General features: G+C 37.0%; 1 protein-coding gene across 1 annotated transcript; it reads left to right on the top strand.

Annotated features, from left to right (window-relative positions):
* The first annotated feature begins 30,524 nt into the window (after nt 1-30,524).
* On the top strand, nt 30,525-67,038 carry APOB (apolipoprotein B). The gene is given in 30 exon segments (XM_085056966.1): nt 30,525-30,671; nt 32,340-32,378; nt 34,992-35,107; nt 35,957-36,102; nt 37,131-37,284; nt 37,470-37,625; nt 38,607-38,731; nt 38,923-39,008; nt 39,751-39,970; nt 40,750-40,977; nt 41,158-41,275; nt 41,424-41,570; nt 42,995-43,206; nt 43,545-43,782; nt 44,327-44,503; nt 44,798-44,989; nt 45,683-45,850; nt 47,071-47,282; nt 47,817-47,999; nt 48,218-48,339; nt 48,936-49,146; nt 50,387-50,562; nt 50,687-50,874; nt 51,156-51,301; nt 53,208-53,584; nt 54,441-62,021; nt 62,873-62,987; nt 63,818-64,001; nt 65,034-66,643; nt 66,645-67,038. Coding segments are annotated over 30 exon segments (13,896 nt in total). The 5' UTR covers nt 30,525-30,613; the 3' UTR covers nt 66,856-67,038.
* Nucleotides 67,039-72,089: the final 5,051 nt, after the last annotated feature.

Here is a 72,089-nt window from a genome sequence, read left to right as displayed (position 1 = left end):
ACTCTTCCTGGTCAGGTGCCTGTAGCAGAGCCACTATAATGTCACCTGTCCCATCTTCCCCCTAATCCTGACCCCTGAGTTCTTGGATGGCTCCTCATCCTCAGCTCATGGCTGAGCTCCATGCACTCCAGCTGGTCATTGGCATAGAGGGTGACAGTCCCTTCTCATGTCCCCTGCCTGCCCTTCCTAAAGAGCCTGTATCCTTCCATTCCAACACGCCAGTCCCAGGAGCTATCCCACCATGTCTCCATGATGCCAGTGAGATCAGAGGCCTGCAGCTGTGTGTACATCTGTTAACTCCTGTCAATTCCCAGTACTTTGTGCATTTTATCAGAGGCCTTTAAATTGAGCCCCTGGTGAAGCAGATTTACTGGCTGGAGAGGCAAGAATTCCTTTGTGCTGCTCTTCAGGTGCTCCTCTGCTGACTTGTGATCCCTCTCCAGGCTCCTGGCATCTCTTGTTGGCACTGGCATGGACTGATAGGAATGAAATGGATTGAGGTTCCCCTTTCCCAGCAAATCTCAGCAATGTTCATGACAAGATTCACTTGTTTTTCATACTTCCAGCACGACCTGCTCTTTCTTATGAGCACTTGAGATGTTCATATGTGTGTTTTTGGGCTTTAGCACTAGTTCTCTTTTTCATGAATGATCAAACCCTACTTCAGATAGACAGTAGAATTGTACTGTGTACTGAGATATCTGCATACATATTTTCACCTACTTAGAGATTAGTTTAGAAGTAGATTTTAAGTTAAAATATCTTCGAACTGTTCATTTTGTTTGTTTGTTTTCTGGTAATTTTTAGCTATTTAAACAGCATAAAGCAAAAAAATGTTACTCCACTATGGTCTTTCAGACAATATAGTGGATAAGTATGATTTACTACAGCAATTTTAATTACTGTAGGGTGCTGATCCATCCTTGGAATTGAAGTACAGGATTTTGTCATCACATGTATTAAAGGGAAGAGGACAGGCTGAAAATCACACCAGCCCTGAGAGAAAATTTTGTCTTTATTGAAGTCCATGGCAAAACTCCCACTGAATTCACTGAGGCAAGGATTTCACTCCATATATTTAAACAAGAAGTATTACATGTGTTACTAATACTGGAGGAATAGTAAAAAGCAGACAGATTTTCAGTGTCTATCTGGCTGTCATTGTTTGTGCTGCAGATTGGTTTTGATTCTCAAGTCCCCAGAGCATAAAAGTTTTTGCTTTGAGAATCTGCTTGCACTGTCAGATTTACACAAGGGCATCTGTGTCCCTGTCAGCCTTTAATTGAAATTTTCAGATGTGAATTTGTTTGTAGGATCAACACTTCAAAGATGATGGTGCCACAGCTGAAAGATAGAATGTACTCAGTAGCATAATTTTTCTCTGGAAACTCACTCCCTCTTCACCCAGGGCTTGGCCACATCCAGAAGATTATGTAAGTTCCACCTCCTGGCCCAGGCTTTGTGCTAAGCTTTTTTCCCAACATTCAGTCTGCTCTTAAGTTTTCCCTTCTCTGTCATGTAAAGTGGTATTTCTGGGCAGGTGGAGACTTCTGCTTCAAACACTTAACTTTTCCTTGCAGTCTAAGCCATGCAAAACACATTCAGACCTTGTACACAGTAAGTTTCTGGTACCAGCTCAACTGCCTTAGTGGAAAACCAAGTGGCATTTAGCTCTACATAAACATGCTGTGTGGATTACCTAAACAGGCTGAGCAAATGTGGCTCCAAATATTACCCCATGGATTTATATATAAATTCTTATAACAATACTTTTTTTTTAATATAGATTTCTATATATCATAACAGGGAAGGCTCTAAACTAAGTCATAGAGAATTACTGGGTGTTGTTAAGAGAGTGTTTCACTTGTAGGTTAAGAATAGATTCCAAGTACTGAGGCAGCCACTCATCTTCAAAGTGAGTGCAATTCCAAGGTGCAGTTATGCACATCCCCTGTGGGCACAAAATGAAATGAACTCTCCAATTCCCACGTGCTGCTGAACATATATATCACCTTGAAATACTTGCTCTGAGACCAGCATTTGAGATAACCAGTGAGGTCTTGAGTAGTAGATAATGATGATCTGCTAAGATTGCTGCTGCTGTATCCATGGCATATGGAGGTAAATATGAGCTCAATCAAAGAAATCTCATCTACATACTGCATTTATACTCTACAGAGCTTTTTTCAGTCTTCTTCTATGAAGAAAACACAGTACTGATAATAAATGCTGCTGAAAATAAGGGCCTGGCATGGAAATGAACTTCCTGATCTCTCAAATCTAGTCTGTTGCTTTCATCAGCTGTCTTACACAACTCAGTTCTTGCTTGACATGTTTCATATGAAATTTGTTTGATTTGAAGACTTTTTTTCCTTCTGCTGTTTTTCTTGAAATGTTCAGACACAAATGGTTTTTTGGTGGGAAATAGAATATCTTTACCCTACTTGATATTTGTGTGAGTGGAACAATGTAATTTTATTTTGTTTAAAATACAGCAAATAAAGTCAAATTAAATATATCATTTCAATTACTTATCAGTTAAAGGAAATTCACACTTTTATAGCACTATTACAAAACCGACCATCAGAGAGAAAATATGATAGTATTTATAATTTTAGTATAACTTTTCTGTCTGGATTTTAAGTGAGGTTTGTGATAAGGAAGTTGTCCTCTCCTATGTTTGACTGCAACTATTATCAGCTTAACTAAGAGCTTCCAGTTAATGGAAGCTACATTGTATTGTTCTCTTGGTCAATGCATTAGTAAATTAGCACACAAACTAATGGTACTTAATCTGTGTAGGAAAAACAGGTCAGTGTTTATTACAAGTGGAGATTTTCAGGTCTAACTTCTTCAAATTACTGTTGATGCTGCTGTGTCACTTTCTATTTTTGAGAGAAAGTGGAATACTACAATGCTCTTACAGATATTTTAACACCCCAGATTACAAATTACAAATATTTTATATTTAATGGGAATCTTATTCATATGTATATCTTACTCAGTACAGTAATCCTGAATATCTTATTTCCCAAATAATGCAACTGTGAAACTCTAAGAACCTGCCTTCATTTCCACTGGAAATTTTACATAGTGACTTTTCTAGATATTTCATTGGAGAAACTGCATTTTCACTTCCCTAATGTAAAAGGAGGGTTATTGAAACTAGAAATTTCTCATTCTCCTTGCAATTTTCTTTGTTCCATGGGATAATCCAGGGGACTGGAAAAGGTAGGAGGAGCTTGAGGGCCACATTCATTCAAATGGTCATAGCAGTTCATGGAAGTGAATTATTTTCTTTCATGTGCTCTGTGTCAGGGTGATCTTTCAGTTGAACAGGTCAGTGTGGTCTGAAATTAAGCATTATCTGTTGATCTGAGCCCTGAAGTGTTTGCTTTGCCTAATTCTTATCATTCTCCATGTCTGTCCATCTCTGCCCTCCCCCACTTCAAGAGTTGCACAACGTGCAATACCTCCAAAAGGTCTTATCAGAAATCTTTGGTAGCAAGCACAGTCAAGTCCTAAAAGGCAGAAAAATAGGCAATTGACAAAATATAGTAGTATTGAATAACTATATGCCTCTGGGAGAACATATTCAGCAAAACAAAAACCAGAATATAAATATATATTGAATATAACCAAGTTTATAAGCACAGTAGCTTTGAACTGGCTACCATGGGTAAACAGGAAAGAGGTGATTGCACAGCCTTCACCATGAATTGTGCAATTGGATGGGGAATCTTAGGCACATGCTTTAATTCCTCTCCTGCTCTGACATCATCTTCAAATAATGTATTTCGTGCTTCCTTAGACCATTCTCCCCTGCAACATCTTCAGTTGCACTGTCAACAGACACAGAGAAAAGCTGCTGTGAATTCTCAAAAAACACCTAGACTGAAAGTCAAGCTATGTACCAGGTTCTTTCAGTATTCAAAAAATGTGTAAAAAAAAAACAAACCAAAAAAAACCCCAAACAAACAAAAAAGTTGGAACCACATTGTTTCAGTGAGAAATATTCTTTTGAACAATTATGTTTTTCTTAACAGTATTGGCATTTTGGGGAGGTAAATGCCACCCCCACAAAAAAAACACAACAAAACAAAATAAAACATAAATTGGAGCCATTTGGGCACAATTAATTTGTTCAATAATTAATTTATTAAAGCTGAAAATCAAACACAAGTATAAAAATAATTTTTCTTTAAAATCTAGAAAGTTTCCAGGAACTTCAACAGACTGGGGATATTTTTTGCTAAATAAAATAAAAATATCCATAGTGGATTTTTGTTCCAGTTTTAAATTTTCAATGAATAGTAATTAATAGCCCTGAACTTCTGAGACACTGTCCTTATCTACCTTTGTCCTTGGCTTTAATGCTTAGAGTGAGACACAGAAATTTTTGCAGCAAAATGACCATATTGTATGTAATACACTGATACAGGTTGTGAAGTGGCATAAAACTTCACAACTTAATGGGTTTTGAGGTTGCATAGCCTTCCCAGATTTCTCCCTTAGGCAAATAAATCCTGCCTATTTTGCATTTTAAATGCCAAAATGTCTTTCTGGTACCTTTTTTTAGTTCTTATTAAGGAGAATAATGTTTGGTGTCTTTACCAGTGCCACATAAAACTTAACATATATTTATCACATTATTTGCCTTAAAATAAGAACATTCACATAGATGCCATGAAAATCATAGAGCTGGAGACAGCCTAGTTCTATTACATTTTTTTTCATTTATGGTTTTAATTTGTAGCAGAAAACTCTAATTACACTTGGAGTTGAATTGGACATCTGTCTTAATTGCTAAATGAGGAGTAGGGCAACACTGTGATACCAATGGGTTTTTTTCAGATATGTTAATCTCACAAGGCTTCCACCTTCATGAACTGAGTTGAAATTGTATCTCAAAATCAAAACCTAAATAGCCAAAAATCCTACAGAACTAAAATGAAGTGATATTTAGCACCATTAAGGCAGTGCCTGTCATTTTCTATCAAACTAAAACAATTTTGGGATGGGCAGATCCAATTTCTGTGTTTTGTTTCCAGCTACTTCAGAACTGAGGAAGACTTGATAATGGTCGTCTCTTAAGTGTGCCTGCTCTAGGAAAGTCTTACTGTATAGGAAATTCGTGGCTGCTTGTGAAGTATGTATTTCTTTGGTTGTTTTATTCTTCCCTCATAGGAGATGGTGCTGATCAATGCTGCTTAAGTCTGTTTGCCCAGATGGACTGAGGTCACATTTCAAGAGTATTCTAAAACCTAATAAAACAATGGCTTGAGAAAAGGGTCCTTGCAAACAAATAAATGGTAAAGATGTATTGGTAATTCTCAAGGGAAAAAAACCACAAACTTTTGCAGACAAGCTTCGTAACAGGATGACAGAAAATAGGCGACAGAGTAATGATGCTAATCCATGTGACTTCTCACATCAGCCTTTGCTTGGAATCAATAAAATAAGTCACATTCATGGTAATTTCAGGAAGTAAATCACTGAATATAAACAGCATACCTGATCCAATGGTAAAGCAGAACAAATGAAGATAGCTCAATCTGCAAAACAGCACCTTAAAACCTGGGGACTGTCCCTCGAATGTGGTAAACACACTGTAACTATTTGCTAACTCACACTAGAAATTGTGCATATCTAGAAATTTAAAATCCTGAATTTATCTTGAAGATTTCTATGTTGCTAATGATTGTACATTATTACCAAGCAATGCTGTTGATTGCACTCATTGCCTTCCTGGGCCTTTTTAATCACTAACTGATAGTTTTCTTTTTTTTCTGGGTCAGACATATGGATACTTTTGTCATTGCTTTAATTTGATTTTTTTAAATTTACTTACCCAGAGCACTGCTCCATGTCTGCCAAAGAATTTCTGTTAATTGCAATACAATATTTCTGTTTTGTCACAGTTGGGTATTATGAAGCTAAAAACATATATGTTACCCTAAAATATTTACACATTGGTGTCACGACCCTGACCTTATATCTGTGGGCATTCTGTGATCATGCAATTTATTCTACAAATACCAGAATTCTTGGCCTATATTAATTCCAGGAGTCAGACTAATGAAAAGAACTGAATTTAATCACAACATGAGGCCTAGGGAAGTTGTTATTCCTTTTTATGGAGCATTCTCAAAACAGCATCTGAGGTACAATGTCCAGTCCTGAGGCTCTGAAGTAGAAGAGAGGAACTAATGAACTGAAAAGAGTCTGGAGTCAAGCTGACAGCAGGGTTGGGACTCTGCAGCATGTGATATGTGATGTGGGACAGCTGGGCTTGTCCAGCCTTAGGAAAAGAGAACTGCAGAGTGGTCTTCTTGCTGCCTCCAACTACCTTATAGACACATCTTTGAGAAAGTGGAGCTGCACACTTCCAAGTGATGAGCAGTAGAGGACTGAGGGAGATGAAGTGCAACAAGGGAAATTAGAGTTACATGCAGAAAAGAAAGTTCATCAGGAGTATGATCAAATGGTAGCCCAGGTTTCCCAGAGAGGTTGTGAAATCTCCATCCTTAGACATTATTCGAAAGTTGTCTGGATGTGGCCCTAAGGATTATGAATTCAGCTCTGTTAATGAAGCATTTGGACCACATGGCATTTTGACTTCCATGCCAGCCTAACTTCCTGTACAATTCAATGATCAAACCAGTAAAGGGATGCTTTCAGTGCTTACTGACCCATAATTTATAAATTTCCCTGTAAAAAGTTTGGATTATAGGATTATATACCTATAATATACCTATATATACCACCACAAATCAAGAAAAAAGATACATAATGTATCCATAATTGTTAAACTAATTTACTTGATGTGTAAGAAAATAGGAAAACTAAAAATTAAACTACATAAATAGCATAGAATCCCTAAAAAATATAAAGGAAATGTGAAATTTATGTCACATATTTACATAATATTTCATCTAAGTTGATATCAAACATAAGAAAGAAATGTATTTTGGGTGGTCCAGATTCAAAAGATGCAGCTTTTGAAACATTCTTCAGCTGTCTCAATCAGATGCTTTTAAGTCCCTGTAATGTCACAGAAATATCTCTGTATTCTGAAACCACTTTTAAAATATTTAATTTCAGAACACAGGAATATAGTTCAGACATTAAAATACCTTCTAACCTTAAACAGCAGTAACTCCAACATTGCTAACAGCATTATCATTCATGTTGGTGTTTTTTAACCAAAATACCCAGTGTTGGGTATCTATAGTGTATCTACTAAAACCCTAAATCCTTCAGGCATTAAATATTCTTAACTGCCAGTTCTGTGTAGTCATGATCAATAGCTGCCTGCCATAGAAATACATTTTGGAAGAGGAGATAAATTGCTTTTGGCCCCTTTCTGATTGCATGCTCCTTTGATAGGGTGGAGCCAAGGTGTTACTCTCTTTCTTCTGTTTATTTCCTTCCTGGGATGAAGGGAATGAACACTCACTGAACCTACCTGTCTGTAAGGTTAGAAAACTGGTACTGGGGAAGAAGCAAAACTGAAATCCAGTTAGGCCTGCCATGGTCTTTTACATCAGCACATATCTGAGCCATGAAACAGCACTGGGCAGAGCCACCACTGTGTCACCAGCTGTCACAAGAAGTGAAAGGGAACCTATTCTTTGGAAGTAGAAAGACTTCAGTACAACTTATGTATAGAGTATGGTGGTCTTGCAAGTAATTAGCAACCATCACAGTGGTCTGGCATTTTGGCAGAGTGGTTTCAGCTCTGACAGTTGAAAAATGGGTATGATAATAATGAGATTTTAATAGATTTGTACTTGTTTCCTGGTGACGTTATCTGGGACTAGAACATAAGTCAGTACTTTTCTGTACTTAGTCAGGAGTGCATTTAAACACCTGTTGATGAGTGTATACTTGCTCACTTGTTTATCTCTCTTTTCAGCTAGAGTTTACAATTCCTACTGTGACTTCTTCTTTTTTTTTGCCTCTTCTTAGTTTTCTCATCCAGTGGAGAATGAGGTGAGATGAGTACTTGTGATGTCTAGCTCATGGTAGACAATGGAACTGTCCTAGATAAAATGGTTCAGGTCCAGTTTAATTGAAAACACTCCCAGCACTATCTCCTGGTGCTTCCTCTCTGTTCTGTGGATGTGGAGGTGCTCAGGCAGGGTAGACTCTGTAGATGCAAGTGCAGTGTAGTAGGCTTTTAGCTGGAAATAACTGACAAATAAGCTTGTGGGGTTTTTTCAGCTGCAAGGCCCATGATGTATTTGTGCAGGGAGCAGGAGCCTTATCAGCAGTGCTGACTCCACTGCCATTTATCAGTGTTGCGCATGTAGGTTAAAACTGGTGTCAGTGAGTGAACGAACTCGAGCCTGAAACCAGCGACTCCTGCACCTCCTGTTTACCCCAGTGCTTATCACAGAAGTTATAAAGAAGCTATTCCACCTGAACTCGTTCGGATTATAAAGAAGCAGCAAGAAATACCACTTAGCTTTAATTGCTAAGATACCAGATACCTGGACTTTGCACATAGCAAATCTCTGTTGGCTGCAACCTTTGCACAGCACAGTGAATATGTCTGCTGCGTGGCACTGAGCTCATGGAGTTAGTAACAGAAAAACAAAGAAATTACTTGGAGTCAGTCGTGTAAAATTATTCTTAAATACAGAAGGAAACACTGCTCTACAGCAAATGTATGCTCTAATTTGTTGAATAAAGAAATTACTTCAATAGAGGAAAAAAGCCTTTATCTTTCAGTACTGCTAATTAATAGCAGCTGTATCGCAGTGTTTGAATGTTACTTAGACATGAAAGTCAGATGTAAATAAACAAAAAAAAGTGCCTTTTGTCTAGAAAAAACATTTAATATGTGCCAACTGTAATGCCAGGTGCACACTGATGCAGTATTTGGAAAACTAAAGCCAGATAAGTAATTCAAATTATATTGCATTTGTTTTCACCTGATTTTTTTTTTTTTCCTGGGAGGAGCAAAGAAAATTCATGTGATATTTCAATAAATGTCACCTTTGCATTTTTCAGTCAAGTAAACAGATCTATTGATACAGTGTTGAGAGCTGACATTTTAAAGAGGGCTGCTCCTGGAAGAGAATTCTTTGAGGCAGTGTAGTACAAGTGACATAAGTGGGATAGCTTGAAGTAGTGGCATAAATGGAAAACATAAACTGGTCTTTCCATTAGGTGCCTTTATATATCATGAGATTCTTAAATGCTTTTGTAGACTGGCTGTAACCATTATTCTCTTTTCTTTGGATTGAATTGTTTTAGATTAGAAAAATGATGAAGCTATTAGCAAATCAGTATTCTTAAAAAAAAAAATCTGGTCTAAATTTCAGAAATATTCACATTGTTAATTCCCATTGTTCAAACATATCTGGTTAGTTTTAACATTCATATTTTATAGGGAGATTGTGTAGAATACTGTTCATAGAAGTACACTGGATTAGCCCAAAGCTTGAATTTCATCCATTTGCTTTCAAAGGGCAAGGTGAAAAAAAGCGCCTTTGGGTCCATGGTATTGAATGCAGTTAGGATTTTAAGCAACTGAGCTCATTAGAGTTGTTTATATAAATCTTATCTGAGCACCTACAGTTTTGTGAGCGGTTGTTATTTTAGTGAAAACTTAATTTGCTGCCAAAATGTTTTATGTTCCCTGAAGCATCACTGTCTTGGCTTCTCGGTGCTGCTCTCTCCCTTCAGGCTGTTTATGATTTACAAACAAGGCATTTCAACCTCAGCTCCTCTGGGAGGTCAGTTCAACCAGTGGTCTCCCGGCACCTCTAACACACATGGACAGCATTTATTTCAACACAAAGTACAGCAGTCACAGGCAGTTTCATCCAAGAGTACAGCTGGAGGAAGCATCAGACTTGTGTATAACAGTCTAGAGAGTTAAGCCAACTGTCCGGGAAATGGAAGTTAGGATTTCCAGACTCTCCTCAGTCTATACATGTTCTATCTGGCTTTGCTCAGCTTCCAGGTGACTGCTCAGCCCCTTAGCTGATAGGCAAAAATGTAATGCAAACCAGTCACCACTCCTCTTACTAATAATTTAGAAAATGAATTTTTAGAACATTTTATTTTTAGTTTTATTCAGATACTCGGTCTGTGTAACATAGCCCAGAATTACATGCTGTGTCAAAATTCCTACCTAGATAAGGAGTCCTGGGCAAGCAAAGGATACAAGCCTAAGCTTTGTTTCTTGCAAAAGTAGCACTGACAAGGTTAACACCATCTTTTCAATTTCTAGGGGGATGGTAATAATAGTGGCAGCATACTGATTCCTTGAATTAACCATAGCTTAAATTACCACTTTCTGAGAAGTGATGCCTGATCTTAATTGTTCTTGAGTAGAAGAGCCACAGACTGTAGCCCTTTTACTTTCCTAAGTACACAAAATAAAAGCAAAGAAATGAAAAAGAAGTAACCAAAAGAAAGAGGGGAAAAAAAAAAGAGAAAAAAATTAAATTAAAAGAAGAAGAAAGAAAATCGCCAAACCATGAATTGCTAGACTTCCCCAGTGACAGCTGGCAGTGTTTCAGGGGTGAAAGGGGAGACAAGACACTCCTTTTGGCTATTATTCTGCCTGTCTCTATTATGAGGAAGAGATGGGGGAATGAGAAGTGGGTTGGGATGCAGGTGGGTACTCTAAAAAGAAGTAAATCACGTCAGATGGTCTAAAGATGCAGCTCTATTCACTACACTAGTCTGGAGCAGCACATGCTCCTAAAGAAAACCTGCCTCTTACTCTGCTTTGATTCACATCACAGAGGTGTCTTGGAGTGCACAAACTGGATTCCTTTGCAATGACATTAAAGCAGGAGTGCACCCTAAGATCTCCAGTCCTTGCATTGTCTGTGGGACCAGATCAAAGCTAGTCTGAAGTCTGCAAAATGTGCCTGCTCTGGCTACTGGGTCCTCAGCATGGACAGTTCTGCTCCATGTGTTCACTTCTTTGGCTATGTAGCACTTGCAGGTGAAGGAGTGGAATGATAAATGCCCAGGAAAAAAGGGAATCTTTCTAATGTCTAGAGGTGGATCTCAAAAGATTTGCCAGATCAGTGCCCAAGAACAGGAGGCAGAATAAGATCAGTGTATATCACAGGGTTTTTCCTATTTTTGTATTTGCACATAAGCCTTATTGTCAATGTGTGGCAAAGCCAAGGCTCAGTTCCAAAAGAGTACCATTTTGTAACATTAATATGAAGTTCTTTCTTTCCTCAGAATTCATTGTGCTCTCATAATTTTTTTTCCTGGTAGGAGTATGTTGACAATTTTTTATTGCTTATGCAGCTAATAGGAGTAGTAGATGTAAAGTGCAGATAGATGATAAGGATTGTAATCGAATTGTGGTTCACTTAAGAAATCCATGACCAAAATACCATATTTATTAAAATATAAAAAAATTTAAGTATTAGTGTTCAGCTTTTAACTCAGATACAGGCTCAATATATTCTGGCTTCAGAAGTTATTTCATGTCAGCTTAGCTGATCTAGCTGTTGACATACATAAGCTTAACCCTATGGAGATGTGAACTTAACCTGACACTGAGTTGCATTTGCTGCAAGCTGGGAGTGAGCACATGGAGAATTACTCTGGTAACTTGGCTTTTCAGCTAAACCTTCATTCTATTCCTAGTGGATAAACATTCAGTCATATGAAAAAACCCTACAGCCATGTACCTTGCATATTATTTCTCTTTTTTTGAGGTAACAGGGATTTATATGCTTTATGATTCACTATAGAGCAGTGGGAATGGTTCATGACCTAAGCTATATTAAGCTGCAAACCCCAAGATTTTGAGCAATGAAAACAAGTTCTGCAATGTATGTTAGACAATACTTCCTTACACCTCTTTGTAGACAGAATAGTGTGGCACACACTGTCACTCAGAGAAACAAATGGTTAATGGTGAGGATAGCAAAATAAGCTTTGTAGAAACAGTGGTCATCAAATAAATGTTTAACTAAAATAAATTTGCCCTAGATTTCTTTGGCAAAATAACCAGGACACTGAAAAACACACAGAAGTTTTCCCAGCACTTTTCATTCCCTTTTCATGGAAAACAATAGCTTAAAATTCAAGAAAAAGACCACCAGTCACAAAACACTTTGCTTTCTATTAGAATTTGTTCATGAAAAATTCTCCATAAATCTGTAGAGTGTTTTCTAGGAAATGTTTTCTGTCTTTAGAAGGTATTCAAAAACTCATAAAATACATGGTGAATCTCAGTTTGAAAGATTTGAGTTCAGTGTTTTGCTTTGGGTTTTTGGATGGGGTTTTTTGTTTTGGTTGGGTTTTGTGGTTTTGCTTTTTTTTATGATACATCTTTAACAATAAATATTTATACCTTCTGCATAGTGTTGTAAGGGAGCAGAAATGCAAACCCACCACTGGTTTGACAGGGTCCATGACAACATGGCACATAACTACTTATAGCCAGAGGATTCTAAGAGAGCTGTAACCCCAATAGACCCTGACTGTAACTTTGGGCCAAAAACTTTATATTTCAGTAGCCTTTACCTGCTGTCACCTATTTGGTTTGAGAGTCTCAATCTGAGCATGTTCTCTGCCAACCCTGTCCAAGCCAGAGATCTATGAGTGTGCTAATAATACAAAGACAGAGCAACTGGGATTTTTTGGCTTAATCTCTTCCCTTAGCAGATTTTTTTTATGGATAAGTAATGAAATCTTAGAGGCCTGAAAGATTCTTGAAGGCCCTTCCTAAGGCGAGCTCTATTCCTCTCTGTGAACAAAAACTCAAAGGATGAAATCCTGGCTCTCTTGTAGTTGATGGCAAAACTCCCATTGACTTCAATGGGGATAGGATTTCTTCCAAAGTGCACAGAGTATTCCCAAGTCAAAATGTAAGCACACCGGCTTATTAATAAATGCACAAGAACACAGCAAGCCAAAGGCAGTATAAATACTTACACGGAGTGTGATTCAGTTTAAATGCCAATAACAGACTTACTTTTGGAATCTGTGAAGGATCCAGATACCACAGCTAAGATCTCTCACGTTCAAACATCTGGATTCGTTGATTGCTATTCAAAAGGAAATAATTAATAAAGAAAAAGTGGCAGAGTGGTGCTATATATCTAATGGCACAAGACTTTATAGTGATTATGAGCTGTTTTCTAATGTTTAAGTAAGTGAGAGCTGGATTCTTTTTCTATGGTCCTTATTCTACCTTTTTCCAAGAGAATGTGAAAAATAACAACTGGAGTTAACAGAGTGCATATGAAAATGTCAGGAAGTTTTAAAATGCAGTTTAAAAATATGAGAGAATATGAGGATTCTAAAATGTATTGTTTTCCATTGTGTAGTTATTTCTACAAATTAGTTGGTATTTATGCCTGTGTTTGAGTTAGAGGTGAATATCCCACTATTGACTTCTTTTTACAAAAAAAATCCAAATCATGCATATTCTAGGGACATTTCCTGTATGGAGTACAACTGAGGCTGAGGACAGTGGTCTATTTATTTTCTCTGCTTCAAAGGAGTACATCTGCTAATTAACTTGGTGCAAATGAGAAAATTTTCTTATACAAGAGTTGAATTTGCATTTTTATTTTCAATATCTCTTATCAAAAAGGAGTCTTGAAATCATTCTTCCTGCCTTAGAGAGAGGGAGAAATCATGCTTCATGCCTTAGAGAGAGGGAGAAAGAAAAGTTTTTTTCCATCAGCTGTTTTTTTCTGGGTTTTTTAATCCTATCTTTGGAGGACTGGTGACCCTTACCAGGGGCTGCAGCAACAACAATTAACAGTGGTCTGATAAGCCTGTGAAGTAATCACCTTTTGTCTAATCATTTCCACCACCATCCTATACTGAAAGCACTTGCAAATCAGGAAGCTACTCAGTAAAAAAATTTTCTTTGTACTCATTACTACATTATCTTTAGTTTAGGAAAGCTATTTTTAGCAGCTTGTACAATCATATGAAGGTGTATCATACCAAGACTGCACACGAAATTCCCACGTGTTCTTGTGACACAGAGCTTCAAGCAGTGCTCATTTTCATTCTGCAGGTATCAAACATGAGCAAATGCTGACTTCCTCTCAGTTGTAATTTATGTTGAGTGGGGAGCATCACGCATGAACTCTATAGTTGTTTACAACTGAAATGAATTTTATGTTTACTTTTTTTTTTTAATGCCTTCATTATCTGTTAGGTTAAAAAGTTTATGCTGCTTTACTTTGATCTTTCTTCATTTTATCCCATGCACTTTGCTCCTTGACCTGTTCCTCAGACTGAGCTCAGCTTGGCATATATCTGTGTAGCAAGGGCTGCAGAGCATGGAGGTGATCTTGAACTCAGTCATAGTGCTTCTGTTCTCGAGCAAAGCCAGTGCAGGGCAGAGCTCAGAGCACCTTTGCTGCCAGTCACTCACCCAACTTCTCAGGTGGGCTTTGCTGCCTTGTTGTCATAACTGATAAAATCTAAAATTGCCCCTCCCTCCATTTTGCTGTTAAAAGCCAGAATTGATACTTGGATCATAGAAAGGCACTAAGAAGTTAATATCTCGGCAGATTTACTGAAGCAGAAATAATTGATGCTGTGTGTTTCTTTAATGTCTGTAATTGCAGGAATACATTGAGCTAAAATGAATGCAAATTCAAAGACAAAGCATTTTTGATGAGACTGCTTGCTTTCTCAGAGATATTTATCCCATGGAAGCAGCTGCTGCTCTGGACAAAAAGCAGTTGTTCTAAGCCTGTGCCTCTCTCCAGGGTTTCACATGAATTCCCAGTCAACACACGACACACATTTCACATGGAATGAAATAGTATGTCAGGAGTTATTACCTTTAAGCAATTTCAGAGACTTGAGCAAACTCACTGTTGTGGCTAAGAACTCTGAAAACTAATTTATTCCTCAATTTTCCAAATACGCTAGTGAACAAAAAGCATCTCACTAGTGCCTTTCAAAATGCATCCCAAAACAAAAAAAAAAACCAAAATGCAAGGTACCACTGAACATTAGTAAGTCATTAAACTTCTGGCCTAAGAATGTCAAAAGTTTCTTTGGTTTTTTTATTTTTAAAAATGTTTTTAAAAAGTTAGGCTCCCAAGTCTGTATTAAGTATTGGAAACTGATTTTCATTCCGTCAACTTTTTAGTCAACTTTTTAAAATTTAGTGGAGGCTACTTCATTCTGAAAAAAAATCTCTATGGTGCTTATTTTAATTGGTTAAATATGTACTCATATTTAGCACAGTTAGCAGCCTCATTTTGATTATTGTCATTTTTCAAAATCCTTTCTATCATTAACTTTTATGACTTTATCTATATCTCTATCAAATATGTAACTTAAGAATGTCTGTCTTTTAACTCTGTTCATGACATAATGGGTTTTTCACAGTTGAATTTCTGCCTGTGCTAGTGAAGCACAATGTCCAAAAAATGAAGTTCCCCCCCATCACATGAATATCATTCCTTGGTTGATATAAGTAGCCAGCCATGCCAATGGAAAATAAATCTTTAAAATATCACAAATTATCATGAATAATGACAGCATAATAGAGTAATAAACACACACACAACCCTGCAAATGTGAGAATAGTCTCTACTTTCTACCAGTAAAGTATCGACATTCATTTACAACGTTTAGTGCTTTATTAAGCTCTTTGCATGGCCATCACATTCCAAAATTATACCAGAAAGGTATATGAAAGTTCACAGAGAGTTTTGTGAATTCTGCTCTCATTGAACAGGTCATTGAAATGCCTTCTATTCCTTGTAATTCTTTTCTTGCCATAAAATGGTATAAACTGTCAAATATATTCTAATAAGCAGTGATCTTGAAAGTTGTTCTTAATAAAATTTCTTAATAAAAATTGCCATTGAAGGGGGAAAAAAATTACGAGCATTTTGGGAAAAAGACAGCAAATGGCAAAATGGGACCTGGCGAGGTGTGACTGTCAGTAGAGGTGGCTAAACCCTCCTGCTGAAGGGAGCTGGGATAATCTGGGGGAATGAATCTCCTTAAAGCTTGTCCACTGGTGCTCCAGGCCTTATTAAATACTTCAGAGGAAATTATTTTAAACATCATTCCTCTATATTAATTAATAATTTGAAATGTTTCATAAACACAGTGTCTTATTTAGGCAGAGTTCTTGGCAGCAGGCTGACTGACTTGGGTTTATCAGATGGTTTCGAAGAATAACATTGTCATATAATAACCCTTAGGCACCTGATTTCCACTGATAAACAGCTCTTGGTGCCTTTGAAAATCTTTCTTTTTGTCTTCCTCTACGGTTGTGCATTGCCTGATATAATTATGAATCTAATAATGAGACGTAAAAAGTGCAATACTGGACCTGAGTATTTCAATGTCATAAGACCTTAATAATGTGTGTTTTTCTGCACAGTTGTCAGCCATCGAAATACACAGTTTTTATTTTAGAAACATTCCTGAAAACATTGGTGTAGGTTGTTAGTAGGACTTTTTTGTCTTTTTGTTTTTCTAAAAACGCATTAGTGTTTGAGGAAAAATACCATCTGATGTTGCAATGAGTGGCTTCACCTTTCAGGGTAATGTTTAACCTTAGGTGTAAATGTACGCAAACCAAAAAGGTTTTTTCTGTGAGAACTCTGTAGCTTTAGTCAAAGAAGCAGAGAATGTGTATTTTCATCATTCTCTTAATTATTTCTGCTTGGCTAAGTTCTGCAGCATTTCTGAAGCAAAAAAATGGAAAGGACTATCAAAATCCATAGGGTCACAGTACTACCTCTTATCACAAGCAACTGTATTTTCTTATACTGGTCATAAATGTATTAAACTAGGCTCTAAAAATGTTTAGGTTTGATTCCTTAAATGCCACTGTTTTTTCTGCAAAGACTTATAGACTAATGCATAATTTCCAGTCTTCAGCTTTGATGTACCATTGTCAGCTTTATTTTGGGTCTGTAAAAACACCATCCTTAAGCTTATATGGCTCTTCTCTCTTCCTGTGGATTTACAGGGATCAGTAATAGCCCTCTCAGCCTTTTCTAGGATAGAAGTGTCAGGCTGCTTTCACTCTTCTTGAAAAAAGACTGTTGCTTCCATATTGATTTGGATAGTCCTTCCATTCCCAACTAGTTTGTATTCATGTTTGCTGAATATAAAGAACAATAAGTGCTTAGAGTGTTCTACATGAAATGCCAGCAGTACCAGGGGAAATAAACAGTAATTGCTGTTATATTCTAGTGTGCAATAGTGCACAAGGACAATATGTTCAGTTCCTCCTATCTGTTCCTAAATTAATGACCTTTCCCTTTGAACTACAGAAACTGATGCTATTCCTAATATTCTAATTCTTAAGATCATTTAGTTCCTTCCTCCTAGCCTTCCTTTTCTTTTTTTTTTTTTCTTGAAGCATTCATACTTGCCCTCTGGAGTTTTGATAGGTCTCCCTCACCCTTCCAAGATCTAAATTTTTGCTGCTCCTTTTCTTAACCATTGTAAATATTCTGTTTATTTTAATAGTATTTTCTGGCATACTGATTTAGTCAGGCTGGGAGTTCTTCGTTTCAAGTTTTGTCCTCTTGTTTAATATGGAATTCTGAGTTAGTATTGCATTAAGAAGTTGCATTCTTCTTCCACATGCTCCAGATCATTCTGTAAATCTGATTTTCCCCGATAATGTTCTCTTGTCATAACTGCTTATTGTTGGCTGAAAATTTCTCTGATTCCTTGGAATTAATAATCAATAATCCACCTATTTTCTTTCCCTTGTCAAATCTTTATTCTCCTCCTTTGAAGTTAAAAGTCTCTGAAATTCGACTAGAAGAGTTGCTGAAAATAACACCACTTTCCTGACTGTTTCCCCAAAACTGGCATAATCTAGACCTGCTTTATTATGAAATCAGCAGAATCACTGATTTCCATTTCCTTACCTAAAACTGAATACAAAGTTTTCCAGTTTTCTCAGATTCGTAGCTCATATCCTTACTTTTGTCTAACATTGCATACTTTTGTTCACTGCATACACTTTAATGACAAAATATGATGACTTTGATGGATTATTGAATAATTCTAGGTAAGGTGCTTCCCATGTTTTTAGATCTGACCTCTCCTGGATTTGAGAGGAATCCCAGCATTTTTCCTCCCTGCCTTTCTGTGGTCCTTAGGTCATGGCATTCCACTGCATTTCTGTCTATGTTATCTTCATGTCTCCTTGGACTCTACTCTCCCAGGCTACACCTACGCTAGGAAACGAAACAAAACTATGGCAACTGAGCCTTACTTTTTCTCACAGCTAAATAGCAGAGCCAATAGCAGAGTCAATAGCAGGGTTTAGTGCCCAGGCACCATTTCAGACTTCTCTCCAGTCAGGAACAATTCCCAGTACATATATTGCACGTGAGCCCCTCATGTCAATGAGAGGATTTAACTTGATGGACATGGGCTGTGCTGTGACCCTCTGTCTCTGACCCAGAAAATTGTCCTTGACCCATTTTATGTGTGAGTCCATTTTTTAAGCACAAACAAACCCAGCTGTACTCATCACCCTTCTCCCCTGGAACTAGTTTAATTTCTCTTCTTGGCCAGACATTTTCAGTTTGTGTCTTTCATATTCTCTACTACAGCAAATCTGTTTGTCCAAGCAGTCTTTCCTTAGCAAGGGGTGTCTGAATTTCTCTTCATCAAAGTTACTGTCTACATTTCTGGACACTTTTAGGTGTGTATGTGAGCATCCCATTCACTCTCCTAAATTCTCTGTTCCATTCCTACTTTAACATCATCTTTCCACTCCTCAGAAACTTTTCCCTTTATATTCTACTTTTTTCAAATACGTAGTTTCATCCAGGTTGTCATCCAAAGATAATACACATTCTAGCTTGCTGGACCTACTCTCTCCTAACCATCATCACCTTCTCTCTATGGACCCTGACTTTAAAGAAATAAGGGGAAAATCCCATCCAAAGTAACCTGTGGTCTATTTGACTGCTGACCATTTGGTGTTTCAATCTAATCCTACTTCTGTGCTTTGGCTGAGTTGGATGTCCATCAGCAGTGATTAAAGGCTGAAAATTTCCAGCACCAGTTGAGCTAAGAGCTGGTAAGCCCATGGGTAACTTCACTTCAGAATAATTTTTTACCAAAGTGGAAAGTCATGGGAAAATTTCAAGCACTTTCCCAACATAAATCTCAGGTAACTGAAATTCAACATTAGGCTTGATATTAATCCCATGAAAGTGAATAATAAAAATGCTGACTTGAAATTTTAAGCACAACTGCCATTTCAAAGACTTGGAGAAGTTTTACATTCTCTCATTTACCTCCTTTAAACTCTGCCATCCATCACCAAGTAACTTCATTCTACCCTCCACATTCTCCCTTAATCTACATTCTACGCTTTTGGGTGCATCAGGAATTATTCCATTTAAAGCACAGAAAAACAAATGTCTGTGTATGTAAGCCTGTTGAGAGAAATCTTTGTGAGAACATACTTGAATATTTTAAATTTATTTTCCAGCCCCACTAGAATCAGTGGATTCTATGAATTAGTACTTGGACTGAAGGATGGATTTTTATAGAATAAAAAGTAGACTTACAGAAACAGATACACACTTACCCCAGCAGTACCAGGTGATTCAGAAAGATATGCTGGAAACTATCAGAAGGAGCTGTAGAATTATCTTGCTGTGAAACTAAATTCTTAGTTCACATGCTTAAGCATGAAAATTTGAACCATTTCAAAACTGTTGCCTGTCTGCAGGTACTCTAAATATCTACATTTGTATTCTGCTCTGTGGAGATCTAAATGTTTAATCAGAGGAGTGTCTGATGCTATCTGAATTTCCTTGTGTTCCTCTAGTAATGGCAGCTATTTTATCAACAAGTGGTTCTTAACCTTTTGATGTGACAGCTGGAAACCAGACAAGGTCCTCTAGGATATGAAATAACTTCAAATGTTCGAGTATGCAAATACATAAATTGCATCATTTCTGTATTCTTGTATTGTTGTATCTGCCTGCTGCAGTGTCTTTTGGTTGTATTCAGATCACCAGCTCAGTCAAGGAAAGAGGTCTTCTTTTGTGTCTTTTTAAATTCTACTTCACAGTCCAACCAGAAAGGGACATCCAAGAGATAAGCAAAACCAGGAGATTTAAAGCAGAGATCTCAAAAGCTACATGTGGATCATATTTATTCCTTGGCTTTGTTTATTTAGATTAGGTTTTACATTCAAAGATATTGCCAAGTTCATTGAATGCAAGATTAAATAGACCTGAGCATCTAGTATAATTTCATCCATGGTGGATTGTCTTGTTTGAGCTTCAATTGCTATCTGAGAAGGCTGTAAATCTCCTATAAGATCCATGTATTATTTCCAGCATCCATATAGATGTCCTTGATATGCAAGGAGCTAAAAATACATTTGGATGACACTGTCAGGAATGGATTTCACACACAGGCATTCTCCAAATGTCTTCTAGTACAGCAAGAAGAGTAGACCCTCAATGCTTTTCATCTTTCTCTGTATTTATAATTGGTTTGTGTGCCTTTATCTTAACTCCTCTTATCTCCTCTTCAAAGCACACAATTAGAACCTCTTCAGTCTCTCAGATAGGAGATGATGTGACTCTGACCTGTGTCTCTGATCCTTCTTAGCTTCCACTATATGTTCATTGAACTGGAACCATGGGAACTGAATAACAGCTCTGTTTGCTTCTATTATTTTTATTGTTGCTGTTCAAAACATATCATTGTTTACATTACTACGGTACTGATATAATATTTTGACACGGTTCTCCATTCTCTTCATTTATTATGTTACTTCTTTGCTTTTTTGCCCACCTCTACACATTGACCATAATCCTGAAATGCTCACAACTACATGCACATTCTCTGCCCACCAAATCCTTACTGTTACAGTGGAATTCATTTTACCTGAATTTAACATCCAAACGTTGTAGCCCTGAAATCTACTCTAGACTGGGAAACAAGGCAAAAATATCTCATCAGGAGCTTAGGAAGTGGGCACAGGAATATTTCAGGAAGCCTCACAGCAAAGCACTCTGAGGTTATGCATGGTTTAATGCCACAAAAGTGGGCATTTTAAGGAGCTGATATGGTGTATGATAAGAATCTGCTAGGTTGTCCTAGCAGAGGAATTCTGGAGAGGATAATGAATTACAAGGGCTTAGTGAACAGGAAAATGAAGAGATTTCAGCAGTATATCACTAAAACAAGGCTTAGCAAAATGCTAACTACAAGGAAGAGGTAAAGATAACAGAGTGTGGGATATGGTTGATATGCTGAAACAGAAAATAGGAAGAAGAAACAAAAGAACAATATTAGAAAATAAAATTCTTTAGGTGCAATTGTGGCAAAGAAAAATTAAACAGAGGTACTAGATACAAGGGGAAAGATGTCAAAAGCTCAAGGAATAGAAAGCAAAATGTGAAGCAGTCATCAGAGAAATAGCTTCTGAGAACATCAAATGACAACAAAGAGGCAGCTTCAGAGTAGAGCCAAGTCCTCATATCAGATAGATTAATGTAACTCTGTCGTGGTAAACCAATTCATTCTTGCAGATAAAGTGACTCTTACTGTTACATATCTGTAAGAAACCCTTCCTTTTTCATTAAAATATGTCATAATTGACATGCTGATATGTTGGAAGTGTATGCCAAAATGTCTAATTCAGAATCTTCATTCTTGCCAACTGAATAAATAGTTAGTTGTTTTATTTACCTTGATTAAGCATGTTTGCAAAGAACTTTAAAAAAAATTAACTTCTGAAAGTTTTCTTTCTGTTACTAAATAACATCTGAACTAAATACTATTTGAACAACAGGATGTTCCCTTTTTTTTCCTGAGCCCAAGCTGCTATTGAAAGATTAGCCTTAACCTGTGTTCACAGTTTATACCTTATCTTAGTGTTAAATGAGGTTTGGTTTCATTTGGGTGATCAGCATAATGAATCACTACACTGTTGATAGCAGAGGCAATTGGACAGTCATGCACAAACATAAGACAGAATGCTCCCTCTTCATTGAACTCTTTAAATAAAGGAGCTTAAGCTCAAGTGGCAACTGTCTGCAACTCATTATTATCCAGAGAGGCATGTTTTCCATAGATGTCATGGACTGATTTTCAAACCCTCAGACCCCAAAACAGAAGCTCTATACAGAAGGAATTCTGTGCCCAATGTGAGACTATAACCACATAATTTGATACTTAAAATTGGAGTCATGTTACGATGTCAGTCTAGCCCCTGGGACATCATCATGTGTGTAGGCAGGGCCAGCAAAGGGTAGCATGCTTATTTCCAGTGCCATTCTTTCTGACTGTATGGTGGAGTTAAAAAAATAACAGATTTTACTAAGAAAAATGTAGTCATATTGGAAATAAATTTTAAACAAAATTTCAGATTTGGAGCCCCCTTGACTTTGTCGGAAGTCAATATTAATCAATGTATGGAAGTGTACATCTATAGACAAGTGAGGAAATAACCATTTCACATTTATGATGTTTACAGTGGAGCTCCCATTCCCTATGTGAAATAATAGGGACAAGTTAGTATTCTGAATAAATAAACTTCTCTCATGATGATTTATATTCCATCCAGATTGTAATTCATCAAAATTGAACTTCATTTGCAAACATATAACTCTTATTAATATGGATTTTAGGAGACACATTCCTTTCTTCATCAATAAAATAAGAAGAAAAAAAAGTCTCATCCTAGTTAGAAGACAGGTAATTTTTCTTTTTTATCCAAACTGATAATATCAGAATCATAGAAACACAGAATCAAAGAATCATTAAGGTTAGAAAAGACTTCCAAGATCATTAAGTCCCCGACATTTGACTGAACACCACCATGGCCATTTGAGGAACAAAGGAAATGTTCTCAAGCTGAGACAGGGGAGAATTAGATATTAGAATTTTTCTCTGTTCAAGTGGTCAAGCCTTGAAATAAGTTGTCCATAGAGGTGGTGGAGTCTCCATTCCTGAAGGTATGTGAGAGGCATCTGGATCTGGTGCTGGATGGTGTGGTTCAGTGGTTTTGGGGTTACAGGGGCAGTGCTAGGCTGATGGTTGGACTGGATGAGCTTGGAAGTCTCTTCCAACCATGGTGATTCTATGTCAACTAAACCACAGCACCAATTGCCACATCCAGTCATTTCTTGAACACTTTCCAGGGATGGTGACTTGACCACTTCCCTGGGCAGCCCATTCCAAGGCTTAACCACCCACCCTTTCAGTGAAGAAATTCTTCCTGATGCCCAACCTGAGCCTCCCCTGGGGCAGCTGAGGCCATTTCCTCTCATCCTGTCGCCAGTTGCCTGGGAGAGGTATGTAGCTACTGCATGGTGTTGAACTAATTCTGCTGAGAAAAATCAGTTTATTTTTGAGTCTCGCCACATCCAGGCATGGATTTGGGTGTCCATCAGTGATCCACCACAGAGAGCACAGATGACAAAAATAGCCTTCCCCTTTTCTCCCTTCCTGAATGAAAGGAATGAAAAAACACTCAGGAAAGAGCTCATATATAGGCTTGAATTATGCTATGGAGATATAAAGTCCTTAAAAAGATAATACTGTAGAACTCATAATAAAGTGACTACCAATCAAAGTTTCTGGAATAGAATATATGAAAAGGATAATATTTGTTACTGCAATTTGTTACCACTGCACAGTAAAGGCGTAATAAGAAATTAACAAAGGAAAGAAAGATTACACAAGTAAAATAAAAAATTAATTAAGTACAGTAAATATTTTACTTGCAAAAATACATTAAAATACATTGAACAAGTTTTAGATTTGACAGCATATTTTAGATTGCTTGTTCCTGTGATAAGGAAGTATGTCATATTTTTTTATGCACCGCAATATTGTCCCATATAAGTAACGGTACAAGTATTTCATGCAATAATGATAATACCTTAGTATTAAAATATATTTAAAATATTGATTTCATTCCTATCAGTTGTATGTTAATCTAGACTGGTATATTGAGTTTAGAAAGGAATTCAGACAGAGGGTAAAAAGTCTTTTCTTCTCAGATGCCTTCTAAAAATGAAGAATCTTGGATATAATCAGTAGAATTATGCTGTTTAATCAGCAAAATACTCAGGTGTATGGGTAAGCTGAAGACATTTCAGTGATACAATCCATGTTTAGAGAAAAAGGCAGGGTTTTGCTCAAATCTCTGACTCTTGGCCTGTCCTAGAATTTAAAATCACAACCACAATAGTAATGTTTCTAATTTTGAAAACATTTTGATCCAGGGAAGGTAACTGAACCCACTGTTGATTAAGGTTACATTTCCAAAGGTGACCAGAAAGTGAAAAACCTTTGATGTCAGTACCAATAAGATGAAGAGCATGTTCCCCTTCTTTCTAACATTTCAGAGCCTCAATCCCAACAGGTGCAGTTCATCATCCTGTAATGAGAATTATAACCTGGTCAGTATATAGATTAAAGTTCAGTCCCCACCTGACAGCCATATCTACTGTCGTCACTCTTGTGGCTTCATTCATATCATTTTCGTTTCTGGTAACATCATGCAAAAGCACTGACTCATTTTTTTTTCTTCCTTGTATAACATCTGCACCTTAGTAATGGGAAAAATTATCTCTAGATATCTCTTTCTCCTCCTCAGATGAGACACTGGGTAATCCTTCTTCCTTAACTGTCTTGTGTGAGTTCAGCCCACAGAGACTTCCTTGTGGCCTTCAAGCCCCTGGTGTGTCACAGGGGACATCTTCTGCAGTGTTAATTATCTAACATTAGGAGAAAGCTGTTTGTGAGGGCTTCCTATGCTCTGTAAGGCAAGTTAGTCTGTTTGTGGTTTTATTCCCTATTACTAATAAGAAGACAGATTTTTTCTTCCCTCTCCAAGGAGAACAGTGCCCTAAAAAGACTCTGCAATGACCTAGTAAAATTCCATATAATACTGTGTAGAAATTTGTGTTGCACAATATCAATAAGCTAAAACTGATGGATCAAACTGATGGATTGGCTCAGAGAGAGTGAAAGCAACCTGTCAGACTCAGACTTTGAATGATTATTGAACAGCTCTCAAAAGCAGAAAGAAAAACGAGCTGCTCAGAGTGGTGGAAAAAATGAGCTCCCAAAACAACTGGAAAATATTTAAACGTTACTCCTCAGTGTATTTGTGAGCAGCAGAAGCCAGCAAAAAGAAAAACAGCAAGGCAGTATTACTATAAATGATAATTCTTACATTGAAATCATACATTTAATTGAAGGGCAGGAGGCTCAGTATTTAACCATAGTGTGCTTCTTTGAGGAGCATGGTATTCTGTAGAAAATTAACATGTGATAGATTCATATTTGAAAAGAAATAATAATAATCATTAAAAAAACCCTCCAAAACTTAAAGAAAGATACTGTTTCTGTTTTGATGAATTCAGCTTCTAAGTCTGGAAAACGAATTGAGTCTCTGAGAAGTGGCCAGAGGCAGAGATGAGGAAAAGCATCACAGAAGGCACAGTGGTGGTGTGAATTAATTTTGGGAAAGCAGTTGGAATTTTGCAGGCAGGATTGGCATCCTGTGTACATGAAAGCCTGTGGAGACAGCATGAGCTCAAGCAGTATGAAAATGATGGAGGATTGAAACCCTGGGAGAGATGAAGCAAAAAGGGGCACAGAGTTTCAAGTAGGAGTTCTCAAAACCATGGCTCCCTGAACCACTTATGTCATGAACACAGCATTTTGGCAGGGCAGGCAATTCTGAAACATTACAACCTGGGCAGAAAGGATGACAAAATGCCACTGGTTCAATGGAAGTTACTAGAACAGCAGCATGTAATTTTTCTACAGGAAATCCCCAGATTGTCATTGTGAGAGTAAATGGGTTGTTTCTCAGTCTTGCCTTTCTTGCAGATGCACTGAACATCTGTAGCAGAAACAGTATTATTCATACTAAAAGAGACAATACATGATCAGTCTTCCAGTGGTGATCAGTCTTCCAGTGCCTTCCTTAAAAGCAGGCATTTGAATGGAAAGTATAGACAAATAAGAAAGAAACTAGGAAAATAACCCATGAAAAAATGCTTCTTTAGAAATACATCAAGCACTTCATGCTGTCACCTTGTTGATGAGAGAGAATAAATTAGAGGTTTGCAACATCTTTTTCAGAATCTCTTGGCTAAATTCAAAACTGAATTTACTGATCCCATCTACCACAGTTGAAAAGTAAATTTCTTTGCCTAATGACAAAACAAAATGAAGGAACTGAGGAGGTTTAATACTTTGAAAGGAGAGTGTGAATTAAAGTTTCAAAGGATTCAGTACATTTTCTTGTTAGTGCTAAAAGAAGACAGACCCTTTGCCCAAGAATATACTCAAAAGAACTAAATAAATATGTAGAAAGGAAACATTTTCCACTACCTACAAGGAGAGAAATTCTGGGGGAGATGGCTTATGCCAAATATTTTTCTACTCTTGATGCCTCAGCAGGCTTCTGGCAGCAGTTCTTAGACAAACAGAGGGTATGTTTATGCACCTCCAACACCTCCTTTGGGAGACACAGTTTCCCCCAATTGCCACTGGGTTATAGTTAGCACCATAGGTGTTTCACCAGAAAATACAACCATTTTTCTCTGATGAGGGACATGCTAGGACCTAAACAGATGACACTGTGAACTGGGAAACACAGTGGAAGACTAAGGCCAATGTTTCCCAAATAACAGAAGTCCTGGGCCTTGACCTGAATGAGATAAAAATAAATGTGAATGCCACATAGTGGGTATATTTCTAAGAAGAGAAAAGAGGAAAGAAGGAAGGAAAAAGGGGAGAAAAAAAGGATGGAGAGAAGAGAAAAAAGAAGGGAGAGGAGGACAGAAGGAAAGAAAAAAGGATTCTTTGGAATATAAGTAACTTAGTACGAACCATAACTGCTTCAATAACCTGTCTGTTTTGTTGTCTTGCAAATGTCATTTAATAAAAATGCGAGGCAAAACTTTAGTGTTTAAATCAGTTAATTAATAAGGTCTTATCCTAAGACAATGCAACAACCTATCTTAACAGTACTGTCAAAACATCTGACTAGTCTCCAGTGAGAGACAAACTCTCAGTATCACCAAGCAGACAAAAAGGCTATGTTTTATAATATACCATGTCATGTATATAATGTATATATTTTATATGTATATATACACTTAATATATAATTAAGGTTAGTGGATTTTCTCTAATTATCTTACTGTTAAAAAATCATTGCTGCCATTGCCAAAATAGGTATGGCAAAAGTAGCTCCTACTGGAAGTAACAAGTATAGGAAGGAGTGAATTCTGTTTCAGATGAGTGATTTAATGCAGACTTCTCTGTGCAGTTGTTGAAAAAGGTGAAGTCTGAAGGCAGAGTTTCATAAAATAAATTTTTCTTTTAAGAAACAAATCTATATTCTGAATGTCAGGAGAACTATGAGTAAGATGTAATAAAAATAAAGCGCTGATGCACAGTGTGGTATAGAAACAAAACTTAAGCCCAAATCAGTTTAACAGGCTCAGGTAAAGATTGAGTGTTATATGAGATTTTTGTTTAATTGTGTACATTTAACAATTCCACTATTGCTAAGGCTTCCACAACATGTCAGAGATTTTGCAAATCCATAACATACGTGCACAAATTATCTCTCTGTACAGAATTAATTCAGTTTATCAGAAGTATTGTCATAACTCCTCCATTTCAGAAGACCATTGATTCAGCCCATACACAGTATGTCTGATGAATGCACAAAGCAATGGGCTTTGTTACTCAGAAGAATTGTAATGAAAAGGAGAGGAGTGGAACCCAAGGGAAACAAGTGATGCCCAATACAATTGCTCCCCACCCAGTGACCACTGCCCATCCCATCCCTGAGCAGTGATTGCACCTCCTGCCCAGTTTGTGCACCAGGCATGGTGTTCCTCGGTGTGGAATATCCCTTTGGCCACTTTGGGACAGCTGTCCTGGCCATGCTCCATCACAGGTTCTTGTGCAGCTCCTCACTGGCAGAGCATGAGACACTGAAAAGACCTTGATTTTGGGTAAGCACCACTTGGCAACATGCAAAACTGCAGTGAGTTGTTAACATTATTCTCATGCTAAATCCAAAATACAGCACTGTATCAGCTACAAGGAAGAAAATTAACTCTATCCCAGCCAAAACCAGGGCATTAGGTAATCAGCAGTATAGACCTGTCACAGTAGATTGGTGCACTCATGTTACCTGCATGCTTATGGGCTGAGTCATAACTTTTGTAATCTTTTTATAGCCATGCAACATGATATTGATAGATCAGGTTCAACTTAGCCCAAATAACCACCTCAAGGCAGTGAGGAGAGGCAGACAAAACAGGGAAATAGCTAACTCTGAATGCTGGGCACTCCAGAGCTTTATTTATTTGCAGTGCTACAGTGACAAAGTAAATCGATTTTAGGAAATAGTCAAAACCTTTATGTTTGAACACAGAAATAAATCAAATGCTGTGGGCAAAATACTATCTTTGTGCAGTCTCTTTGGTACAATCATACAATAAGGTAAAATAATTTTTACACATCACACCACATATTGGGGCAGCTGTGGACACAAAAGTAAACAAAAAATGTTGCTTTTTGGATGTAAAAAATAAAAGTCTGTTACTGATTTATTGTAGCTGTGATTGGTATAAGCCAAGGACAGAAACCAAATGGTAAAATCAAAGAAATGCGTTCTTCCTGGTGCCTCCAATATTGATGAGTCCGTGAAAGGAATTTCAGCAAGAAATCTCTGTGAAATGACATACTTTTGTTAATGTCATCAGACAAAATCCTGATTACAAGAAAGATGCCTCCCTTATTGGAAAATGCATGCCATCATACATCAATGGTTACTATTTGGCTGAGTTGATGTTAGGAGTTACATGATCTCAATGCACCCTGGGAACTGTAATCCAGCTATTAAGTCCAAGAGAGAAAGGGCATGAAGAAATATGAGACTTTAAAGATAACTACCATGATGTATGGTAAAATAGAAACATTGCAGGGTCATAGAAATTGCTGCTTAGCTAAGCCAAAATTTTATTTTTGATTCAACAAGCTAAGGAAAAATATTTAAATATATGAATGTCAAAACATTTCCATTTGATCAGATATATGAAAATTAAATTTACTGAACAAAATGTTCTTAAATATTTCCATAGTCAATTCTTTTACTGCAGTTAGCTTTGATAAATATGAATACAGAAAGAATTCAAACTACTAGAATTTCTCATGACATAAACCGTGTCTTTTTTGCCAATATACATAATTGTAAAAAGGGGAGTTTGTATGCATTTTAACCAAGTTTATCTTCTTCATAGGTTTATCTTCTTCATTCAGGTAAAATTTATCATCTTGCTTTCACATTTTTGCCATTATTAGAAAACAAGATATTAAAAATAGGGCAACTAAATAATTTTACAGAGCTTATTTCAATGTAGGCACAACCTACTGCAAGTCAAAGTAAAATATTCTTAAAAAGGTATATGACATATTTTCTTCCAAAGGAAAAAAACCTTTCATTCTCCTTCCAGTAGTTGCACAATATTCTCATTTTCTCAAGTACTCATATTCTTGAGCCTCTCAACATCTATTCTAAAGCATGATGCAGTGATAACTTCTTCCATCTCTAACTTATGCACTGTAATCACTCATATATAGATGTGGTACATTTATTTGAATACATTGTTAGAGTCTGCAACTGGGGGATCTTGCTCTTAATACTCTCTTTAAGGAAAAGACCAGTGACCTGGAAGAGTGACTTATCTCCAGCTCAGTCTTCTGCCTTCAGATAAGCCCAGGGGCAGCATGCCAGTGTTTGAGGGACCATATCCTGCCAGAGTCTTTTGATCTGCTGTCTCTGTGGAGGTAGGGAGTGGAGATCTGCTTCTGAGGCAGCAAGGGCACAACAGCTGTTGATGTGTTAGGAGCAGTGGGTGCACCTGAGAATGATCACATAGGAATTAGAATTTCTCCCCTCGAAAGCTGGCAAGACCAGAAGCACAACTCAGGTGCAGCTACACCAATGCACACAGCAGGAATAACAAACAGGAGGAGCTGGAAGCTGTTGTGCAGCAGGGAAGTTAATATGTAGTGACCATCATGGGAACTTGGTGGGAGGACTTGAATTAATGGACCACCATAGTGGAGGGCTCTTCAGAAAGGCCAAGCAAGGAAGGAGAGGCATTTGGATAGCCCTGTATTTTAAGAGTGTTTGGATTCATCATGAAACCACAGAGTCCACAAAATGATAGAGTTTTCAATTCTCAGAGGAGGAAGGATGGGGAGCTAGCAGGAATGCTCACAGAGCCATTGTCAATCATTTATGAGCTAACTGGAGAATCCCCGGTTACTGGAGGTTAGCTCGATGATCTTAGAGGCTTTTTCCAACCTAAATGTTTCTATGACTATCAGTAACCAAAGCAGGGCATGGTGTGGAGCGCAGTGAGGATCTGGGACTCTCACCTTTGGACCTTTGGCAATTTGCTCTGAGCTTTCTAAACTGTTTGACTCAGCTGCTTGCTACAGACTATATAAATGGAGGTCCAAGTCAGAAGGCTCATTCTCCCTCTGAGGCAGCAGGGAAGACTTGAAGAGGGAAGAAAAAATAGCTAAAAAAAGAGCAGCGAGAGGGATTGGGGCTCACCATGGGCCCTGTGCAGCTCTTGCTGCTCTCCCTGCTGCTCAGCAGTGGTGTTCTCACACGTAAGTACTCTCTTTTATGTCAGTGCTTTTTGCTGCTTTGTTTATGAGCCCATTAAAACAACAATATTGAAAAAAAATCAAAAGGACAACGTGTTATAGAATTAGAAAGGTTCAGTGTGGCAAAATTATAATTTCTTCCCTTCATAGGAATGGGCAGTCATAGGAGGATCCCAATGTAGAAAAGTCATGAATGTTGCCTGGTGGCTTTCGAATAGATTTCATGTATTTTGCAGCTTGTAAGGCCTCCACTTTTTTCTGTAGTATTGTCCTTTTAAACTCTCACAGAACAACCATAGTTTGGAGACACTATGCAGTCTTAATCCATCTGTTGCTAACCTATTTTGCAGCAAATGTGAAGAGAGAGAGCAGTAAAGCAAATTGTATTTGTCAGGCAGTACTGTCATTTGAAATACAGTTTTGTATTGAAGGGACATGGTAATCAGTAAAAGAAGTAAGCCAGTGGAGGATTTTTTCCTACTATCAGAAAAGACAGCTGAGATCAGTGCTATGGATTGTGAGCTATCCTTGCTTCCCAAGAAGTGGCTTTTTAGAATACAACTCTGTGCTATTACCTAGGGCTTCAGGGAGCTTAAGGAAAAAAGTGAGTCTAGAGCTGATTATGCAGGTCTGGTTTTATATGCAGATCTAATTCACATGTATACATCTTTGTGGAACTAATAATCTGGAAGTTATGGACTGATGTTATAAAAATTTATGGCTATAAAATAAACCCTGTTTCTAATGGTTATTAATAGTATTATTAATTTTATTTTAATATCAGTACTAGTGTTTCTGATGCTATTGTTGTTACTGTGACTAATGTTACAGTCTATTTCTATAGAGTGGTCTACTTAGAATTTCCAGAATGAAAACTTGGAAAGTGTGCAGAGAATAAGGTGAAAAGTCCTGGCCTTCATGTGTGATATCCCAAAGAATGACATAGCATCCAATAAATGCAAAAAAATTTACTAGATTATGTTTAATTTAATTTTATTTTATTTTAAATAGAGTCATATGGAACATATCTAAGACTGATTGGAGCAAATCATTCTTCTTAATTTGAATAGGCTTCCAACCAGTGTTCTTTTCCCCCAAAGAATGAACTCTCAATATTCAGAAAAGATCTTTTGGCAGAGAATTTTAGCATTAATCTGCAAAGTTGTTATTTTTTAAATGTACAAAAATCAAAGTATAGCTATTCATCCATTTTGCAGTATTTTTGTGTACTTAAATAGACTAAAATTTAAAAGTAAACTGCGTTATATGGTACATTTCATCTGTCTGCATCTACATTTTGTGTCCATCATTTATAAACTATTTTACATAATACAGGGCTTTTGAAAATACTTCTCAGCCTAGAAGCTGATCCTTCTCAGTTTAAATCAAACTAATTTAATTCAGTGATTAAAGATCCTATTTTAAGGGTTTAGTTCTATATCAAGGCAACTGCTTATACCACTCTAGATTTGACATGTTCTGTCAATGTTAGTGGTAGCTTCGTTATTTACATCAGTGTGCCAGACTACATCAGCAGATGGTATGAATTAAAAAGGTCTTACAATGGCAATGTAGTATTTACATTTATATATTCATAGCCCTTGTTTTGCAAACTTTTTTGTAAACAGCTTTTCCAGCTTTTAATGCTTATTTGTTTGGGTTTTTTTACAGAAGAAGAATCACCAGAAAGTGGAAATCCAGGATGTTCAAGTAAGTGGTTTCTTGCATTTCCTTTTGTTATCTTATGTTACTATTTTAACAGAATGCATCTTTTAAAGTCTGCCTTTTCCTAATCTTTTCTTCTGAAATAACTTAAATGAAAGTGATGGTTTCATGAATGGTTTTATGAAGTCCTTATTGCCATTTATTTTAAGTGTTCAATTATCCATTAGGCTTGGTTCAAATCATAAAACTTTCCTAAGATTGGACAAGCTGAGGTTGAGTTTCCAAACTTCCCTAAAGCTCCCATTAAGAAACTACTTCCCACTGGTTTTGCAGGTTTTTCTTTTTTTATTTATTTTTTTAATTGTCAGATGCAAATTCCTTAATCTAGAAATCCCTGCTTATCAAATATGAAGCTTTAACAGTGAGGTTACACTTCAATGTGCACTGACTCTCACAATTTATTTAGCCTTCACAGTTGCTGCTAAACCCACAGTATTGCACTTAGATATCTAAGTAAATACCTCTAGAATACATCATCAACTCTGTCAGCAAGGACAGCAATTTCTTTAAACAAGACAAGACTCAGGAAATGCTGACTTTATGCACTATCTTTGTAATGAACTCTGACTGGCCCTGACTGCTTGGTTAGATACGAAATGTTCCACCACAGGGTCAAAGTACTGAATGAGTTGGTTTGATCTTTATCTTCGGGTTTTGGGTTTTTTTCCCTTGTTGGGTGCTTTAGAACCATCTCCAGGTTTTACTTCAGATGCCTGAACCACCTCAAAGACTGCTGGGCTTCATTGCCATTTTCTTGTCTATTTCTGATACAATAAATTATTTGCTATTTGTACTTCTAAGCTTATCATTTCCCTATTCCTTTTTCATTGATTTCTGTTTAAAAGCCAGATATGAAGCAATAATTTCTGCTTTAGCAATCTAGACACAGGTGTTGCAAATTTTTCCAAGTGTACAATTATAGACCAGGATAGCCAGAAATGACAGGGTTAGTGATGAATCTGTTAACACCTGTGAGGTTCCAGGGTTAAATAGATAATTTAATTAAGTTTTCAAATGTTAGTAAGATGTTGATTACTGTATGACAGCCAGTATATATTATAATAATTCTGTTTAGCAATTACATGAAAATAATCTCAGCTAAACCACTATAAAAGTATGTAAAGCTTATAAAAGTGGTAGTGCAGTGAGGAAATAAGAGATTTATAGTACTATTCTGTTGTCCTCCCTGTGTATGAAATGGTGTGACATGAAGTGCAAGGTAACATTGCTGTTGATCTTTGACAGGACAAAGATTTTATGAAAGAAGAGCAAGCTGCATTCATGCAGGCACAGGCAGGCAAAGTCATAACCATTTGATGGTGAACATTTGGGTTTACAGTGGGATTACCTATCTTTGTGTTGTCTATAAAAGTAGATCAGGACTCTAATATGGTCAGGCAGTCACAAATAACCACAAAGGAGCAATTTTGGAAATTGCTTTTCGTTCAGGATCACAACAGAATCACAGCCCCAGTGAATTTCTCAGTCTAAACCAAAGGAACAGTAATTCCTGTTTCAGATTGATCTAGAGTGCTACAACACAGACACTTAGAGTGCCTGATCATCATCTTTAGTTTAAAACAATGCTAGCCGTTTTAGTGGGTGTGAATTTTGATTGAAGAAATTGTTTTGCTTATGTTACACATTCCAGATACCAAAAGAATATCTTATATCCTTGTATTTGATGCTGAGACTATTATTTTTTACTTTATATCTCTATTATCATATTCATTCCTGCTTGCAGGGTTTAAAATTACAGATGATTGGCTCTGAGAACAACAGGTAGAGATTAAATACAGGTGAAATTCATTCTTTTGAGGAAGCCTATTGCGTATTGGGGCTTCCCTTGACAGAAGCATCTCTAAAAATACTCCTTCCTGCCCTATCCTTAGTCATAATTTGGTGCCTTTTCCTTGTTCTGGATGCTCCTCATGTAACTAAAGCTTATATCCATTAAAAATAGTCTACTCTACTAAAGGTTTCTTATGTAATAAGTGAATTAATCAGTTTCAGAGAGTCTGGGGCAGAAAGATCCTCCACAGATTTAGGTGAAATTGTATTGAGGAATGATAGTTTTGGTGTTCTATCTCTTTCCGTGGTTTTTTGCCTTCAGTCTCAGTCATGACTGGTAAAGCAGCTCCTTGTATTTGCATTATGATGGCAAAATCTGAACTGACAGGAATCTTTTTATTACCAATTTGAAAATTAAACTTTGATTGCCTCTATTTAGAAGACATGGGGTAATTTTCAAAACAGTTTCACACCTTAGGTTTTCTCCTGTTTTTCTCATTTGCTTTTTGGGAATGATTTGAAGGCCAGGTGGGGTCACACTGTCAGATCCCATGAGAGCAGTGGACCCCAAAACTTATTCCACCCCCCCAAGTTTTGTCTTACTCTTCAGAAAGTATCCAACTGACATGAAAGCATCACTTCTTTGTCTGAAAGATATTCTGCAAAAAGAAGTGGTGGCAGGCTGGGTCTTCATGCTTCCTTTTTCTGGCATTCATTTTAGTTGCACAGCACTGAGCATATACTGTAAGGATTACATATATATGTTCTACCCAGGTCATAAAACCCTTCTCATTTTCCCTATTGCAGAAGAGGCAACCAGATTTAAACCCCTCAGAAAATATGTTTACTCATATGAAGCAGAGACATCAAGTGGGATCACAGGAACATCAGATTCCCGAAGCGGTTCAAAGATCACTTGCAAGGTAAGCAAAGAGTAGTAAATACACCCAGCTAGGGACTGTGTACTTAACTACATGGGAGCTGGCAGCTGGGGAACATCCTTCAATGTTTTTCCACACAAGATCATCCTTTTGAAGGGCACATATGGAGACTCATGAAAACTCCCTGTTCTAGACAGAAGGCACTGAGGATGGCAGAAGTCCTTCATACCTCTGTGCCAGTGCATTTCAGTCCCCATCTGGCTGTTCTTTTACATGAGAAAGGGGTAAAGCCTGGGCATTCAGTTTGCCTTAGCTCCCAGGCTCAGTCTACCAATGCCCATCAGACAATTCTAGAAGTTGAATCAACTCATTGATGCCATGATGACCACGTGAAAGTCTGCTGATGGTAACTCAAGACAATACCCGGACTGTAAGAGTAAAAGGTCCCACAGGCTATTTAACTACCCAATGTCCTCTTATCCTGCCCAAAACTTTCTCATCATGGTGTTGGTTTTGAGAGTTTTTTCCTGAAATGGAGTAACTGGGAAAAAATATTTTTAATTTAGTGCCTACTGTTGTGACAGTCTAAACACTGATCAGTGTAATGACTAAAGTTTTCATACCGTTCTAATACTCTAAATTGTCCTAAGTTAAGTTGCTCATTTACCACGTAGCTTGCTCCATGCCATTAGCCAAGCAAATACTTGCCCTCTTATCTTCTCTGTGGGGTTACCTTAAGCTATTTAGAGCACTTTGGAGTCTTTCTCAACAGCTGGTAGCAGGGTGATCCTGACACTTCACAAAACCCAAGGAATTTTCAAAGTGGCAACTGGGTAATCCTGGAAATGTGATAGTGCAAAAAAGATAAATATATAATATTTGTGTTTCCAGGTTGAACTGGAGGTACCCCAGCTGTGCCGCTTCACCCTGAGGACAATGCATTGCTCCCTGAGGGAGACATTTGGTGTTGACCCCGAGGGAAGGGCTATTCTGAAAAAGTCCAAGAGCTCTGAGGACTTTGCAAATGCCATGTCCAAGTAAGCAACATCAATTACCATCAATACTTGTGACCTTAACATGGAACAGGCTGCAGTGTTAACAGTCCACCCTGATTATGTTTTTCAAGGCATGGGACACATTTCATGATCACATGGTAGATTTATAAGCTGATTGCACAGCAAAACTCTCCCTGACACACTTCAGGGTTAACATAGTTCTAAATTGCTAGTAGGGAAGGGTATTTTACATACAGCATTTTCACCTGGAACGGTTTCTTCATTTCTGTCATCTACATCTGGAAATTGTTGGGTAGTCCCCTGAAGATTATTGCAAGTGCACTTACTGTTCCTTCTTGAAATCACATTCTCAACTGGCTGCATGCAGGTAGTTTAAGATAATTTTCCTTTGCTAACAGACTGTGCAACAGAAAGGCACTTGAGACTGAAGTCCAGATTTCCAATCTCAATCTTTAATGATCTGTGCAGCTAATCTTTTCCTTACTTATTTGCTTTTGTAACTAGCTTCTTCTACTGCCTCCACCCAATTAGTCTCTTGTCCTTATCAGTGCATATTTTAGTCATGCACCTTTGTGCTGCTTTCAGTGCCTTGGTGTCCATGTTGTCTCACAAGCCATAGATCTCAAACCAACTTAAGACAGTGTTAAATATGTTTTACAGAATACAATTAAGGTTTTATTTAAAGTAATAAATAAAACTAGTAGAGAATCCTTCCCAAAATTTTGTAGCCTATTGCAGTAGTTAATAATTACCTCTTTCTAAAAGTTTACTTATCTCCTCTCTGAATTTATGCAATTCCAACTTCCAGCCGTTGCTCTTGGTATTTGCTTGCCCTTAAATGACGTAATCTGGTGAAATCAGAATGTCCTTGGTTAGGTTTTTGATACTTTAGTAGTAATACTATCTGTTAGTAGCAGCAGTGAATAGTAAATAGTGACAGACCAAATAAACATGATGCTTTATCTATAGCCCAGCAGGTTATCGATAAGATATTCTTCACTGTGTGGCTTTAAAATTATTCCATACTAATATTGGTTTTGTGTGGACAGGAATGAGCTAAAATTCAGCATTCAGGATGGAACAAAAGTCAAACTGTATCCAGAGAAGGATGAGCCTCTGAATGTGCTGAATCTCAAGAGAGGTATCATCTCAGCTCTCCTTGTGCCAACAGAAACAGTGGAAAACATAAAAACAATTCCAATGGTAGGTCCTTTGAAAGCACTCACTTCATTGTCTTGACCAATGGAAAAAAGCTCACCTAGACAGAGTTATTCCTGAGCATCATTTTCAAAAGGCCTGGACATTCAGATCAGAAAAGGTGCCTTTCAACTAGATCAGAAAATGTCTGATAACACGAGCAGAGACGCTGACTTCTTCCTTCTTTCCAGGACACTGTATATGGAAAGTGTGACAGTGAAATTGAATTCAAATCAAGAAAAGGAAATGTTGCAGAAGATATTTCAATAACCAGATACTTGAAAGGCTGTGACAACTTCAGTCCCATTAGAGATCACGTCAGCCCTATTGCCATTGTAAAAGGACTAGTAAGTAAATAATTAAAAATTATATAATGTAACATTTTTCACAGAAGTACTTAAAATTATAAACAACTATTGCCATGATTAAGTTTTATATTTATTTTCTGAAATATAGTTTTTCTGTACCCTTCCATCAGATCAAACTGTGGTTTTGCTGGCCATAAAAAGTGAAAAATAGATGAAGAGCAAGAGTGTAATTACCTTCTTTCACATTATTTTATTTTTTTAAAGGAGAGCTTTCATAGATAGAGTTAATACTGTTGACTATTTGATAACCTATCAGAACATAGCCAAATTTTTTGTTTTGTGGGTCAAAGTTTTCAAAATTCCAATTTTATCTAAAACATGAGGTCCAGCAAAACCCTAAAGTGTGTGTGATGCCCAGGAAGAGTGGGCTCTAAATGCCCTGAACCAAGGGGTTTGACAAACTGTTCAGTCTAACTGTTAATACACAATGAGCAGATGCAGTTGCTCGCATAATTATTTTCAGATTTCTTTCTGATATGATGGCATCTGTGCTTTTGACTTTTTTTGCTTAAAAAAAAAAGGTTTCATATAATGCTGAAAACACATTTTATAATTTCTGCCACTTCTACAGCTTCTTGTAGAAGTCTTTAAAATTTACATAATGAGAGTGAAATTAAAGAGAGCATCAGTTGTTACAAGGGGACTGAACTACTCCAAAAATTACAAATTGGTTTTATGAAGGAGCCTTTGTTGTAGGCAGCAGGGGATCAATCATGAAGTAACTATTAACCCAAACACCTCAATAAGGCCTGAGGGAACATTTCAGTGGGGGTTTTGCCTGTGAAGAGACTTAAATCCAAAGATTGTTACTGGCACAATTTTGTCTTTGTGTAAGAATGATTCCACCTTTGTTTCCAATATGTAACTGTTAATCTTACAGAAAAACTGTGTCAGCCTTTAAAACTATGATTGTTTCCTATTTTACTCAGTAAGCTGACTGCCAAACTATTTATTTAACAGAACAGCCCATTATCTACCCTGCTGAAGAGCACTCAGTTCTGTCATTACAATATTGATGCAAAGAAAAGGCACATAAGAGATGCTGTCTGCAGTGAAAAACACCTGTTTCTGCCTTCCTCATACAAGTAGGTTGCTGATTATTTATCATTACACTTTATTTATAAATATCCTTTTTTAATGGGGATGTATCACATTCTGCCCTGACATCATCTCTACATATGCATTTTGGTATTAAGAAGGAAGGAAACATGTCAAGACCTCTCAAAAACACTTGGACACAACTAAAGCACTGAATTTTTCTTTCTTTCTTTCCTAGAAATCGCTATGGTGTGATGACAGAGGTCAACCAGACCCTGAGGCTTGAAGATACCCCAAAGATCACAAACAAAAATTTTGATGGAGGTATAGCTGCAGTTCTCAATATTACAAATACAGAGGCAAAATATAAATACAGGGAAAAAACTCTTTAGTGAATTTTTAATACTGAATTAATTAAAGATGAAGGGACCAAATAAATTCATAATTTTTAATGAAATCTTATCAATTTAGTAAGAAAAAAGTTTGAGTATAAAATGAAAAAACCTGAGAAGTTTAAAAACACCACTAATTTAAAATAGTATTTGTATTTTCATTTTAATTTTAAAATTATTCTTTATAATTAAAAAGGTATAATTTGCTTGAAAAATCATTTTAATCATATGGGAAATTAGTTTAATGAACCCTTTTCAGCCACCCATGATTTCTTATGCATCTTTTAGCTTCAGTGCCAAATGTAAAGAATTCATTATTACTAAATATTTTGTTCTGAAACATACTTTCCTGATTTGCAGTTGTTAATCCCAGTCATATTTCTTATAACATATAGTTATTAAATGTTGAAAAACCAAACTATGCTAATATGAGAGGTGTTAAGGAATCATCCTCATGAAAATGTAAAAGAATGTATGCAAATATTAGACTTTTGGGAGGATTATATTAAATTCCATGCCATAATTTTTTTAAATTGTTCAGCTGTTTAACTTGAACACTTATCATATAAAATAATGTACAGATTCTGTATTTATACTGAATGTACGACAGAAGATAAAAATTAACATGACTCTTCGATGAAGACATAAAGAGTGCAATTTTTTCCAATTTCTAGATGCACTGGAAGAGAAAGGACTTGCACTGGAAAGAGCAGATGCCAAACTCCCCAGGCAGGGCGATGCTGTTCTGAAAACCCTTCAGGAACTGCAGAAACTTACAGCCTCCCAGCAGAACCAGCAGAGAGCAAGACTCTTTTACAGATTTGTTTCTGGGCTGAGAAGTTTGCATAACAGCAGTCTTGGCTCTATTGTACCAAAGATGATGGAAACCTCAAGGTTTGTAACAGCATCTCACAGTGCAAGAACATCACATGCCAAAGCCATCTCAAAACCAGCCTACAGCTGATGGTTTGCTGCAAATGGTTTTAAATTAGAAGTGTATTAGATGTAAAAAGTGGCTTTCAGAAAGATAAGTATTATGAGAACTATCCAGAAAGGAAAATAAGGAAGGGAGTGTCAAAACCAGCTCTGTGTGCCTGACACAATCCTGTGGATGCATTGTTATAGCCAAATATTTTTCATGCAGTTTTGTTCAAGGACAATGGCTGTAATTCCAAACTCCCAAGTGTGACTTATAGCAAAGAACACAGTTTTGAGTCTGAGACTTTGGGAGACATGGAAGAGTGCTATAGTTTGGTCTGACTCTGCCCTCTTCACCCTTACTCTTTTGTCTGAGCTGGACTTGAGCCAGTTTACATATACTTTATGTCCTCCATCTGTAAAGGGACTAGAGCCTCAGTCTGGGTCAATACATTAGATTATAAAACTTAAAGTTATGGAGAAGTCTGTTGTGAAGAAAAAAGAGATATATCCATGTCATGATGATATTGTTAATACTTGTTCTTATTTAATTGTGGTATTAGTATAACTTGTGAAACCAAGAGGCTTATTTTTGGTAAGAAATTGCATCATTTGCTTCCAGTCACGCATACACTTACACAATTTGTATTAGAACACCTTAATAAAACTGCCACATGTTTATTTCAAACAGTCAATATGCGGCGATAACTGCAAACAGGGAGCTAATTAATAAAAGTCATCCCTTCTCCTTTCAGCTCTGTCACCATCCAGGCCCTGGCTCAGTGTGGGACTCCAGAGTGCTACAGTGCAATCCTTCAAATCCTGAGAACTGGAAACGTGAATCCAGTTGTGGCAGACCTGGTCACATACACCTTGGGACTTTTGCCTTCTCCAACTCCTCAAAGAATACGGGAAATTCTTAACATGGCCCAGTATCAGCCAAGCAGAGCTTCATTTTATGGCTTGAGTCATTCTGTTACTAAGTGAGTAATGATTACATGCAATTGTACAAAATAACCTCAAAGAAGCATCACAGTACTTAGAGTAAACCCTCAGAGTGTTCACTATTGGACGATATTTTCATGAATTTACTCTTTAGGAATAAAATATAGACATTTCCCATTTTGCTCTTCTGTTTCTGATGTGTTTATCTATTTCTTTAGGTTCTACAATGAGAAGAAGATTGTGACAGAGGAAATAGCAGATGTTGCAGACTTCATGGTATCATTGCTTGGTGCTGATTGTTCTGGGGAAGATGAACTCACATACCTCACACTCCGGGTATTTTTATTTCCTTCTTTTCTTATGCAGGCTATTATTACATAATATTATATTGTATTAGAGTATATTATATTAGCACATATATTACTCTACTTCTGTTGGTGGAGAAGAAGTGTTTATCATTTTTCTGTGTTTTCTTCACTGACAGGCTATTGGAAACATGGGTGCAGTAATGGAGAAAGCTAAACCCAGTGTAAAATCTTCTCTGAAGACATGTATCAGAAATGAAGCTGCATCACTTTCAGTTCAGAAAGCAGCCATCCAGGCATTCAGGAAAATGACAATTACAGAAGAGGTAAAATTGGGTCACAGGAACCAATATAAACTGTTCTCAGTCCACTTTGTGTTTTTGCAGGAGTTATTGAATATGCAAAGCTTATTCCATTATTTTAATTCTGCTCTCTCCCTTTTAGCTGTCTCAGGTTTTTGAGAATTCCTTTAAGTTTCCTTACTCATATCTAAGAAGCCTGTTGACTTAGTGGGTGTTGCTCTTTTGAGATGGAGTTTCTTTGTATAGATAGACTCAGTTTAAACGGGAAGTTTGGATCTAGTTTGGATTAGTTCCTTCTAGTGCCTTAAATGGAGTTTCACTTATTTAAAGGTGGTGCTAACTAATGAATTACCCCAGATTTAAATGTATAAATTAAAAAAATATGTCCAAATTTTATACTGGCATTTTGTTGTCATTGTTAATAGTACTGTTTAGATGTGTGTTTACAATGCAGTGACATTACAGCATCCCCTACACAATGGCTGTCATTATACAGAGCACTTCAGGTCTGTAGGGTGGATAGCTTCAATATCAACAAATTTCTTCTCTAAAAGATATGCTCTTGTTTCCAGACAAAGCTTAAAAAGTCTGAGAGACTGAAAACACCTGAAACTCATATCCTCAGATTCAGTTTAATGCATTTAAAATTTTTAATTATTACTTAGTCTTAAACTATGCTTTTAATTTTCCTGCAGCAGTGGATTTTTATCACCTTCTTTTCCTAAATTGAGTTAGCTTTTCTTTTCAAATTTTGACATTTTTTCTGCACTTATGATTCCCAAAAATAAAAAATCAGAATTTGAAAGTAAAAGATAAAAGTGTAAAATATATTTATAAGATAAGAAAATAAAGGGTAAAACAAAAATAGAGAAAAAAAGGAAATAAAGGATAAGAGAGACTATTTACAAGATCATGTAGTGACAGGACAGGGGGTCAAACTGGGAGAGTAGGTTTAGATTAGACATAAAGAAGAAATCCTTTACTGTGAGGGTGGTGAGGCCCTGGCACAGGTTGCCCAGAGAAGCTGTGGATGTCCCATCCCTGGAAGTGTTCAAGGCCAGGCTGGATGGGGCTTTGAGCAGCCTGGTCTAGTGCAAGGTGTCCCTGCCCATGGCAGAGGAATTGGAACTAGATGATCTTTAAAGTCCCTTCCAATCCCAATGATTTTATGATCCTCTGATTCTATGAAATAAAGCCTTAACTTCTGTGACATTTTCTTGTAAAAGAAAGTTTATCAAGATATCTTCAAAGAAAACTGTTGTGATTGGTTATAGAAATAAGGTACAAGTATAAGTATGCAGTCGCTAAAGACTTGAACCCAATGATCCTTGTGGCTCCCTTCCAATTCGGAGGATTCTGTGATTATTTCACCTATATATTCCCAAAAGGGTTTAGCAATATCATCCATGAGCCAGTTCATCAACACAAACCTTTCTCTATTTGCATAGGACCGTTCAGCTCTTCTCAAAGCATTCCAAGAACTGGATGCACCCACAGAGAAACGTCTCGCATCTTATCTCCTGGTGATGAAAAATCCTTCCCCAAGTGATCTTGCAAAGATTTTGAGAGTCCTCACAAAGGAGAAGAACGAGCAAGTGAAAAGCTTTGTTGCCTCACACATTGCCAACATCCTGGACTCTGAAGAACTAGACATTGAAGAGTAAGTGAAATTTAGGTGTATATTGGTCTCCTTGGAAGAACAAAGTTTTGGCCATAGTTGCAGTAGTAGTTATCTAGCAGTGGAGTTTTTGATTGTTTTTTCCCTTTATTTGAACAAGCACATAAACTGAGTAAACTGGCTTTGTCAAAGGACTGCCAGATTATAATCTTTTCCTTAAAATTTGTGTTTACTGTTAATTATATGCAGAGAGCTATCAATTTGCAATCAACACAGCTGTATGAATGTCTGCAAGTGGTATAAAAAAATCCCTTAACTAAGACTAAATGAGTGTTTGGAATATATACTAATCATATTTTAATTGCTATCCTCTTCCCTAGTCTAAAAAACCGAGTTGAAGAAGCTCTGAAAGGAAATCAGCTTCCTACAGCCAAAGATTTCAGAAAATTCTCACAAAATTATCAGATTTCAAAAAGAGTTTCTGTACCTGGAATGGACCCTTTCTCTGCCAAAGTAGAAGGAAATGTGGTATTTGACCCAAACAGCTATATTCCTAAAGAGACCATGCTGAAAACCACCCTGCATGCCTATGGATTTGACCCAAGTGATGTCTTTGAGGTACAACTATCAAAAACATTTGCTAGCATTCAGCTGTTTTCTCTCCCATTTCTGTTTTCTTAGAACAACTTTCTGTGAATAATGTATTGTTTTTACAAGGCTTGAGAGAAATCTATAGATCACTGTGACTACAAGGGGACTTTGATTTGGTCCCCATGGGCTTTAGAGCAAGCCATCCGTTATGTGATGTCACTTGCCACTGACTGGATGGACGACCCTGTTGAAGTTATTAAAGGGCTCAGGGTAAAATGAACCCATCTGTAACAAATTGACTCCATGCTAATGAATCATTACTGGCACTCTGGAGTACTCCTAGTAGACTTCAATTGAGATACAACCTATGTGAAGGGTTTTTGTTGAGCCTCACCATAGAGATAAAATGAGTTAAAAAACATAGAGTTCTGTATCTTCCCTTAAGAGTCATGATCTTTTAGGATATGCATTAAATCCATTGTTTGCTCCCCAGAAAGTCTATTTATTGTAAAGTTCCAAATAAATGGAGGGAACTCTCTCATTTATGCATTGTCTGTTCCATTCATTTCAGCTTGGCTTGGATGGAAAGGGATTTGAACCAACATTGGAAGCATTGTTTGGAGAGAAGGGATTTTTCCCAGACACTGCAAGCAAAGCCTTGTACTGGGTTGATGGCAAAGTGCCAGAGCAGGTTTCCAAGGCTCTTTTTGACTATTTTGGTTACTCGCAGGATGGCAAGAAGGATCAGGTACAGCTTGAAAACATTCTCTGTGCAGCACAGCATTCCTATTTTTACACAGTAATTACAGCACATACTGCTTTACTCTATACCTTCCTTCTCATCTTCTGATGAGATAAATAGAAATCCTGCATGCTATTTAACAACGAGTTTTCTTAATTGTATTTGGAGGGGTCTTTGTCTGGAGAGAAATCTGTAAGTGCATGTGCAGAATAGCTGATATTCCCTAAGTACCTGTTCTAGATATATGATCTTGCATATTTATTATAAATCTGTTTTATTGGTGTCTTGCTGAATTTTCAGGATATCATGAAAGGAATAGTACTTAACCTTGAAAAACTGCTAAAAGAAGTGAGCAGCAAAGAAGCTCCTGAAGGAAGAGCATATCTAAGAATCCTGGGAGAAGAACTTGGCTACATGAAACTCAATGATTTCAAATTGCTGGGAAGCTTGATTTTAAAGAGTGTTAAAACTCTTCAGACTGTTCCTGAATTGGTATGTTTCTGATGCACCAATGTGCATTATCAATATTTTTTTCTACCAGATTTTTTAAAAATGTTTAGATTGTATTTAACTATTATGTAAAAATATCTGATACCAGCATGAAAAGAAAATTATTTAAAATAAAATATCCAGGCTTAGGTTGAAGGACTCTGAGAAATACATGAACACTCTTCAATAACCAAGTGGAGTCCTCCTGGAGGATTAGTGATGGGAAGAAAAAAGGGAAAGTTTTGATTATATTGTATTATTGAGATATCTACTGGAACAGTGCCCAAATCTTAGTATTGGTTCTTAAGTTATGCTACTGAATGTCTATGTTAATATTAAATTTTTCCTTCTTTCATTGAAGTAAAAAAATGCTTTGCCATTTACTTTGGAGAAACCAGAATGTTACCTAGTATCTAAACCAATTCACCTTTGTATGTGTCAGTTAAGGTAGATAACCTGTGTGCATCAAGGTTGGTAAAAAAATCTGACATTCATTTAAACTTCAGATTTTACTAAGCAGTCTTCAGTACATTTTTTTGAAGCAAGGAATCTGTAGAAATTAGATTCTCTACTCCATATGAAATTACCTTTTGGATTATAGAGTTGCAATCATTCCCTGATCAGTTTTTAAAGTACAAAGTGTGCACATTCCAAAGTGTGGATTTGTTAATGTTCATCTCCTTGTTTGATTCACAGATCTCACAAGTAATCTCAAAAGGTGTTGACAGGGATCTGTTTGTCCACTACATATTCATGGACAATGAGTTTGAGCTTCCAACTGCAGCAGGTTTGCAACTGAAGTTTGCCCTGTCTGGAATAGCAACACCTGGGGCCAGAGTAGCTGTGAACCTTCATCAAAAAAGCGTAAGTCCCAATAGTTGTCTGTATTTTTTCCTCCTAATAATTATATACATTTTCAATTCTGGATAGAACTGTATAATTAGAAACATTTTAAAGATTGCGAAATGTTCTTGATATTAAAAAAGCCCAACAACTCATTAGAGTTCTTTCTTTTAATTTGTCAATCATATTTAGATGAGATTAAGAAGTAATGCATATAATAAATTACAAATGAGACATAATAAAATTTATTAATTAAAAGTATTTCAATCACTCTTTCAAAAATAATCCTTTTAATCTGTTTCTGTCTCTCTCCCCGCAGTCAAATTACAATGGTAGAAAAGCTACGGCATGTGAATTTGCTGTTCAAGACAAAAAGTTAACAAAAAAAGTTAACAAAAAAGCTAACATACAATTTTATTGTGTCCAATTCAAAGTGAAAAAATTGATTCTCAGTTAAAAAATACTGAAAATTGAGTCAAGTAAAACATTTTCTTCACTTGAAAGGAAATGTTTTAACATTGTAATAATAAAAAGCATGTGACACAAAATTAATTATCCAGTTAAAATTTTAAAAAACTAAATATTTCTATTCCTTTTTACAATTCTAATAACTACCTTGCTCTAATCTAGTCAATACTTCATTAAAAATTCCTAGTAGTTTCAGTTCATCTAAACTTCTAACTTTCTACAATATTTAAATAAAAATAAAAAATAAGTCCCCAAATTTAGTACTTGTTGCCCTTTAGTTACCTCTGGAATATTTTCCAGAATTTTTCATTCTGTCTCTTCTTTCTTGATGGCCAAAGCAAAAGCTTGAAAATAAGCTTTTTTGTGTTTAGAGAAATTCAAATCTTGGATCCACTTCCTTTTTGTCAGTTTGCTCATTGTTGTTGAAAATTGCTTTTTTTTTCGTACAATGAAAAACTGGCTCTTGTCTTCAGATTTAAAAATACATGCAAGTAGCTTCATATATAAAATCTTTCTGAAGTATGGGTGTTTTTAAATGAAAGCAGGTAAAGATCCTTGGCATTATCATCTTCCTGTACTTGTTACACAACAGTTACCACTTATATATTCTGATTACGTAATTTAGGGCTCAGATTTTTTGAACAACAAAATTAATTCTATAAAACTTACCTCTGTATTTTCAGATATTGTTTGTGTAAGTTCCGTATTGTTTTGTATAACCAGCAAGAAGTGTATTGGGCGAATAAATACCCCATTTTGTTTTTATTAAATAGATGCAAGCAGATCTCACTGCTAAACCCTCAGTGGCAGTTGAGTTTGTGACACACCTGGGAATAAACATGCCTGAATTTGCTGAAAGTGGTGTGGAGATGAATTCCAATCTATTCCATGAATCTGGAATTGAAGCACACGTTAGTGTAAAGGCTGGACAACTGAAATTCAGCATTCCTGCTCCAAAGACTCCAGTAAAGCTCCTCAGTATCAGGTAATGAGAACTTTCAAGGCTCTGCTCTTCCTTCTCTTCTTGGTTTTTACTGTGGTGGAATTGAAAGGCTAGGGCAGGCATGGAGACACTTTCAGTTCAGAAAAATCCCAGACATTGAAAAACTGGGATAATTTCTTTTGTAAGATAAGCAAATATGCCAGAAGAGTGATGACTTGGAGTCACGGCTCACAGATTATTTAATTTGTCACTATTGTTGAAATTTCATACAAGACTCTTACCATTTCCATTACTTTGTTTTCTTTCACATAAAATTATTATAATAGCAATACCCCTTTTAAATTGAATTTAAATTAACTACTTACATTAATTTTAGAGAGGGCAAATGGCTCAATAAAAAAAATCGTAATTATCAATTATAATACTTACAATAATAAACCACTTGATCATTTAACACCAGATATTGTTTCATTTAGCCCATACATTAATAAGTGAGTTTTATTTGGAAATAACCTTGTTAAGAGGACAATGTCTGAGCAGCTGTCCTGGGAATAAATGACCAATTTTCTGTTCCAGCAATACTCTGCATTTGGTGTCTCCAGCCAAAACTGAAGAGATTCCAACTCTGGTAGACAACCAAGAAACCTCAACTTCTTGCAAGTCTTTCATTCCTGGTCTAAATTTCTGCACCAAATTACTGTACTCTAATTCCACTGACTCAGAGGCATCTCCATATTTTCCCTTGACTGGAGAATCCAGGTAAGCCATGTCAACTTAAACTGTGTTTATTTTGTGCCAACCACCTTCCTGCTTAAATCTCCAGTAATCTCTCACATAAAGCTCCCCTTTAAAAATCTTTAAAAACAGACTGGCAGCAGCAGCTCAGAAAGAGTGCTGTTGAGAGCTGTGTGATTTCTTCTGTTTGTGATCATGGACAAAACAGTTATTCACAAGACATTTGTTTACTCTCTCTGTAGATTTGAAGTTGAATTAGTGTCCACAGGTGAAGTAAAGGAATACTCTGCAAGTGCAAACTATGAACTGCGGAGAGAGGGAAGTGACCAGATAGACACCTTAAAGTTTGCTGTCCAGGCAGAAGGTAAGAGTCTGAAAAGCCTGTGTGGTTTTGCTTGGTTTTGAACTGTGTCATTTATTAGAAAAGAGATTTTTATTAATAAACCTTAATAGAATTCTTTACAGCATAAGATAGAATACCCTTTTCACAGCCAAGTAGGCCAACACTTTAACTCCATTTCCTTTCATGTATGCAATTCCAGTGCAAGATTTTCATTATGAGAGGCTGATTTTGTATTTTGCACTATTTAAATAAAAGTGATGTTGGTGAATGGATGCAAGGAAGAGTAGATGTTAGGGGTTCTGTATGAGCAAGAGAAAAAATACATTTCTGATGAAATGTGGAATGAAAGCATACAAACCATCTGTGGGATCATTTAAATAACAAAAGTATTGATGGGTTGGTGGATCAGCCCATGGTGTGTTTAGAAAATGAGAGGAAAAAGGGTTACCCAGTTGCTAATCAGACTCATCAAAGGTTGTGTTAGATCTTTGGCATGATATCATTTCCAGTTGATCCTTTTTTATTCCCACTTGAAGAAAAGTCCAAGCAGATTCCACAGTTGTGAATAACCAAAGTACATTATAACCATTGTAACCAAAGTACATTATATTTTCTAGGCGTAAACCAGCACGAGGCCACATTGACCTTCAGGTACAACAGAGGCAAAAAGATTTTGACCAGTGATGTCCACATACCAGATGTTGATGTTGACTTTGGTACAAGCTTCAGAATTACTGATGAATCCATTTCTGGGAAGAAAGCATACACCTTTGTCTTAGACTTCAACAACAAGAAGATTCCCGAAGTTACTCTTACTGGTCAGATAAGGTAACTCAGGATACCATTTAGAATTTTACAGCTATCTTTGAATAAGATAGGTAAAGGTTTTATTGGCAGTAGAAATGCAGGAAATTTCTATCTTGTTTTGGAGAAATTTCTTAAATATAGAGACAGATAAATTTGCCATTGAAACCCAATTAAAAAAAACTTTAAAGTATTTTATTTGCAATACATCAAACACCATATATAATGCATTAATTGATCTTTCCTACTAGATATATGTATGTATAATTTGTATTGCAAGTTCCTTGAGCTAGTTCTTCCATGTTTGCACACACGACTACAAGAATGCATTGTACTACTGTTATTGCAGGTGTGATAATCCAAGGGTATAAACAAGGCAAGGTTTGTTCAGAGAGGTATTATCTTTTACTGGATATGCTTGGCTCTAAAAAAAGTTATTACATCTCCCCATGAAGAAATCTAATGGCACTCAGTAAGAAACAAAACCAAAAATAACTGGGAGCTTCCTGTAAAAATTCCCACGCTTCACGATGAGAATATTTCCCGGAACATCTACAGGGGAGCTAACAAAAATGTTGAGCCTGCCAGGGTTTCTAAAATTGTCTGCCTCACAAGCCCATAGTGAAATGGGTTGATCACATTCTTTAATAAACCTCAATCTTCCATGGAATTCTGTGATCTTGATGGTGCCCCGGGGAGTCTTTGTCTTTGCTGTTCATGTAGACTTGCCTCTGATATCAGTGGGAGCTTTGGACAGATGTCAGGGACCTCAATTGCCTTTCATTTGCACTAACATAATACTAGAAGTTTGCTCAAGTCAACAAAGTTACAGAGATATAAAATAAATGTGAATAAGAGAAAATGAAGCCCAGTGGCATAATATATTTTGTCAAGTATTTTGCTTCTGTGTGATTCATGGCCACAGTCTGTATCCTCAGTAGAGAATTCAGTTTGAGTAAGGCATTCAGTGTTTGGTTAAATTGCAACTTTGCCAGGACAGGTACATATTTCCATCCTTTTCACTCTTATGAAATTAACACAGACTCATTACTGTGTGTATCTGCACAGTAGCATTATAATAGTCTACTACAGATTTTCCAAACTAGCAGAAGCTGAAAATATTCATTGAATTAGAACAGTGTTTACAAGTTTGATCTAATTTTTTATGACACCTATTATGCCTTTGTTATAGATTTAAATGCTGACATTGGTCCTGAAAAAGTACTGTTAAATATTTTTATTCACATTATTTTTTCTTTCACAGGTATGCTGGCCTGGAAGAGGCAATGTTAAGAGGCATTGTTTCTGTTCCTCGCCTGCAAACCGAACTTAGAAGTGAAGCACTGGTTAATTATTCACCAAACAAAGCATATCTTCAGATCAGCTCAGCTGCAACAATTCATGGAAATTCAATTTCAAAGAAAGTTCTTCTCAGATATGGTAGGGGCAAAAACATGATCCACATACACAACCTATAAATTTAAGCATATTTTTACATTATTTTATAGTATATCTCAAGAATATTAATAATTTTACCCTTTTCCTTTCAATTCATGATTTTTAGATGCTGAGAAAGTTGAGCTGGAGTGGAATTCAGGTGCCACTGCTGCTGTGAAAAAGCTGTCTTCTGCCTTCCCAGTTGACTTTTCAGACTACCCCAAAACCCTAGAGAAGCATGCCAACACCCTGCTGGATCAGAAAGTGGCTCATACAGATATGACACTGCGGCATATAGTGTCACAGTTTATTGTGGTATGGTTTTCAACCTGTATTAGATATTAGAGCTCCACCACATAGCCCTGAGGAATTCTTGTCTCTTTCATGGAAGCCAAAAATAAGAACTACTTGTAAAATCACTCATCAGTGATTTTACAAGGATGAATAAGCTGTGTATTTCCAGCTTCGATAGAACTAGTCACCTTAGCAGATAAGTAAAGCTCAGTATTTGGCTAATTCAAATAACTTTCAGATAACTTTACTGGGAAGTCCTAAAACTTGTTATTTACTTTGAAAATTGTTTCTCTTCATTGCAGGCAACCAACACCTGGCTGCAAAAGACATCAAAAGATGCCCCCTATGCCCAGACTCTGCAAGACAAACTAAGTGCACTGCAGGAACTGAACATTCAGAAACTTAACCTGCCTGTTATCACCATTCCTGAAGAACTTTTCCTGAAAAGGTAAGGAGTGAAATTGGGATAGTGAAGCACGAAACTGAAAATAGATATTTCTTCATATTTTTGTGTTACTTTACTTTCATTTTATAAAACAGCATGGAATTTCTGTAAACATTAGCATAAAACTGGAATTACAACAAAGAACTTTAAAGTCAGAGACATGAAATTATATGGAGTATTTCATACAGATTTGTCTTCATGCAGTATATGAATAGATCCCAAAGTATTGTATTATATTAAAAAGGCGTACTGAACAAAAATGCAGAGTTCAACAGACTTTCAGTCACGGAACTACTGAAACCATGTTTTCCATAGATTTGTATCCTATATCCCTGTAGACACTTTGTCTTTGGCCATAACCCTCATAGCTCTACATTTCCTATGCAGTTCTGTTGGACAGCTCTTTCCATTTCCCTTCACATACTGGTTAACCTCCACCACTAGAGCAACCTGACCTCATCCCAAGCCTGACTTGCTCCGAGGGAAGTTGTGCACATATGGATGGATGATTGCACTAGTTTGGCCCTATCTCTTCTACCTAATAGAGAGTTTCACAGAACTTGCATAAATGTCATTGCCCTTCTGCCAAATTTCATAGAAATCATCCAACATGTTTAAAAAGTTCCAAGGTGTAGGGTTTGACAAAGAAAAAGAGACTAAAATGTAGATAAATAGCATAATTCCAGGATGTTAGACTCAGCCAGAGGGGGCTAAACTTTAAAATATTTATGCACCTGTTAGACTTTCTCTCATTACAGTTTGTAGCACATACTGTTCTTGCCACTGCCATTCCTATCTCATTGCTGATTTGCCTTTGCACAAGAATTCAAGGAACGATGTTGCTTGGTAGTAACTTCAGAATACACCCACAGCTACCTCTGTGATAAATTGAAACACAACCATGTAGTTTTCTCATGAGCCAGGAAATATTGAAAGCAGAAGTGAATGTAAAGGACAACAGAGGCTAGTGTAAGATTGGATTCCAAAAACAAATGAAGAACAGTCTTGGATTTTATATCTCTAAAATCTTTTTTTCTGAGCTATGTATAAGCAAGGAAGAAACTCTTTTTTCTCCTAGGTTGTTATCATCTATGCTAACAATAATAATAGGATTTTTTACTGCTTTTTTTTGTTGCTTTTTAAATCTTTTGACGTAAAGGGACAAATTTCAGAAGTGTTTGCTTAATTTTCATCTCAGGATGTAGCTCTAAGTGTAAAAATGGAAGATTTTGCAATATAAAACACCAGTTAGGCAAACAAGAAAAGTATCTTTGCCAGCTTATTGTTCATTCACAAATTAAGGCCAAGTCTCCTTCTGCTTTGCCTTTTTGTAATTACACTTTTTCAGCCAGTGAGCCCATTTTTCAGCCCTAGCTCCTGGTCATATGCTTAGAATTTTTATTTCCTTTTATTCAGAATTTAAAAATGCTGAATATTTGGATGAAACTTTTGAAATGCTAATAATGAGAAAGATAGAGAAATTCTCAATAATTTAGATTCTTAGCATGTCTAATGCTAATATGATTTCATGCATTTCTATAAGAATACATCACTTTTTGAAAAAACGTAATTCCATTTACCTAGTACTCAGCATCCTGCAAGTGTGCCAGTGTTTTTGGAGGATTTTTTTTTTTACTTGACCTACAAGTCTCTCTGTTTATGGAATGAGAGGAAAAAACATTGGGAGAATTCCCTGACAGCAAAAGTACTTTCAGTGTATTCTGATGAATGAGTGCTTAAAAATGTTGATATTAATATTTGATCATTACATTTCTCTCTAAAACTAAAGTCAGGACATTGATATATGCATGTAAGTAAGCTCAGTATCATGGGCAGAGTAGAATCATGGAAGGTCCTGTATATGCTTCATGAAACTACAGCTTCTAACAGAGTTATCTTTATTTTCCAGTGAAGGCCGGATCAGATACAACTTAAACAAAAACAGTTTTGTAATTGATATTCCATTGCCATTTGCGGGAAGATCATCTGATGAGATGTGGATGCCGCAGACTGTTAGAACACCTCCTCTGGTAGTGGAGTCCATGGGAATAAGTGTGCCATCTCAGGAGTACAGAATCCCAAAATTCACTGTTCCAGAATCCTATCCTTTCCGTGTGCCTTTGCTGGGCAAGTTGGAGGTCTCTGCCAATGTGTACAGCAACTATTACAACTGGACAGCTGCATACACCATAACAAACAGCACCACAGAGAGAGCCACTGGCATCAAAGCTACCTACAACACCAATGCTGATTCAATTCTTGAGCTGCTTGCCTACAGTGTGAAAGGTAAGAATGCTTGCTAATACTGCAGTGTTTGCAAACCTGCTTTAGTTATTTTGTTACCCTTTTTTCAGGTACAGCACATTATTTAAAGATAGGTGTTGTGCAATCTCAAATCCCTTTCCCTTTGTTTTTAAAGATGTTATGTGTGTATGCCTGTTTATTCAGGCACTAAAAGTGAAGTCAGTTTAATTCAGTAAAGATTTTTAGAGTCCATATTTTCCTAGATATTCCTTACGGAAGAAAACGTCCTTCAAAACTGAAGGCGTGATTCTGCAAACACTTGTGTAGCTGATAAATCAAGTGTAGGTGTATGTGTATGCCCACAATTTATTTCTCAGTCTATTTATGTATGTATATATATTTAATTGCCTTATCATTTATCTATATATTGCCATAAGTTTATATTTTTAAGTTAGTTCCCCTAAAATTGCAGTTTGGATTCTCAAACTGCAAAGGGACAAACTGACTCAATTTTTTTCTAAACTCCTCACCATAACTGAGGCATGCTAAAGAAAACACTGAAATCCAGGAATGTTAGATATGGGCTATTCTTGAGTCCATCTTCTCAATTTAAGTTTAAATAATGACATAATTTTGTGTCATTTCACATTATTATATTTAGTAGAGTAGTGTAAAGACTTAATTTATTTGTAGTTCAAAACTTTAGCTTCAAATATCAAAATGGTAGCCATTTTTACAGAAATATTCAGTATTTACCAAAATATTTAGGCCTTTAAAACAAAATGGTGTAACAGTAATTGCGATTCAAGCAGTAGCACAGAACTTCAGTGGCATCAGACTTTTTAAAGACAAAAAGGTACAGAGACACTTACCTTTTGTGATCTTTTTCCTGTTTCAGGTTCTGGAGAAGCATCATATAACAGAAATGGATTCATCTGTGCATATGAAAATCATCTGAAGCACAGACTCTTAACATCAGTTTTTAAGCTGTCTGGCAGAAAGAGTTATGAACCTATTCCAGCTGCAAACTACACCTTATCACTTACAGCATCAAGTACTCTGGGTCCTCAGCTTTCATTTGCCAGTGATATTGTTTCTGAAAAGATAAATAACATGAATACCAATAACGTCAAAATGGAAGGGCAGCTGGAAGTGGCTTCTGTGTTTGCAAGAAGCATTTACACTCTGTCTACCACATACAATGAGAAGAGACGGGTATTAGAGGGAAAATCAAATCTGAAACTGGATTCCTCTTACCTTCAGGCTACCAATCAGATGTCTGGCAGATACAGTGATGGTTCATTTTCCATTACTTCAGTTTCTGATGTACAAAATGGACTAGTAAAGAACACAGCCTCACTAAAGTGTGAAAACAGCCAGCTGAAAATTTCATCTGAAACCAATGGGAGGTATCGACAAACTGCAGGTGTCAATAAGCTTGAAATAATTTTGTCAAAGAAGATGGCAGCACTTCGATCTGAGAACCAAGCCACTTACAAGCAAATCCAGTATTATGCCTTGTTTGCAGGTTCTCTCAATTCCCAGGATCTTGTTTTCAACACTGATATCTCCCTGACTGACCAGAGGAATCGAGCTGCACATAAGTCATCACTCAATGTCAATCGGTATGGTCTAGCCAGCAGTGCAACCACCAACGTGCAGTTTAGTCCCTTGGCAATGCAGAGTGAAATGAATGCCAAGCTTGACACTGCTGGAGGCTCCATGTCACTGTCCTCTTCGGGGCGCTACGGGAAAAACAATGCAAAATTCAATGTAGGTGGAAGAGTGAGCCTAACAGAAGTAATGCTGGGAAGTGAATATCAGAGTACGGTTCTGGGTATGGACAACAAGCATGTTTTAAACTTCAGAGTTAATACAGAAGGACTCAAGTTTTCAAATAATTTGCAAGGATCGTTCAAAGACATTAAGTTGGAGTACACAAATGATTTGAATATTCCAGGCTTATCCTTAATGTTTACTTCAAAGTTAGACAACAGCTTCAGCTTTGACAAGTTCCACAAACATGTTTTTGACCTTCAACTGGAGCCTGCCTCACTTACAGCTAAACTGACCAATAATCTTAAATACACTAAAACAGAAGTTTCCAACAAAGCAGAACTCCTTCTCGAGCCTCTGAATATGAACTTGGGTGGCAACGTCAGAGGAGCCCATGGAGCAAATGAAATAAGGCACACCTACACCCTTACATGTGCTGGTCTAACTGCAGACTTGAAAACAGACACCGTGGCAAACGTTCAAGGTGCAGCAGTGACTCACAGAGTTCATCTGGATGTGGCAGGACTTTCTTCCTCAGTTACCATGAACACGAACTGTGATTCCAAATCTCTGCGTTTCAGCAATGCTGTGCGTTCCACTCTGGCCCCATTTGTCATCACTGCTGACATACACACCAATGCTAATGGAAAGCTGGTTGCTGTGGGTGAGCACACAGGAGACCTGTACAGCAAATTCCTGTTTAAAGCAGAGCCTCTTGCTTTCACTTTCTCCCATGATTACAGAGGCTCTACCAGCCATAGCTTGAAGTCAAGAGGAAGGTACACTACGCTGCTTGATAACAAAATTCATATGCTTTTTACTCCATCAGAGCAGTCAAGTGCTTGGAAATTGAAAAGCCAGCTAAACAATAATGTATATTCACAAGATTTCAGTGCTTACAATAATGCAGAAAAGATTGGTGTGGAACTTAACGGAAGAGCTTTAGCAGATCTCTCTGTAATGGACAAATCAGTCATACTACCATTAACATCTGAAGAAGTTAATTTAATAGATGTATTGGGTCTCAGGAACAGCGTGTCAGAGCCTCAAGAATTCAGCATCTCTGGCTTTGTGAAGTACGACAAAAATAAAGATATGCATGTCATTAGCCTACCCTTCTTGGAAAATTTGCCAGTTTACTTTGAAAAACTCAGAGGCACCATTCTATCCACACTGCAGGCCATACAAAGTTACCTGAAGAGCATAGACATAGAACAACACATGAAAAAATACAAGGCAACTTTGGACAAACTGCCACAGGACATTAATGATTACATGGACAAATTAGATATCAAAGACAAAATTAGCAGCATGAAAACTAATTTTGTTGCTTTCACAAAGGACTACAGAATAACATCTGATGATCTCCAAATTATGCTGGAAAAAGCCATGGACAATCTTAAAGAAATACTGTCTCAGCTGCAGATCTATCTGATAGAAATTGAGCAATACATCAAAGACTGTTACGAGCAGTATGACATTAAAGCACTTATTGTACAGCTTCTTGAGCAAATAGTTGAAACCATGACAGCTCTAGATAACAAATATCAGGTAAGAACAACTGTAATCAACATCATTGAAAAATTGCGGGTCTTTTTCCAACAATATGATCTTAACGAAATCAGAAGCAGCACTTTGGCTTGGATTAAAAATGTAGATGATGATTATGAAATCACAGCTAGGATACAGAAAAACCTAGAACAACTCAAGATTCAAATTCAGAATATTGATGTCAGAAGCATTGCAGAAAATTTGAAACGACAGATTAAAGAATTTGATGTTAAAGGATGTTTAGAAAAAATTAAACGTTCTTTGCCAATTGAAAATATCAATGAAATTCTTGAACAAATCAAAGACTTTATTCTTAATTGGATAGATGAATATGAAGTATCTGAGAAGATAAGTGCTTTCCGTGGTCATGTGCACAAACTGATAGTCAAATATGAAATTGATAAGCAGATATATTTTTTAATTGACAGAATGATAGAACTCCTTAAGCAGTACAGAATAAAAGAAACTGTCCAGAAACTGACCATCTACCTGCAAAATATCAATGTGAAGTCATGCTTTGATAAAGTTGTTGCTTTTGTTGATGATGCTGTCAAGAAAGTGCAAACCTTTGATTATGAAAAGATGATAAAGGAAGTCAACAAGTTCCTTGACATGGTTATTAAATATCTCAAGGCTTTTGACTATAACCAATTTGTTGATGACACAAATAACAAAATTCGAGAAGTGACCCAGAAAATAAATGAGGAGCTCAGAAATCTAGAACTTCCACAGAAAGCAGAAGCCCTGAAACAGTATTTAAGAGATTTTAGATCTGTGATTTCAAAATACATGGAACAACTTAAGGACACGAAGCTTGCTGCAATAATTAACTGGCTCAGGGAGCTCATAGACTCAACAACATTTGCTAATCTCAAAGCCAAGGTAAATGAACATCTGGAAGACCTGCGAGAGAGGATTTCTGAAATGGATATTTCTCAGGAATTCCAGTGGTGTCTTCAGAAGATAAGCCAGTTCTACAGTTCTGTTGTCACATACATTTCAGACCAATGGAGCGCAGCTTTTAAAAAAATCATTGCGTTGGCTGAAAAGTATGACCTAAAAAATTGGGCTGAAAATTTAAAAGAGTTTGTCGAAACTGGATTTAAAGTTCCTGAAATCAGGACTGTTATAGTCACTATACCTGCCTTTGAGGTTAGTCTCCGAAGTCTGCGGGAAGCAACATTTCGCACACCAGAATTCATTGTCCCTCTGACTGATCTCCGTATCCCCTCCTATGAGATCAATATGAAGAGACTAAAGGACATGAAAATCCCAATGAAATTTACTACCCCAGAATTTAAAATTCTAAATACCTTTCAAGTTCCTTCCTTTACAATTGACTTGATTGAGATTAAGCTTATGATTGTGAGAACAATAGACAAATTCATGTCTGATGAATTTCAGTTACCATCTATCGATTTATATTTGAAAGAACTGAAGATGAGAGATATACCTTTTTCTGACATTTCTTTCCCAGAAATACGAATACCTCAGTTTCAAATACCAGAATTATTGATTCCAAAACTAAACATAGACAATCTCCAGATTCCTAACATGAAGATACCAGAATTCCAGCTCCCACGTATCCCACATACTGTGACTGTTCCAACATTTGGCAAATTGTCTGGTGCTTTCAGAGTCACGTCTCCATTCTTCACACTGTCTACACAAGCTGAGCTTCGTAATACTACAACATCTGCAAACAGTCCAGAATTTGTGACCTCCATTTCAGCTCAAACAACATCCAAATTAGACTTCCTAGTTTTTAGTGTTATTGCAGATTCACGTCTCCTGGCCCCTGACATGAAGCAGCTGAACCTTAAAAATGCCATGAAAGTCAACCATAGGTTCCTTAAAGTTGATCACAGCAATGAAGTGGTGTTTTTAGGGACCTCGGTAGAAGGTGAAGCTGAAACTAGAGCAAACTTGCATACAAAGAAAAATTCAGTAGAACTGCAGAATAATTTAATGGTCAAGCTGCAAAGAAAAATTTGGATGCAGAGCGGAACGGCATATTCCCACAGACTGAATATTCCACAAGCTGATTTCTCCAGCCAGGCTGATCTGGTCAATAACATGACTACAGAGGTAGAAGCAGGATACATATCATTTACTTCTGCTGGTAGAGGAAACTGGAAATGGGCTTCACCAAATTTCTCTGATGAAGGCACTCATGATTCAGATGCCACTTTCAAGGTTGAGGGCCCCAGTATTACATTTTCTGCCAACAACAGAATAAATGATAAGTACCTGAAAGTCAACCAAGCTATGAGATATGAATGTCATTCCTTAATGTTTGCAACACTTCAGATTCAGTCTGAAATTGAGTCACAGCGTGTGGGACGTAGCGTTCTGAACATGAAAGGCACAGGAGAGCTTCTAGGAATGAAGGTAGAATTAACAGGCTCTCACAATGCTCGGCTCCATGGACGGATTACTGGAACTGTAAATAATGAGCTTTCCTTCTTGGCAAAGCTTTCTGAAATTCGTCTTTCAACAAACAATGATGGAAATATGAAAATCAGCTTCCCAATGAAACTGACTGGCAAAATTGACTTCCTGAACAACTATGGATTTGCCCTCAGTTCTTCTGCTCAGCAGGTCCACTGGCAAGCTACTGGAAGGTTCAATCAATACAGATATTCCCATAATATGTCTGCTGGCAGCAATGATGACAGAATTGAAGCTCATGTCGAAATGAATGGAGATGCCAACCTGGACTTCCTAAATATTCCTCTAACCATTCCTCAGATTCAGATTCCCTACACTGGAATCAAAACTCCTCAGCTGAAAGATTTTTCACTGTGGGAACAGGTAGGCCTGAAGGAATTATTGAAGACGACAAGACAATCCTTTGATCTAAATTTGAATGCTCAATATGAGAAAAACAAAGACGTGCATGTAATCCCACTTCCTTTAGCAAAAGTGCATGAAGTACTTAATAGAAACATCCTTTTGTTCAACAAGCATTTTGAGAAAGGGAGAAACGCAGCTTTAGATTTTCTCACAAAGTCATATAATGAAGCCAAAACTAAACTTGACAAATACAAAATACAAACATCACTGAACAAACTGCCACGGACCCTCAGCATTCCAGGATACACCATTCCAATTGTGAATATTGAAGTTGCTCCTTTCACTGCTGAGATGCCAGCCTTTGGTTTCACTCTTCCAAAAGAAATAAGCACAAGAGGATTCACAGTCCCAATTATTGGCTTTTCAGTTCCATCTTACACAGTAGTCGTACCTTCTCTTGAGCTTCCAGTCCTTCATATCCCCCCAGATCTACGCACTCTAAAGCTTCCTAGATTCAGAATCAACAGCTCAGGAAACCACATCTTAGTTCCTGCCATGGGTAACATTACTTATGACTTCTCATTTAAATCCAGTGTGATCACTTTAACTGCAAATGCTGGGCTGTTTAATCAGTCGGATATTGTTGGGCATCTCAGTGTCTCATCCTCTTCTGTCATTGATGCACTGCAATTTAAGCTGGATGGTTCATCAAGTTTGACAAGGAAAAGGGGGTTGAAGCTGGCCACAGCCTTGTCCCTGAGTAATAACAAATATCTAGGAGGAAACCATGATAGCACCATCATGCTCTTAAAGAGGATCATGGAAGCTTCAGTGGCAACAAACATAGAAGTTGATACACCAGTTTTAAAAATGAATTTCAGCCAAGAACTTTCTGGAAATACAAAATCTAAACCCACTCTTTCCTCAGGGATAAAATTAATGTATGATTTTAATACTCCCAAGTATGGTACCAGTGCTAAGGGAGAAATTGCTCACAAATTTGCTTTAGAGAGCCTTTCATATTACATATCAGTAGAATCTTCTACAACTGGGGATATTGATGGAGTATTTTACACTGGAAATACATTTTCTGGAAGTTTAGACCATGAGGCAAACACCTATCTGAATGCTAATGGAGCTCGGTCATCCCTCAAACTTGAAGCACACTCTAAAGCAGATGGACTCTGGATGATTGAAACCAAAGAATTACTTGCAGTTGAAGCATCTACTCGTCGTGTTTATGCAGTCTGGGAGCACAATGGGAAGAACTATGCACAATATACACCTAGTTTCACAACAGCAGGGACTCAGAAGTGCAAAGCAACCTTTGAGCTGGCTCCTTGGGATGTATCAGCAGATCTTCAGATTCAAGCCACTCAGCCAAATCCCTACGTGGGCATGGCATCAGTTAATCAGGTTGTTGTAGTGAAAATCAGTCCTGCAAACCAGAAAGCTGGCTGGAAGGGTGAAGGCCAAATTCACTCATTATCCATCAGTCATGATACGCAGTTATCAAATGAAAAATCAGAGGCAAAATTTGTCGTTTCTGGATCTTTGGAAGGATACATGGGCTTCCTCAAACGCATAAAGTGTCCCATTTCTGAGAAGACCTTATGGGATATCTTGAAGCTGGATGTCACTACCACTGCTGACAGGAAACAGTATTTGAATGGCTCAGCATCCCTCGTGTACACAAAGAGTGAGGATGGTTACTTTTTCCCCATACCTGTGAATAAGCTGACTGATGGCTTCACTGTCACTATTCCTGAGTTACACCTAAAGGCTCCAAGCCCTGTTCTCAGCACTCCAGAGTTCAGCCTTCCTTTCACCACTCTGCAGGTCCCAGCATACACCATGGACTTGCGCAGCATAAAAATTCCACAGACACTAAGCACGATGCCATTTGATGTCCATTTACCCACACTGCCAAAACTAAGAATCCCCAAAGTGGATGTAGGTGCAAATTATATTACATTAGAAGAATATAAAATGCCATTTTTTGAGTTGACAATACCTGAATACCAAATCACTGTGTCTCAATTCACTCTACCAAAGAGTGTTTCGATTGGCAGTTTCTCTGTAGATATGGATGAAGTAGCTAATAAAATTGCAGATTTTGAACTGCCTACAATTACCATTCCTGAACAGAGAATTGAGATCCCCCCTCTGAAAATATCCTTGCCTGCTGGAATTTACATCCCATCATTTGGTGCCTTGACTGGATCTTTCAAAATTGCTTCCCCTTTGTACAATGTCACCTGGAAAACAGACTTCATAAATAAGAAGGGCTCTTTTGAACATTCCATTGACTCTACCTGCAGCTCAACATTGCAATTCCTGGAATATGACCTGAATGGTAAGACATTTAAATTCTATATGCCACTGTTTTTGGGAAAAAAAATATTGTAGAGTAGGCTTTTTCAGATATTTTTTCCCCAGGGCTTTTCATATGAAGGTGTTTCTGTCTATTTAGCATCGACATTAGATGACCCTTTTTTTATCAGCAGCAGCATTTTTTCATAAATTACTATAGAGTGTCAGTCAGTCACCCTGAAGGCTAATGACTCTGTGTGTGTATATACATATATGTATATATATGTATATATATATATACACACATATATTTGTGTGTATATATATATATATATACACACACATAAATTACATACTGTGAAAAAACGGGAAATACCTCTTTTCTGTGTAGCAGAATTCATTGTGAACAGCAGAACATTTCCCTATCTCTTATGATAATACATGTAAAGGAAAGAAGGCAGGCTGATGTTTCAGCTGTTTCAGATAAAAAAAATCTATCTTTTTCCTTAGGAACTAAATAGATCTGATTTCAAAATTTTTTTCAAGCCAGAAAACTGGAATCCCATATAGCATTGAGTTTTAGACTTTGTATTAATACTAAAAATACAGATCAGAATAAAATTCTAAACTCTCAAGGAATTGGAATCTCCACTTACAATCTGTATTAATGCAAAATGTCATATCCATGTTGAGATAGAATATGAGTTTTAAAATGCTCCAGTTGCATAAATATTTTCATATCTTTTTACTTGTTACATTATGGGCATTCAGTTTCTTGAAGTTTCTTGTTTGATATACTAGTGAAATACCCCACAACAGGCCATCTAGCATATAACTGGACATGTATTTTGTATTGTTTGTTGGTAATACACACATTTGAAATATTTTTCACAGTTGTTTCAAACTACGAATATAAAGAAGGCGTGTTTGTTATGAATACAACTGGGAGCTTCTCACATCGTGACCTGAGTGCAAACTACAAGGAAGATCTGACTATTTCAGGATTTAGGTAAAGATTTGCTCTAATAATGTAATTTACAATGGGCGTATTGCCAGTGAGGTGTTGTTGCTTTGATGTCTAATGCCTCAGGGTCCTTTGCTATAATTAATAAGAACCTGTGTATCTTCCCCATCATTATTGGCTATGTCTTTTTCCCTCTCAAGGAAACTTGAAAGCTGTTCCCTCTCAGGGAATCTAGAGCAGCTTTTCTCACCACCCCCCCATAAGAAAACCACTGAGAAATAAACACAGTATTTTATAATGAGAGCAGTTCTAGATCTGACCATCAACATAGTTGTTTGGTTTTTTCCCACTGGAACTCTTTCACTAAGCCACTGCAGAGTAATTTTTATTCACAAGTGCCCACACCAGGGATTAGACTTGTCTCTCTTACTGCCTGTTTTGATCTGCAAGTGTTGTGTTGATACATCCAAGGGACAGAATCTGTGAAGGCAAGTACAAATGCAGATAAACAGTAGTGCCTATACTTGTGTTGATGGAAAAATTGCAGTCAGTTTGTAGAAATATGTAAAAAGCTGACAATGGTACACCTACAGGTTTTGTTTTGCTACCCTAATTTAATGAAAATTCTCCACAGAGCTCAATATGGTTTTATCTTACACAGGAAAATTGGAGCACCATGAAGTTTTGAATGTGTCATGCTAAACTCTAAGAAATGTGGGGAGCAAACCCTACATTTTCTTTTCATGCTAAAGGCATTGTTTACATACAATTTCATATATATAGATGAAATTTTAGGTGGTATTGTATGCAGACATACAGCATTGGGCTTGTGCTTTGTGCATTGCTTCATAACTGTGTATTTACTGTGGTTGCAGAGCCATGGAGGACACTTTATCACTAGATATCATCAGCCCAACTTTCACAGATGTTCATGTGCGTTACCAAGAGAATGAAAGGAAATCATCTGGCTCAATAGCCTCACCTTCAACTGGGACCCTTGCTTATGTCATTGAAGCAGACGATGAAATTCTCACTGCCAGAGTTTACTACCAAACTCAGGTAAGCTTGATATGAGCAATAAAAAGCAAAAATGTTTGGTGTGGTCAGAGGAAAAGTTCCCTTTTAAATTTTTTGTGTGTTTATGTTGAGATATAAATTAACCACCAGATAAAAAGTATATTATCAGTAATTAAAGGTTTTATTTCCTACATTGGGCTTTTCCGTACTGAAAGTAATATCTGTGTAAACAGGTGTTTTCAACTCCTTCACATAGTTATTTTTTTGTATCTGCTAAAATCAAGAAGGCACACCCACTGAAAGTGAAGAAAGAACAAAGTCAGTTTTAGATAAGCCACCCATCAGGGTTAATAGATAGCCATCAGGCTACTTAGAATTACTACATAAGTGACCATTATAAGAATAATGCCACTGGAAGAGGTCAGACCATCTGTAAAGTGTCTTTTTTAATCCATTAATATGTTACAATACATGCTCTTATTATTGGCATACTACAATAATTTCAGAATTAAAATCTTACCTTCCAAAATTGTATACTAATTTAGGGATCACAGGAAACTCATAATTTACTATTTGCTATAAAAATCAAAAAACTATACATGTAAATATATTCTCATTTGAGGATTTATTAACTACTCTGAGTAACTCTAAATTGTCTCATTTGTTTAAATTATTACAAAATTAAATCCTCTAATATTTTCACATGAAAAAAATGCTTTTTGAATTCACTTTAATTGATTTCAGGAATGAGTAGAAGGCTCATGTTCCCAAGAAATTCACCTACCTTATGAGACATGATAGGCATTTAATACAAAGGAAGGAAAAATCTTATTTGCAGTCAGATTTTAAAGAAGACCAGACTAAGTTATGTTCTAGTCTTGCTCTTTGAAGAAACTCAAAGTACAAGTTAATTTCTTCCACAATAACCTTTCAAAATGAGAGCAAACAGACAGTGGAAAAAAAATTTGGAGTGTGCTTGTCTTAATATATGATAAAATTAAAGATGCGACTGCAAATGTTGAAATATGCTCTTAAATAATATCGGACTTTTCTTACCTTGTTTTGTACTTTCAGTCTGCTCCTCAGAAGGACATTGACATACTAAAAGGTGAGATATCCTTGAAGGAACCTGACCATATGCAAATGAAATTCAACTGGAATGAGGATGCGGCCAAAGACTTGCTGCTGGGTCTGAAAGAAAGAGTGCCTCAAATAACAAATGCAGTCTATAGGTATGCTAATCGGTACCACAAGGAGCACATGGGACTGGAAATTAGTGCTGCCACCTTAAAGATGAAGAATATTATGCAGAATAATGCTGAAAAAGCATACACTTTTGCTGCAAAGCAAATAGATGAAATAGATGCTCAGCTTCGCACAGCCGCCAATGAGGCCTCTGACAAATATCAGGAGCTGAAGTTCAAAGCTAAACGGCTTTATCGGAGAGCAGCAGATCAGGCTGAACAGTTTGACTACAAAAGAATGAAAGCAAAACTTTTGGATGTTTTAATTGCCATAATAGAAGAGTACCACCAGAAAATAAAACACGTAATTGACTCTGCCACTGAATTCCTGAAAACCACAAAATTCCAGGTCCCTGGGCTGTCTGAAAAGTACAGTGGTGAAGAAATATACCTCATGACTACAGAGAAGGTAGCAAAAAGTGCTGATTTGTGCCTTTCAAAACTTCAGGAGTACTTTGATGCCTTGATTGCAGCTATCAATGAGCTGGAAGTCAGACTTCCTGCTTCTGAAACAATTCTTAGAGGCCGTAATGTACTTGATCAAATTAAAGAAATGCTGAAAGATTTGCAGGACAAAATCAGGCAGACATTTGCTACTCTTCAGGAAGCTGACTTTTCAGGTAGGCTGAAGCAACTGAAACAAGTAGTGCAGCAAGTTTTCCAGAAGGTAGAAGAAATGGTTAGAAATTTGCAATCCAAAAATTTTGAAGACATCAAAGTCCAGACACAACAGCTGTACAGAGCTGCAATGGCTTCAGACTTTGCACAGAAGCTGAGATCCTTGACAAAAGATATTAAAAAATACATTTCTCAGTTCAAAGATTTTAGTCAGAAGACAATCCAGGACCTTTCAGAAAAGCTGCACCAGCTGCTCCTCTATGTAAAGTCATTGCGTGAGGAATATTTTGATCCAACTACACTTGGACTGTCTGTGAAATACTATGAGGTGGAAGACAAAGTACTGGGATGGCTGAAGAAAGTCATAGATGTTCTCGTGGATTGGCACAAGGTGGTTGTTGGAGATCTTGCTAACTCTGTTTCACGCCTGGCAGACCAAGTAAGAGAACTGGTGGAAATCTACAGTCAGGAGTATTATGACATTATTACTGATGCTGAAGGAAAAGGAAAACAGAAGATCATGGAACTCTCATCTGCTGCTCAGGAAAAGATCCGATATTGGTCTGCAGCTGCTAAGAGGATAATCGATGAACATAACAAGCAACTCAAGGAAAAACTCCGGGAGATCTATGGGCAGCTTAGTCAGTCCCAAGAAAAGCTAATCAGTGAGGCCAAAAGGTTAATTGATCTAACTGTAGAAAATTACTCTGCTTTCCTGCAATATATCTCAGAGCTTCTTCATCGGCTTGAGCAAATAACAGCTGAGAGCATAAAGCCATATGTAGCTGTTCGTCAAGGAGAGCTCAGAATACAGATGCCCATGTGACTGGCAGTCCATTTACCAAATGCCCCAAAAACACAGACAGGCACTCAGAAATAAAGTGGAAATGACACACCTACTGATTCAGCACAGCATTGAGAAAGGCTTCTGGAAATGGAAAGAAATGCTCCAATCCACTGATGAACAACTTGACACCGAGCAAGTGAGTCCTCAGGAGATTATGGAAAATACACAGCAGCACATGAACACCTGAATGGGCATGTAGAAGAGGAGAAGTAGCAAGTTTGTACCAAAATGTATTTAAATATAACAGCAATCAGTATACTGGAGCTGCAGGTAGATATGTTTGAATCTGAATTTGTAAATGAAAACCTTATAATCTACACCAGGTTATTTTCATAAGCTTAATAAGCCAATAAATGAGTTCTTTATTACATTTTTGTGTCATTCATTAGAACTACTTTTATTACTACCATAAGGCTTAATCCAACAATTTTCAAGGTCAATGGGAAGTCTTTTCTTTGATTTCACAGTATGTTGGATCAAGTCAATAATGTGCAATGCATATTGTAAATAGTCACAAAAGCCATGGAATACATAGAATAAACAGGTTTTAAGAGAAAGGTCACATTCATAAGCCAGTTGAAGGAAGACTTGGAAACACATCTAATTCCCAGCATAGAAATACCTTCATAGATAAGTAGGAAAAGAGCATAGATAAAGACATGAATTTTTAAAAAAATATAAATTCTGAAACTTACATCAAAATTTGAAAATTAACATAGAAATATAAACAAATGTAGAAATCTGACTCCTGGAAAATTTCAGATAACAATACAAAGGTTTTCTTAAAAATTAATTTATGCCTGTATCAGTTTTCAGACAACTATGCCAAGAATTTTAGATGGGTTTTCTTTTTACTGGCTAATTTATAGTTCAGAAATACAGGGTTTTCTCACCTGTTTCCCCATGATATTTCTGGTTTCACTTTAAGTTGTCTATCTTTTACTTATTGTGAGTTTAGTTAAGTGTCAAAGTTTCACAAACATCCCTGTGTATTGTGGGAGTCAAAAAGTTTTCCCCGCCTAGACCAAAGCCTATACCATTTAAATGAATTCTCAGTTTAAAGATGAATTTAAAGCATGTTGAAGAAGTCACTCACAAAATAAGCCTATTTTTAAGAGGAAAATATGTTGACCTGCAATGGTGTATTACTTTCAGCTGTTGGAATACTATATAGACAGTCCTAGAGAAATGCATGCTCAGGCTGAAATAATGTTGCCTCTTTGAGAATAAACGTTTTGACAAACAACACTAAAAATTCTGTGCACATGTCTGTTTTGATACAATCAGTTCACTCTGTAATATGGTTGTTGCTTGTTCATTAATGGGAAAACAGAGAAACTGTTTTCTTTCCATGGTATGATGGAGTACATACATGAAGCAATGGAGCACCAAGACTTTGATATCCCTGTTGATACATAATATTACCTGAGTAACTTTTCCAGTAATGATTCTTATCAGATAGGCTACTTTAACCCTGAAATCAGAATCTCACAAGCATGGTAGTATACACACGCCTATCTAGCTGTCAGCAAGTGGGCATCTTCTTAGAAAGTAAGGTAAATCTATTTTCTCTTCAGAGCTTTCAGCCATCACAATTATAGCAAAAATTCTCAGAATAAGAGATGGAATAATCCCCTGTGAACTGGAAAATAAGTTTTGATTCTGAATAGAACTAATCTGCATCTGTCACCCTGCCTAGGGAAACCAAAGGTATAAAAATCCCTGTTTACATGTTCTATTGAGTATCCCAGTAAAAAAGATGTTAACTGCAGAGCCCTTTCACCTTCATTCACAAAGAAACTGAAGCCTATGGGTCATCTGATCTTTATTGGATGTCAGATTGCACAACTCATTTCCCTGAATTTCGCAAATGTTTAAGCATAACCAGATTTCTCAGACACTGACTGATTGTTGCTTCCTTTTGTCATGACAAACAGCCCTGTGAAACAAAGGACAATAAAATAAATTATAATAATTATAGGAGAAGAGTGATTTAAAGTTTTGTTTACTTTTTTTTCCCCCTCATGGCTATTTATTTCTGTCCATCATCCATCGTTCTTGGAAGGATTACAAATGCTAAAAAAGGATTTACTTATAAGGAATGGGTTAACTGAATAATAAATATGCCAAATAGCCTAAATACTGGCTCTTATTGGCAAGAGTGAAGCTTCCCAAGAGCAAGCACAATAGTTTGCACACTAAACTGTGGTTAGAGGTTAGAGGAGATTTCCAAGTCGCATAGCAGCATTGCCGCCAATTGGATTAAAGCTCTCAGCCCTGTAATCGATGTGCCATCTTGCAATCATCCCACAGTTGGTCTGGGAGAGCCTGGAAGCAGAATGTTCTCAAAAATGATCTCACAGGAACTTAGCTGTTTTGTAAATTCCCATACCAGGGAGGTGATCTCAAGCACCCCTTTGAAATTGGGGCAGTATTTTGACACAGGAAGAGGTTGTTTATGTTTGTGTGTGTGCATCCCACAAGCATGTAATTTAAGGTGTCACTTTAATTTCCATTCCTTTTCCTGTTGTTTGGTTGTTGTTGCTGTTTTCTTTCAGGATCTAGCAAATTTTAGCCTCATTTCCCTTGTAGTATGTTACAGAAATATAGGCAACGCCACAATTATTCAAATTGTAATTCACTACACTTATGAAATGTTTTCAGTATAAGAATTTGTAATATTATTAGTTCTACATTGGCTTCTTTTCAGTCTAGTTTATATAATAGGAAATATTCTATTTCATTAAATTGAATTGTGTGGGAGATAACAGGGAATCAGGGAATCTGTGGCTCAGTGACACTGCTTATTTTCTTTTTTTTCTATATTCTTCATCATCTGAATTCTCATAAATGCCAGAAGGGCTTTCCTTTATAATTTACAGCAGGTATCAGACATAGAGCAGAACTGGTTGTAAAAGTTTAATTAAGTGAAACATTTTAACAAGAAATTGAGAGAACAATATGCCCTGCTCTAACTAAGTGATTGTAGAAGTAACATTGACAAGAAGCGTGTGTGTTCCTAAATGAAAAACTTTTGCAGACGTAGGACAGCAAAAATGTTCCAGAATTTTAGATTATGCAACCAAGTAGAGCTGATCCTTTATTAAGTGATTTAAAAGTACATGCATATTTTGCTGCATATACAGAGATTCTATACACTTATCCACCTCCATGCACACCATCATCCACCTCTGGCTCTAAATTGTGCTATTGATACTTTTAGAGCAACTTCCATTATGGCCTACTGATACCTTTCAAAATTTATATTAAAATATTTAGTTGTTCAGTAAGTGACACCAAATTTTGTACTACTCTTCTGCTGGCAGATTTATTGCCCAGGTGGGAAACCAGAATTTATTAAAGGCCACAAGGATATACAGAATTGCTTGTATTCCATTTCTACACAGCCAAATCCTGGCCCAAATGAAATCGATAGCAAAATGTCTATTGGCCTCAGCAGAAGTAGGCTTTGGCCAGTTAGGTGTATAACTTGAGAAGCACTCAGGGATCCTGTAGGACAAAGCTATACTATTATCTACAAAAATCTACACCAAAATATCATTGAAAAAACATGCAGACAAGAAAATTAATCGCTAACAAATTCGAGACAGATCAGAATGAAGCTTGCCTGTACAACATTAACCAGAGCTTCTTTATATGTTTTTACCCAGGTTTCTTAGCATCACAGAGAAAGTCTGCCAGGGCCAAGAATTTTGGGTTCTGGTCCCATGTCTTAGACATGGAAATACACACATACCTCTCACCACCCTTTCCCTCATTTCATTATCCATCCAAAGCATTAAGGGAAATTGGGACCTTATAGAATAAAAGACTGTGTTGGAGGTTTGCAAGACCCAACTGGGCAAATTCTTGAGCAACAAGATCTGAGTTAAAACTTGCTTCTGCTTGGAGAAGTAGGTTGTATTAGACACCTCTCAAGGTCCCCCTGCAACCTGAGTTACTTTGTGATTCTCTTGTGACTAAATTGATATGGCTCTAGGTTGCCCTCTCTAACACTGTACCTACCCTTTGGTCAATGGTTTATGAGCAGTTGGCTGCATCATTATTGTAATATATCATTATACAGAGAAGTTTTATGGTACCCCTGCATGAAAACACATCCTCATTCTGATTGCAACCATGAGACCAGATTGCAACCTAAAATATCCTGAAGCATTCCAGCAATTGAAGTCTTCACTCTGTTCTGTGTCTTTCCTCTTCTATGCTTTTCATGTGAATTTATAGAGAAGTGCCCCTCTGCCATACCAAAGCACAGATGCTTCCCCAACCTGCAGGAACTGAACACAAAAGCATATCATGATTATTACCATTCATATTTCAACAGTGATTTTTGTAGCTCTTAGAAGAACAAACTGCACATCTTCTCAGAGTGGCTGGAGAAGGGTTATCTGCTAGGCTGGGCATTGGCAGAGTGCAAGGATCAAATAAATGAGCAGCAAACTCAAGTTTGTTACTTCCACCCCCAACTTCAGGAAGTAACAAAGGTCATGCAAAATGCTTACACCATGCATCTGTTGGGAAGAATTTACCAGGTGTTTGCTGTAAACAGAGACCCACCACAAGTTACAACCTCATATTGATTTCCCAGTAAATGAATTCAAGGGGACACGTTAGAAACAATCTTGCATTTATAGATAAATCTATTAATCTACACTGCCTTTGGGACTCAAGGAGCAAGTTCTGGTCTCTGAACAAGTGATACAAACTAGCTCAAACATTATATAGCCTATAGGAAATAGGACTTGGAACAACTCTCTGTTCAAGTGTCCAAGTTTCCTTAAAGAAGGAGCCAAAAGCCATATGCAGCATAGGTGCCTGGGGGACCTGAGACTTGGTCTGCAGCAAGGAGTGAACCAAATGCGCAGCAGAGTGAGCATAAAGAATGAAAATATTCACTACATCTACCCTGCAAATGGCATGGTTAGATACTTAGAGGAGGCCACAGGGGTGAGTAAAGATGGTCCTAATTAAGGCTGTGTGTGGGGGAAAGTATCAGACCTACAAACCTCTAAGTGCTGCCTGCCACTTCTATTACACTGCTGAAACAGGCTGGTGACTCCTGGGTTTCTGGGCAACCTGGTTATTCTTACAAGGGTAACGTTCTGCTCTGGTTTCTGTGCAGCTGTGACTAAGAATGAAAGGAAGCAGCCTCCATACCATACTTTATTTCTCCACGTTTTCTCTGTTACCACTACCTCTGCCTCAGTTAAGATGTATTCCAATGTTGTTGTCAAGTAGAGGAAAAAAGTTAACATACTTCTTAACTTGTTATTTTGCTGCAGGACATTTTCTGGTATTTGCAATGACCACCGGACTTTATTTCTTTAAAGCTTGCTAGTGCTTTAGTTCAGAACTGTTTTCTGTAGAAAGCGTTTTATGGATGTCCTTGTATTCAGCTTT

Source organism: Lichenostomus cassidix, chromosome 3 (assembly GCF_008360975.1).
Source record: "Lichenostomus cassidix isolate B80296 chromosome 3, HeHo_3.0, whole genome shotgun sequence".
NCBI lineage: Eukaryota > Metazoa > Chordata > Aves > Passeriformes > Meliphagidae > Lichenostomus > Lichenostomus cassidix.
This window is presented reverse-complemented; position numbering and strand designations above follow the sequence as displayed.